The following is a 72,089-nucleotide window of genomic DNA, read 5'->3' on the forward strand; positions in this document are numbered from 1 at the left end:
AAATTACCAATACATATGACAGGCACAATATTCAGGATAAAGACCAGTACCAACCTGTGTGAGGTAGCATATTAATTACTATTTCCTTTGACTGGAAGCCGAGATAAGCCAAGCGACTGACAGCAAAGGAAGAAAGCATGCGGAGTTTAGCGACTGACAGGAAAGGAAAGAAGTTGTCGAGGCAATGAAGCACCCATAGTTTTTGTGCAGTTCCACCAAAATCGAGCATCCCTGTTGGCACATATATTGAGAGAGTGAGATTACTGTAATAGTGGGACTAGTTTATGAAACATACACTAACAAATAGAAGTACCCTCATTATCTTAATGGGTAAAGTTAGCAACATAGTAGTCTTGCTTAAAGAGAAGTATTAGTTTATTTAATCAGTGCCAATTAGCTCAACTCAACACTCAAAGCATTGCCATTTATCATAGGTTGCAAAACTTTAACGTGCAAAGATAAAGGAGTTTCTCATGACAGTAGCACGATACAAATAGAGATGACAGCAAACTAATATGGATGAAGGCCTTAGGCCCATACCAACCTGAGGAAAAAAGCTTATTCATGTAGTCCCATAAGAGATGATAAAGCACTCACTGGAATCACATGATAGTATATATTTTTGTACACTTCAAATGTATGGTTGAAATCACCCTTGTTTACCAGTGCTGAGATTATATCGAAAGATTATCAAGAACTTCTAGCAGAGTTAAAGCACTGGCTGGGATACAGTTCATTGTATTGTCTTGTGTAGTTCCATTTAATGTATGATTGGCACAACATGATCCCTGTTTGCACAAGTAGGAACAAGGTGAAACCTTCATTAGCTTAGTGAGAAAGGATATGAATACATTAGCATATTACTCAACCAGTAGCATCAAATTCATGATGGACAATACACAAAACATTGCGTCATTGAACCAATGGCAGTAAATTGACATGCAAAACAATAGCACTATTATGTCAGGACACTAATAATATTCCCACCCTGCTCCACCACATGATTCACCTCCATAGACAAACATACACACGTACATGATTCAGCATAGGGTCCTACTAAAGATTTGTTTAACTCCAACAGGAAAATTAGGCAGTAATAAATTAGTGGTACTTAAGTACTCCTAACTAATTAAGTGAGACAGCAGAAGTGGAAGGGCTCCCTGGAGGATCGTCTCACATGTAAGGTAGTCGCTGCCGGAGCCCTTGAATGGCCTCGACTTGAAGCGTCTTGCTTCAGCAAGATCGCCTTGGCACTGTTTATTCTTCTTCTTCTTCCTCTTCATGCTCTGTCTCTCTTTCTCCTCACCAGTTGGTGAAACCAAGTACATGATTGGCCTTCTAATTCAGAATTGGTTTTGTCAGTGAGGGAGTACAAGTGTACTAGTAAAAACAACATTATTTTCTCATGGCAGTCGGAAAATAGAGATGAACACATGCATTAAATATCATTCTTACCTAAAGGAAGGTTATGGCGCCAATATGGATGATGAGGATTGGAACACAGATCTCCCTTTGTGCAGTTCCACCAAAATGAACCAATTGTTCCATTCTGACATTCCAGTTAAACAACACAAAAGGCACTTCTTTTAAGAAGAGTTTTGTGCAGTGCACCAAAAGGTCACAATAGCAACCAGGTGAATTGGATATCCCTGTTTGGACAAAAAGGCACAGAGGAAATAGTCAGGGTCTCAAACAATTATAGGCAAAAACATTTGGCTAAACTTGTCATGGCTTATAACAGTGGCATGGCTTCATTTTTACCAGGGACATTAGATTAAGAACAGTTAAGGCTGCGTTCGGTTTACAGGTTTGGTGCAGGATTTTTATAGGAACATATTCCTACGGTATTCTTTCCCTTCCAACCGTTCGAAACATAGGAATGGTGAATAGTGTTTCATATGAAAGCTGGTCTGGTGGTACTGATTCCATAGGATTAGAAACATCCACCCGCTGCTCATTTTTGGGCGGAAGCCCGAGGCAGGCGCTCGCTGCCATGCGTTAGACAGGTTGCTATGCTGTGTTGCCAGAATAAAAAAATCAACCTATGTGTGGTACGTGAGGTGAGGACAAGAGTAGTCACTGTGCAGCTGAATAAACAAATAGCATCTCATACTGCCAACCATGCTACTCTAAAAAAACAAATCTGTACATTTCGTAGTCCGTCCGAACACATTCTCTTGAGAGTTTCCTCCGATTCGCTGTTCCATAGTTTTATACCTACATTCCTTTCCTATTCCTCTATTTTCACCAAGACCTATGTTTTCTGCCCCTTTATTCCGAACGGATCCTAAATATTTGGTATAAGGGCATGGAACAGTGGGTGCACCAGCAGTCCAGCACCATGTACGTAAAGAAGGGAATAAAGTGGCGATTCATAGTTTGTTGCCCCAAGAAACAAACATCCAAGAAACATATCTGGGTTGGTCCCTTTTTTGTTCACTCTAGCCACCAACTCCTATGTTTGGATAGCAAATCTAGTCCTAGTCATACCACTGTGTACAGCGTTACCCCTGTATTTCCCTTTTCGACCAAGAGACCGGTTGGATGACCAGTCTGTACTACTTTCACCCCCTTTCCTTCCTGTTTGTACCAAGTCCGATGTACATACTAAATTCCCCCACCCCACTTTATTTCTTGTTTGAACCAAGTAGTACAAGATTCGACTCCATGAAGTAGCTTTACCTCTAACAATAGAAGAAGAAAAATATGTGACGTTGGAAGTAGAGCTAAGGCGGTTTCGAACGAAGATATACCTGAAGGTCATCGGGATGTGGATAGGTGGGCGGTGGAGGCCGAATCCGCCCACAGGCAACGACTAAGGGATCGGAGGACCTCTCGTGTTAGCGCTTGGCAAGAGATAACGGTGCGGCTGGCAGTGGGTCTCCTCCCTCGCTGTCGACGATGTCCTAAACGCCGCCCCTCCTCCCCTTCACCGGCGGAGGGGGATACGTCCGGATCTGTAACCAGCGGTGAGGACAGAAAGCCAGTGTTTTTTGAAGGTAGAAAGACTGTGTTACTACCCCTATTTTGTTTTGATCTGGAGAGGATGAGAGTGTGTGAATAGAGCAACCCTAGCAAGCAAGCGCGGAGGCTCTGGCCTATATATACGTAGTGAGCAACCCTAGAAAGCAACCCTAGCAAGCAAGCAACCCCTATCTTCATCAACTCGTACAAGACTGAGAAATTTGATTACTACAACGCCCTCTCCCTCGCGGACTGAGCTCCGATGCCTTAACTGCACCTGCCTTTGGCTGCATGAAAGGAGGGCCAACCACTTGTTGGGCCCACCTGTCATAGACGCAAAGGTAGGAGCAGTAAGTAGAAGCTTTCGCTACACGCTATCCCTCCCGCACAAGGTGGATGGACATGCAATAGTGGATTCAATACTGTAGAAGTAGGAGTAACATCATTGTTTGTCTTCTCGAAGAGGCGAAGAGACAGGCGCAACCCGAACGTGGCAGTTGCGATTCCTTGGATACTAGCCAGGCTCTTGCATGAGACAAAATTGCTATTGTCTAACAATTAAACTCCATTATCCATTGGTTGATACTCATTCTACATAGGTCCACGCGCTTAGCACCGTTTCCTCCTGGGGTCACCAATGTTTATTTGCTAATTAATAGCATTGCATGCAATGAACTAGCCATTGCAAGTCATTAAAAGCATGCACACCTCTCATCTCTTATTGGTTGATATGTCAAGAAACAAGAAACAAGGTAGAAGTTAATGCACCGCGCCTAAGTGTTTTGGGACTACGTATTTGGTTTTCGTAAGATGACTTACACACCTAGATGGAGGGAGTAGTATAGCCCTGTAAACCGGAAAGGAGTATTTTCCTTTCTAGAGATTTCAACAAGTGACTAGACTACACTGTGTGCAGTACTCCCTCCCTTCCGGTTTATGGGGCTCAAATCTCAAATCTCATGAACCAAGGCATTTTGCGAGTGGAGAAATGTATCTCGTCCTTTACAAAACTACCCTAATTAAACTCATGCATTAATTACGTAGTTCTCTCGTTTTCCTCTCCTCCTTGGTCGCGGTGCACAATATTCAGCACTCCTACTCCCTCCTTTCCGGTTTATAGGGCTTATCTCAAAATCTTAGTTTTTTCATTTTATAAGGCTCAATTTGGTTGTTCCCCATCACAAGTTCTGATTCCAAGGTGCATTAAATAATTGCATGCAGGTATTAAGAGAAAATTGACCAATGCATGTACTTTATGCATGCATGCATTCCAATTAATACATTGGTAAAATACATTTTTGAAGAAAACAAGAGCATTAATTGGGTGCTTTTGCAAATTACAAAAAGGATTCCATCACTAACCATCTACCTTGGTTGGTGAAATTTTTGAATTGAGCCCTATAAACCGGAAAGGAGGGAGTATGTGACTAGCCGCTCTATCTACATGCGGGACATTTCAAAGCATCTGGGCCCACGTGCCATCCACCAAATCACAGCGAGGTGCTACAGTCGAGACTCACCTGTCACCCCGGTGTGGCCGTCATGACCCGTCATATCACAAAACGCACACCTTTACCAGCAGTTGTAAGGTGGCCTCCAAGTTGGACTGGATGAAGCAACCATCATTTCACTGGAACGCTCATTCAAGCCCTTTCTTCCCTTTCTTGAAGAAAACCTCACTCCAGGCTACTCACTTCTGCCATTTTTCTTCTGTACCAACGAAGGAAAGGTGGAGAATCAGTTATGCTGCTATATTTTCATTCCAAGAATCTTCTTTTTGCAAAGCACCGACCGATTCTCACATCCTATTGTTTTCCCGTTTTCATTGCGATTGTGGTTTCCTTTTGATTGCTTTTTGTTTGTCAGTTCATTGATGGATCCTGGAGCACAAGGCAAAGAGTTGCCGGCAGACAACCCACTGGAGACAGCGATCTCCAGGAAGCAAGCACCGACCAACGAGTTGACCATGTTGGTGGGCCAACCCATGGAGACGAAGAACTCCAAGAAACAAGCACTGGCCCAAGAGTTGAGGACATTTGCGGACGAACACCTCAAAGAAAGTTGGAAGAACAGCAATGGCCCCACCGTGCCTATCCCATGAACTCTGATTGCCACCTATATGAGGTTCAAAACCGAGTTTAAGGAGATAGTCTCCGTTGAGAAGCAGTATTCCCCTGGCAAGGTGATGGCCCCCATCGAGGACGAGGAGATGGCCCCCGGAGGGATGAGATCCCCCCGTGAGCTGCACAAGGTAAAAAATAATGGCTTATTACCATAGTTGTGGTTTTTGATTATTTGCAATGTGCTTGCTAATATGTTAGGGTTGTGCAGGTGCTGGTGGACGTCCTTGAGGATTCCGATGTCGTGGCCCGTCCTATTGGCATCACCCCAGAGATCGATTCCAATGCCGCTGTCCATCCTGTGGATATCGCCCCAGAGATCGATTCCGATGTCGCGGGTCAGTCCTGTGGACATCGCCCCAGAAATCGATTCCCATGCAGCTGTCCGTGCTGTGGTCATTGCCCGAGAGATCGATGACAAGAAATAGTTGGTCGCGCTAATCCTTCAGGGTAGTTTGCATTGCCCTGTGTTTAATTACCAGAAGGATGCGTGTTATCAAACCATCTTAGGGCTAGTGCACTGTATTGTGTGGGCGGATCTTGCTACTTATGTTTGATAGTGAATCATGCGAACCCTCTCCGGGTTATGGAACCAGATGTATCCTCACCAGCTTTTGATGTAATATATGGCATGATTAGATGTAAGTTTGAACTGTTTATCATATCAGCAGGGCTTGTTTGATGATTCTTGGTCTTAGTAGGCTAGCTACTTTGCGAGCTATAGTACTTGCAAAACACTCACCGAAGAGAAATGTTGGGGTTGATGAGCTTGTGGTACGCTTATACTTATCCCTCGTTGATCGACCAATAGCCCTAGCTCCTAAAATTGTAGGCTTAGATATCGATGACCTAGGGGGGCTAGTTTGGCCTAGTGGGTTTCAGTGATTGAAGTGCAACACAAAATCATAGTAGTGCAGAGACGTACTCCCTCCATTCCAAAATAGATGACCTAGGCGGGCTAGTTTGGCCTAGTGGGTTTCAGTGATATGACGTGGTACAGTGCCGTCCAGTCTTCGCGTGTGGTAGCAGTATTACGGGTACAGTAAGTTTTCTTGAAGAAGCGAAATTCAACCGAGTCATGATGGTTCCTTCGTCCGAACAACTTAAAGTGGGAAAGGTTGGGCCTGCGATACGATCGGGGTAGACCAGGATAATTTTGTGCATGGCAGGTGGACCAGGATGGTCGACGTCCCACATGTCGGCGAATGAAAGTATTCTTTCCGATATAGAGGACGAGCAATGAGTATTCATTGTTTATTTTTGATGAAAGCTATTATCCCCACTGTTACGACGGAGGAGTGTGAAACTCGGCAGCCTAGTGAACCTGGCATGTGCTCCACTCCCTCCTTCCTCATGTAATGCCCAGGTTACAACTTTTTCTCACTTTCTCTCTATCTATTTCTTCTCAAATGTTTTTTACCTTTCTTTTTTTAAGACAGAATTGTTTTTATGCCTTTTTTAGAATTATTATTTTTATACCTAGGAGCACGTGTAGAGACGGGCTCTTGCAGAGCCCACTCCTTGACTTTGTAAATGCCTCTCTCTCATCCACATAAGGAGTACTACTTGCTATGCATGCATGCGGCGGGCATCTGGCGTCTTGAGGGTCCAGGGGCCGCGTAGATAGATAAAGAACACGAGCTGATGAGGCGCATGCGGACTGTTTCGCTGGTCAACCAGACAAATCCAGAGCTATACGATGAGCCAGTGACCGTATAGTTACCATATCTCGTATACAATGATCAAAGTGAGCTACCAAGACAAGCTCGATGATCGCCAATGCATTTTACTCGGTAATAAATGACCAGGATTGAAGGGGAATCCAAATTTGCTTCGTCTTCTGTCCATGAGCTCTTGACAAACCAATGCACTATATGGTTGTCCGGCCACTCCACCCCAGAGCTCTCACCAAGCGTCGTTCATGCAACCGCGCCGCACACTAACCGGTAAGGCAGCGATGGCATCCCGCCGCGCCGAGTTCCTCGCTGCCCACGACTGCACACAAAATGGTAGGGAAGCAATGGCATCCTGATGTGCCGAGTTCATCGCCGCTCGCGACCTCACAACTATGTGGGAGGAATTTGAAGATGCCAAGGCCGAATGGGCGGTAGAGCAAGAGGCGGCCAAAGCCGCACAGAGGGAGAGGAAAAGTTAGAAAGCACTCAAGAAAAGAGAGGCCCGCCGCCGCAAGAAAGAAAAGGACGCACGCGCTGCTACGGAGAGGTCGGTGGAGATCCAAGTACGCGCTGCTGCGGAGAGGTCGCCGACAAAGCGGGGAAGGAGAACGACGGCGTCTGGCCAGCATGTGAGAAGTAGTAGTACTAGTAGTTAGTGTGTGTGTGTGTCTGAGTACGAGCATGTACTAGTACTACTAGTTACTACTGTAGTTTTTAGAGCAAATTATCAATACATTAGCCTAGATTAAATGGAAAAATTCCTATCCTAAGCATCAAATGGCATCTCTTTCCCTATAGGAATTGAGATGCATGTCATCTCACTTCCTATGATTTTCATATTCCTATCCTATGAACGAAAGGAGGCATCTGTTGTAGTAACTACTGTAGCTAGCAGTACTGTCAGTACAGTAGTTTTCTTTAAGAAGCGGAATTCAACGAAGTCATGATGGTTCCTTTGCCCAAGCAACTTCCAAGTGGGAAGTGGGCCTGTGATTTGATGGCTCATTAGTCATTGTTACTGCGGCGTGACGACCTGGGTGACTCCCTTGGAGTTCTGCATGCATGGCAAGTGGACCAGGATGGTCGACGTCCCACATGTTGGCGAATGGATTAGTATTCTTTCCGATATCGAGGTATAGTATCACTGCTGATTGGTTCGCAAAAAAAATAGTATCACTGCCGATTTATAATTAATTTTTATTTCTGACGAATGCTAGCGTTTCAACTCTTACGATGAAGGGTGCCAAACATGGCACGTGCTGGATGTCCCACACGTCAGCGAAAGGAGTGGGACATGAACAGCGTGGTAGAGCCCAGCGTAAAAAAACAGCATGGTAGAGCATCTCCACTTCTTCGACTTCTGGGTCGGAGACCACAAGTAGTAGTACTTAGTGGTATGAACGATACAAAGTGCGACTTGGAGACAAAGACACGTTTTCCGCAAAAAAATTGGAGACAAAGACACGTCTAGTTGGAAGGTCTCGGGGCATACATGTAAACAAATATAAAAGTTAATATGTGCCTCCAACTAATATAGTAGTAGTAGAGTACTTAGGCACGTACTCCATAACATCACCGTGCATTGCACGTACAACATTTAGTGGTAGTACGTAGTAAGAGACAAATGCCGCCCAAGAGTTCCCTTCTCGACCTACTTTTGGGTGTTTGGAAGAGTGTATGGAGGGTGCATGAGTCCACACTAGTTTAGCACAAATACACTAGAAGCATGCATAAAGAGGGGTGTTGAGTTGAGCATGCCTGAAGAGGGAACAACTATGGTGAGATGAGAACGCAACCAAACACACCCTATATGCCATGCGTGTTCATACGATTTGTGCCTTTCTACTTCACTTACTGTGCTACATTACTCAGGTTCGTACATCCACTCCTGGGTACATGTTTGTCTCGTAGTTCCAGTCCCACGTGTTCTTCATATAGATGGAACGATCCTTGCATAACACGTGCACCTTGATGCTAGATGTTCCGTGTGTGGGTAAAAGGATGAACAAAGCTCACGTAAAAAAATAGAGTGGAAGAACATAGATTCCAGACGACCGAGAAGGAGCAAGGAACCTCGTGGTGGAGCGTCAGCGCTCATAATATTTAATATTATTCAGTGATATAAAATTAATCAATCATCTCCAAAGTGGACTGGAAGAGTACGAAACACGACAGCCAAGTGTAGTTACATCATACTAGTACATGGCTAACCCACGCTATCACCATATTTCTTGGCTTCCATGCGACACCTATCTCTAGTAATCCAGCAGCCTGTATCGCTTCTCCCTCCTCGTCTCTATCAAAGTGCGGTGGGCTGGCGTTTCTGTCGTCTATTGAGGTCGGTTAACTATCACATGTTAGCGACATGCCAAGAGCATTCTAAAAACAATTCCTTCCACGTTCCGTTTTCAAAAAGAAAAAAATCCTTTCACGTACAAAATTGCCTCTATGCTTTTAGCAACTTGCATGTCCGATACTGCTCCTGTTTGATACTCTAACTTAGCTAGAGGTTAGATTAACACATGACTAACCCTGAACTAACTGTAGCCAGAGAGGTGTTTGGGTGACAGGGTTTGATTGACAATAAATGCACTTCATGGAGAGAGAAAAGTGATTTTTCAGTGGTCCCAATGAGAACTATCTCCACTTTAAACCCTCATGGGTGGGATAGTTTTTTTGGTGGGTTCGGTGCAACTTGCTCCAATTTAAACCCTCATGCTTGGATAGTTTAGGGCTATTTGAGCCCCAACTAGCTCAAACTAACTCTAACCCGTGGATCCAAACAGGGCCTATGGCCAGTCTCGACGCGGAGCAGTCGCGTGCACCGGGAAGCGGCGCTCTCTCGGTCGTCGCGCCACTTCAAAGCCGGTGCCAGTGAGAGGTCACCTGCGCTCTGGCCGGGCATTAATGCGGCACTGACGCTCCAGGGCGACGCTGACCGTTTCACGCGAGAAGCGCGCGCTGGCAAGGGAGTATAGGTTTTGAACCATTTCAGGTGTAGTACTGGTAGTTTGCAAAACTACTCAATTATTGCACTCGGTTTCCTATGAAATTGTGGTAAAAAACATTACTCCACAGCCCACTTCCCTTCTCCTTCCTCTTCCACCGCCCGCGAACGTCCACGGGAAGCGACCGGTCAACCCTTATATAGGAGTGCTCGCACAAAAAGATGCATGCATGGCCACTAAAATTTCCATATTAAAGCGCCGCTCCGGCGGGAGTATGGCATATGTTGTTACCTTCGGCTGGCCCATGGCTACCGGGCAACGGCGACCAGAAAAGAGGCGGCGGGAGGGGAATGAATGCAGCTACTGTTTGGGTTCGCCTTTCGGCTTAAATAAATGCGCAGCATCACGTGTACCCGCGGGTGCACAAATTGTAACATACGTGTCTGCTTAAGTGGGAGTCACGTAACTGGTGTGTGTGAGAGAGATTATGAGAGACAGAGTGCGTGTGTGCGACTCTACTCTTCGGACATGTACTCAACCTTTTGCATCGGGATATAAGTATAATGGTATTTACTTTAGCTAGTGATTTACGTGGCCATGTTAACGTGGTTGTGTCAAAAAAATGTCACTTCCTGCTCGTGATTTGCTTTATATAATTACAAGCAAGATTCTCGTGTATTGCACGGAACATAAATATGTATTTTTTTATAGAACACCTGTTGTGATTGAACCATGCAGGAGTAATCCCATGTGTAAAAACTAATGATATCACGAGAATTTTATCGGAAAACTGGTATCTCGAGAATGTCATCAAAAAATGAAAGATGAGAGATAAGGCGAGGAGGAGTGGAGCGTGGTGGTGACTGGTAGTCAGAATGGGCGGAGGCATGGGGATGGACGGCGCCGGCAGGCGGCAGCGGCCACCATGCATGCTATATTGTTCCAAAGACCTATTCCTTTTTTAATTGCTGAGCAATGAGGTTGCGGGAGATAATGATGTGGGGAGAGGTGCGGGTATCTTTTGTAAAATTATCATAGTTTTCTTTCTATCCTCAGATATAGATCATACGGTCTATATTACAAGATGGCAGACACACCATCACCACCAACTCGTTTTTTATAAGGGTACAGATGATAAGTTTGCTGACTACTAAAGTAAAGTGGAATTTGTCCATGTTATGCAAGTAAATAAAGCTGATTGTTCATCATACGGGTAAGGTTGGATGAAGGGTGGTAGGAACAAATGCTCCGCCTAGAGCATGTGTGTGTGAGATGGAGTCTTAGTGTGTCTGTGGGGTGTGTGTGTGTGATAGAGAGAGAGAGATGGAGTCTTAGTTTGTGTGTGTGTGTGAGAGAGGGAGAGAGATGGAGTCTTAGTGTGTGTGTGGGGGGAGGCATGTGAGCTTGCGTGTGTGTGTGTGTGTGTTTGTGTGTGTGTGTGTGAGAGAGAGAGAGATGGAGTCTTAGTGTGTGTGTGTGTGTGTGTTGGGGGGGGTGCATGCGTGTGGGTGTGTGTGTGTGTGTCGCGGGGTCCTCTGTGGCGGATGTAATTTAATTGTCCATGGCTTTCATCATAGAGAGGTGATGTGTATGGCAGAGGCCACCAACGATGGGGTGCAAGAGAGAAAATGCCCGTAGAGAGGGAAGAGAAGGTGTGTGCGCGTGAGAGGAGTCGACTTCGAGAGAACGTGTTTGTTCGAGAGACACCGAGGAAGACTACTATATATCAATGGTGCATGTAGGCGGGAATTATACTAATGGATGGTCTTATTGGTTTCAGGGATATAGGGGAAGAGTGAGAGGCGGGGGGGGGGGGGGGGGGTAGCTAGAAGGAGATTGTTAAGTGTGAGTGTGTGTTTTACCCATCCAGGCGGAAGTTATGTGTACAAAAGAGGAGAACGATTCGATGTGGCGTTAGGATTGAGGGTAATTAACTATGTATGGAGACATAGAGACCTTGAACGTGCATGTGTGAGAGGTATACATGTATACATGGGATGTGTGTTTGTGCGCGCGCGCATGATCGAGATAAAAGAAAGAAGACATAAGTCATAAGATCAACGACAAGGGAGAGACGGATCGGTATGACAATATGCATGCATGTGAGAACGCATGGAAGAAGTCCCGACAATTGAGCATGTGTTTTTGTCTTTAAGAGATAGTGGCGTGGGCTGGAGCATGCATCTATGGCGAGTAGAAGGACTGAGGCACAACGATTGTGCAAAAGGGACCAACCTATAAATGCATATGTATGGAGAGACATATATAGTGTGGGTGATAGGAAGCAAGACCCCGTGCGAGAAAGAAATTTTGACGGAGAAACTACAGATAGATACAGAGATGGAGATGCTAGGACATCCGCTAGTTTGGGTGTTGGAGATGAACGTCGGGTGGTTCAAAGGGTGAAGTTATATATTTGTGTGAGAGGGCACTTGACTGCATGTAGAGAGAAACATATGTAGTGTGCGTGATAGGAATCAAGAGTGAGGGCCAGAAAGAAGGTTGATGGAGAAACAGATAAATAGAAAGATAAAGATGCTATCTAGTGTGTGTTAGAGATAGGAGTATGGTGGACCAGAAGGCTGGGTTATGTGTGTGGGTGTGAGAGAAATAGAGAGAGGGTACGTGTGAGTCACATACAAACAAATATCAGAGAGAAATGAGATCCAGAGAGACAGAGTTTTGTGTTTGTGAGAGAGAAAGATATTTCACAACGAGAGTGATAGCTAGAGAGACATATGAGGGAACGCAAGATATCTCTAGGGAGAGAGGGTGTGTTTGAGCGACATGCAAGAGAACAATGGAGAAATATGAGACCCTGGGAGACAGAGTTTGTGTTTGTGTGTGAGAAAGAGATATTGAAGAGAAAGAGTCGTAGGTTCTCATATCTAAGGAGCGAAAGACATCTCTGTATGAGGGGTGTGCGAGTGGCACACATGGGAATAGTAGAGAGAAATGAGACCCCGGGAGACAAAGTTTTGTGTTTATGTGAGAGAAAGAGATTCCACATGGAGAATCATAGTTAAAGACACATAGCAGGGAGCGAGATATACTTAGAGAGAGATAGAGTGATGAATGTCGAGGGAGAGAGTACCGTCAGTGTGTTACGAAGATAAAAGATCATTGCCGACATACAGGTAGCACGAGAGATACCTCAGAGACGATGAACGCATATAGGTCCAGAGAGATAGTCCTATATAAGCATGAGTGATAGCTATATGAGACGAATATCTGGATTAAAGGGGATTCAAATATTTAAACTGGAGATCACGACATCGATAATATCATAACGCAAATTGGTGTATCAAACATGCATATTCATTTGAATTTGGGCACACGTGTAATGTTATATAGTTTATCAATATTGGTGATCCATAGATTCTTCAATTACAAACAATGCATGGTTTATATGCAATTAATGTCTAAACGGGATTACACTATATGTTGCGTGTGTGAAACACATTATACATGTTTGAGAAGTAAAAAACCCGCATGAAACACATATTAATTGGAGACGGTTAGCGAGGAATGCATACATTGGATTTAAACATAAAGTGGTTTCAAATATTTGAAAATCCAAATTGATGGATACAACCTTATGAATCCGAGATCATGCCATTTGTAAACCATATTTATGTATAAATGGTGTTGTGCTTTTGAAAGTATATATAAAAAAATGATGTATATAGAATGTAATTCCAATTGAAAATGGATCCCGCCCAAAAAAATAGAATACAAACGGGATTCGAATTGAGTTGGCACGTACACGTGCACTCTGCAAAATTTGAATGAAGCGGGGAAAGTCACAGTAAACGCTCGAAACAAAAATCTGCGAGATGGAAATCACTACTGCCTATCCCTGCCACGCAAAGCCTATATGCTGGATTTCTATAGGTTTCGATAGGGGTAGGTTTGTAATTTCACCCAAATGTGACGTAACCGCCTCTCACCTGGATTCATACACGGTGGGTGCCAAAACACATGTGTTCTCGGCCGAAATTGACTCCCTCTTCGATTCATATTCATACACGGTGGGCGCCAAAAACAAACTCTCGTCGGCAAATATTCGGTGTATGCTAGATTACCGTCCTATTCCCAACCGACTAGTGTTGCTGCGATGTAGTAGAAATTTGGAACGGGGGCTAAGTTTGTAAATTTCCTCGCATTTGAGACAAGCGTGCCCTGAATACATGGTTCCCCCCTTCCTCTCTACCTCCCTTTTCCCCATTCATACCCCGTGGGCGCCAAAACACCCTCTCCACCCCACCCTCCTCCGTCCGCAGCCGTCCGCCACCCCATCCACCACCGTCCTCCTCCACCATGCCGGAGCTGATACCCTGATGCCGCCGTCCATTACGAGAGATCGACCTCTCTCATCCATGGCTTCGGACCGGGATCCTTGCATCCCGTCCTCTCGCTTCATCCCCGCCGTTGTCCACCTTGCCGGCGCCGCTCCTACGACCGTCTCATCCACCGCGCCCCGCCGCCACCGTCTACCCTCCTAGATCTACTTCCATGCCACCGACAACCATCGCTACCACAACACTGTCAAATTCTCAGCAAATGCGTACACGGCGCCGTACCAGAGGAGGTACTCTTTCGTATCTGCTCAACTTATTTATCACAGCAAGAAAATAGATCGCCACTGCTTTACTCTGATTTCTTGTCTTGGTTGCGAAGTTGCCTTTGTCCGGTTTGCACCTTCAGATCCGCCATGGCACACTCAACACCATACTCCCAATACTCATGGTTTTCCCCTTTTATATTCCACACTACTTAAATCACAATAGACTAAATTTCAAAATTGGGCCAGTCGATTTTTCAGAGCTCGCCGGAGTTCGCCGGTGCGATCGAAGGGGCTCGGGTGGGGATGGTGGTTTTGGGGGCGGTGGTGGGGCCTCATCGAACGAAGAAAACTCGACGCGGGTGGGGGCGGGGGTGGGGGTGGGGGTGGCGGAGGAATACAGGCGGTGGGGCCGGTGGTTCGGCCAGCGGCCCGTGCGGTGTTCTGTATGGGAAGCACAGTATGTTCCTTGTCAGGAAGGGGAGCAGGGACATCTGCAGTCTAACAGCTGATAGAGCTGGCCCATACATGATCGATAGGCTTTCAATTACTAGAGGCAATACAACACCGTAATTTCCAGCCAGTTCCACTTTCCCGATTTATATATCCTGGTTATGGTGTACCCCTGTTATGTACACTATGATCTGCCTAGTTGCTGTGTGCTCTTATTATCATGGTTTGGCAATAAACTCTCTATACAGTATATTATGAATCTATCATCTGCCAGCTATCCTTACTTTTGGAGCCTATTTTTTTGTGTACTTGTGCCAGATTATATAAATGCACGCACCATATTACAGCACACATGAGCTCTCTCATCAGAATCCAGTGATAGCACATAAGTGTTTACAGGGGCGCCCCTATATTAGAATATCATCCGCATTACAAAGATAATCTCACAACTATTTATGTTTTCATGGTTCTCAGATATCATACGCAATTACAATGAATATCAGAATCCGCGCATCAGAAGAATATTGTGGAACACTACAATGACTTACAAAATTCGCACCAAGGCATTGAGTGCCATTCTGGAAGCAATGAAACTCGTACGCTCCCCACCTGTTGATTCTTGTTCAGAATATCATCCTAATGACTATTCTAACCTCGAGGAGTCAAAGGCAGATGGCCTGTCCTATTCACCCATCAAGGTGCCTGTTGTAATTTGGCAAGGTTTTATTGATTGCGCGTATCTTGCATATGTTGTCTTGCATTTCTTCTACTTTGTTGCACCGCCATCTGCTTAGTTTACTCATCATATATGTCGAGATGCCATGCCCATCCATTATCAATACATATTCCATCTGTCATCGTACCATGTTTTTCCACTCAAATGCTTACATTAGTGCAGAATATATCCAATGCCAATGTTTTTATCAATTGTTCGCTCCAAATTATCTGATCTGTATGAATGGTTACATTAGTGTAGAATATATCCAATGCCAATGTTTTTTTAGCTCTGCATTGTTCTTGTAAGTACATGCTGTCCTTTATCAGTGTACTTATAATGACAGGTAGGTGTTCATGTACCATCACTCTGCAGCTTATTTTCCTTTGCCCTCCATTTTCTACACATCAGATCTATATTTACTCTTACCATAAGGTTGGTACTGAAGAAGTTTAGCTGTGCATTGCTCTTGGCTATACCTTTTGCCTATATCGCTACACTTACATTTATAGCTACTTGGTTATGTAGCATCACTCTTCATCTTATCTTAAATATTCTCCATTTTTTCGTATATTATCACATCTATATTTACTCTTAACAAAATGTAGAATAAAGGCAATGCTTTTGAAGAAGATTCTGTGGTGAACTTCTTGAATTGCCCCCCCCCCCATCAGCATGGACAAGGCCTTTATAGAGCCTGTCTTCACCAATAATGTAAGTTTGTCCATCTCAAGCCTTCAAACTTTGTTGTATATATTTGGTTAGGTATGACTGCAACAACTGTTTATTTTTGGTGTTTGCATCAAATTGCTTGTTTAAAGTTTATTATATGTAGTTCATAAACAAAAGTTCGTCCTTTCTCAATTTAAGTTTTCAGTTGTACAACCAAGTTCCTTCTTCATACCATGTAAATTAAACTATACAGAGCAAGTGATCTTCTTTTGCACTGCATGTATGCTTCTGTTCTTCATCTGTAATCCAATGGTGTGGTGAACCTACCCACTACAGCACAATGTCATATTCTGCAATGTCTTAACTATGAATAATGTCATATCATTCTACTATTATTTAAACCATCTCTTTATTTGCCAATCTGAAATGGTATAAATTGACATCACACTAACCATTGATACTTATGAGTTCTTGATCTGTAATCCAGTGGTGTCGTGAAGCTGCCAACTCCTTCACAATGTCATTTCCTGCCATGTCTTGGCCTGAACAATACCATATTGTGTTAATGCAAATTTAAACTGCGTCACTTTATTCGTTAGTAAGAAATGTGATGAATTGTCAGCACTGATACTTTTATGTGCAAAACCTGTCATCTGTCTGCTTGTTTATCTTTCAGAGTGAGGAAGATATAAGTGTTGAACAAGCGCAGTCTCATCATCTTGCTCAGCTGCTTGCGTTGCTGCTCCCCAGCAGGGCTAACCTTTCTTGAACTCTGTTTAAGTGCTGTCGGTTTTGTATATTATTTTGTCGGCGTGTTTATTTGCACTAGTGGTGATCTTTGATGCCCACTGTATGTAATCTGCTATCTGCTTGTGCTTTATTATTATAGTGGCGAACTTTGATGCCCAGTGGATGTAATATGTCGTAATTTCTTTATTGTATAGTATAAGTTTTTTCTTATTCACGATGCTGTAGTTATTTTACTGTATATATATCCTGTCTTCGTGGTAAACCGGCCAAACCGTAAAATTACAGTACATAATCGGGCCGTCATGCAATCACGATGTAGGTTGGGCCTGAAATGTGCCGATCAGCTCATGGGCCGGCAGCAGCCCAAAATGAACCCCGGCCCATGATTGTGCGAATCAAATCACGGGCTTTTAACAGGCCGAAAAATTGTCTCGGTCCTTGTTTGGCCCAATCAGATATCGATTGCGAGCAGGCCGGATGCAAACCGGGCCGTAGTTAGGCCCAACTATATGATGGGCTTTTAACAGGCTGAAATTAATATAGGGCCAAAATGTTAAACGAGCCCTTAACATGCCAAAACTAATATCAGGCGGAATTACTAAGTGGGCCTTTAGCAAGTGGGCCCAAAAGCATAGTGTCTAGTTGACGGGCCGAATCTGATACGGGCCATAATTGAGCCCAAAGCCTCTTAAAGGGCCGGACCTGGTCTGGGCCGTAATTTGGCCCAGAACGTGGTGGGCCTTTAACGGGCTAGATCTCATATGGGCCACTATTAGGCCTGGAGCGTGGCAGGCCATTAATGGACCGGATCAAATATGGGCTGACATTTGGCCCAAAACATGGCAGACAGTTAATGGGCCGGCCTACTAGGGTCCACAAAATCTTGTGGGCCTACAGCTGGGCCGGCCCGTAAATGTCGGCAAAATCTTGTGGGCCTTTAGCTGTGCCGGCCCATTATGACCCGCAAGAATCTTGTGGGCTTTACCTGGGCTGGCCCATTATGGCACAAATAAATCTTGTGGGCCTTTACCTGGGCGGCCCATTATCGCTCGCAAAATCTTGTGGGCCTTTAGCTGGGCCAGCCCATTATGGTCTGCAAAATCTCGTGGGCCTTTAGCTGGGCCGACCCATTATGGTCCGCAAAATCTTATGGGCCTTCAGTTGGGCCGGCCCATTTAAACTTGATGGGCCGGTCCACATGTCAACATATCATAGGCGCATCTCGCCCATTGGATGAGTTGACACGTGCCTCCTCCAGCCAATGATGATTTTACACGTGGAAAATCCCCATTGGTCGGGGCTGTTAACGGGTTATCGGATCCAAAACCCGACCTGATAGCTTAACGACGTTCCATTATGGTGGATGCCACGTGTCAGTCACCCTTGATTAAAGCACTTCTATGACGTGCGATTTATTGTCATGGAAGTGGACACTTCCGTGATGATAATTTTGGTAATGTCATGGAACACTTCTACGACAGCACAAGTATGACTATCTTGATTCTGTCATAAATTTGTCATGGATGTACATGCATGACAAAAAATGACCTACTGTGACAAACACGTATCATCACGGAAGTGTATTTTTTGTAGTGATGGGATGCAGGCCAAGCCACCATCTCTCCCCACTCGTTGAAGCTGGATGCGAGCATGGGACGCACCTTGCCCACGGCCTCATTGTTGAGCACCCGCGATTGGCCTACTGCGGGCTCGGCGGCCGGGGGCGCACTAGCCAAAGACAGAGGCTTCTTCCCCTTATCCGCTTGCGTCGGCGCCATGGCGATGGGGTGAGCAGAGCTAAGGTCAGATTGGAAAGAGGAGTAGAGCTAAGGTCAGATTAGAAAGAGGAGCAGAGTCTCTGGGAAGCAGAGGAATTGAGGAGAAGGGCTCAAGCGATGGAAGAAATACTGTGTAGACCGCGGTGGCTGATGTCTACTACACAACCTTCTTCTCGTAGACGTTGTTGGGCCTCCAAGTATAGAGGTTTGTAGGACAGTAGCAAATTTCCTCAAGTGGATGACCTAAGGTTTATCAATCTGTAGGAGGCGTAGGATGAAGATGGTCTCTCTCAAGCAACCCTGCAACCAAATAACAAAGAGTCTCTTGTGTCCCCAACACACCCAATACAATGGTAAATTGTATAGGTGCACTAGTTCGGCGAAGAGATGGTGATACAAGTGGTATATGGATGGTAGATAAAGGTTTTTGTAATCTGAAAATATAAAAATAGCAAGGTAACTAATGGTAAAAGTGAGCACAAATGGTATTGCAATGCGTTGAAACAAGGCCGAGGGTTCATACTTTCACTTGTGCAAGTTCCCTCAACAATCATATAACTATCCCTCAACATGCAACAAAGAGTCACTCCAAAGTCACTAATAGCGGAGAACAAACAAAGAGATTATGGTAGGGTACGAAACCACCTCAAAGTTATCCTTTCTGATTGATCTATTCAAGAGTCCGTAGTAAAATAACACAAAGCTATTCTTTCCGTTCAATCTATCATAGAGTTCGTACTAAAATAACACCTTAAGACACAAATCAACCAAAACCCTAATGTCACCTAGATACTCCAATGTCACCTCAAGTATCCATGGGTATGATTATACGATATGCGTCACACAATCTCAGATTCATCTATTCAAACCAACACAAAGTACTTCAAAGAGTGCCCCAAAGTTTCTACCAGAGAGTCAAGACGAAAACGTGTGCCAACCCCTATGCATAGGTTCATGGGCGGAACTCGTAAGTTGATCACCAAAACATACATCAAGTGGATCAATAGAATACCCCATTGTCACCACGGGTATCCCACGCAAGACATACATCAAGTGTTCTTTAAATCCTTAAAGACTCAATCCGATAAGATAACTTCAAAGGGAAAACTCAATCCATTACAAGAGAGTAGAGGGGGGAGAAACATCATAAGATCCAATTATAATAGCAAAGCTCGTGATACATCAAGATCGTACCACCTCAAGAACACGAGAGAGAGAGAGATCAAACACATAGCTACTGGTATATACCCTCAGCCCCGAGGGTGGACTACTCCCTCCTTGTCATGGAGAGCACCGGGATGATCAAGATGGCCACCAGAGAGAGGGATTCCCCCTCCGGCAGGGTGCCAGAACGGGTCTAGATTGGTTTTCGGTGGCTACGGAGGCTTCTGGCGGCGGAACTCCCGATCTATTCTGCTCCCTGAAGTTTTGAGGGTATATGGGTGTATATAGGAGGAAGAAGTACGTCGGTGGATCTCCGAGCTGTCCATGAGGCAGGGGGCGCGCCCAGGGGGTGGGCGCGCCCCCCACCCTCGTGGGCAGCCCAGGACTCTTCTGGTCCATCTCCGATACTCCGTGGGCTTCTTCTGGTCCAAAAATAAGTTCCGTGAAGTTTCAGGTCAATTGGACTCCGTTTGATTTTCCTTTTCTGCGATACTCTAAAACAAGGAAAAAACAAAAAGTGGCACTAGGCTCTAGGTTAATAGGTTAGGCCTGAAAATAATATAAAAGTGTTTAGTAAAGCCCATACACATCCAAAACAGATAATATAATAGCATGAATACTTCATAAGTTGTAGATACGTTGGAGACGTATCAGCATCCCCAAGCTTAATTCCTGCTCGTCCTCGACTAGGTAAATGATAAAAGAAATAATTGATGAAGTGTGAATGCTAGCAGGTGCACAAGTTTGATCAATGATAATTTCAATCACCTTTTCTAGCATCATTATATATCATAACACTAGCTCATCTCATAAAGCTTCTCATGATCAAGTAACAAGCTATTCACATGTTAAAGTATAGATCATAAACTTTCTTGAAAACTAACAAACCGTGTTATTAGTCATCAAACAATTACAATTCAACTTATTTTCAGGAAGAGTCCATGTCAGAGCTTTGATTTAGCAAAGTCCACATACTCAACTATCATTTAGTCTATCACAATTGCTAACACTCACGCGGTATTTATCGGTTCAAAGTTTTAATCAGACACAGAGAAAGATAGGGGCTTATAGATTCGCCTCCCAACCTTTTACCTCAAGGGTAATGTCAACAATAATAGTTCATGATGCATCCTCAGAATCTTTCCAACACGAGGTGCTTGCCAAAGGATAAAATGAAAAAAGGAAAGGTGAAGATCACCATGACTCTTGCATAAGATAAAAGACAATAATAAAAGATAGGCCCTTCGCAGAGGGAAGCATAGGTTGCCATGCGCTTTTATAGTTGGATGCACAAAATCTTAATGCGAGGGAACGTCACTATATATTGCCACTTGTGATAGCGACCTTTATTATGCAGTCCATCGCTTTTATTGCTTTCATATCACAAGATCATATAAAGCTTATTTTCTCCACACTAAAAGATCATACATATTTAGAGAGCAATTTTTATTGCATGCACCGATGACAACTTACTTGAAGGATCTTACTCAATCCATAGGTAGGTATGGTGGACTCTCATGGCAATACTGGTTTAAGGGATGTTTGGAAGCACAAGTAGTATTTCTACTTGGTGCAAAGAATTTGGCTAGCATGAGGGGGAAAGGCAAGCTCAACATGTTGGGCGATCCATGACAATATACTTTATTTCGAATATAAGAAAACATAACCCATTACGTTGTCTTCCTTGTCCAACATCGACCTTTCAGCATGTCATATTTTAATGAGTGCTCACAATTACAAAAGGTGTCCAAGAGAGTATATTTATATGTGAAATCTCTCTTCCTTCAATATTATTTCAAGAATTGTTCAAGTGACCAATACAATGTTTGCTAACCTTAAATAAATTTACCACCTCTACTTCTTATATGTAAAGTCATTACTCCCCATGGTATAAGCATATGAAACATATATAATTTAAGATTTATGACATTCAAATCATTCAACCATTTACTCATAGGATATAAGTGAGGCACACGAGTAAATGACAAACTATTCCAAAAAGATATAAGTGAAGATCAATGAGTAGTTAAATAATTATGTAGCTATGTGAAGACTCTCTCTCTCATTTAGGAATTTCAGATCTTGATATTTTATTCAAACAGCAATCAAAATAAAGTAAAATGACATTTTAATAATGGCAAACATCATGTGAAGAAGCAAAAACTTAGGATCAACCGAAACTAACCGATACTTGTTGAAGAAGAAAGGTGGGATGCCAACCGGGGCATCCCAAGCTTAGGCTATTGGTTCCTCCTTAAGCTTTTGTTTCTGCTTAATTCCTCTCATATCACGGTCTCCCTAAATCTCAAAAGCTTCATCCACACAAAACTCAACAAGGACTCGTGAGATAAGTTAGTATAAACCAATGTACAAACCTTATCATACTCTACTGTAGAAAATCACTAAAATTATTATTCAACATTGCATACTAAATTCCTCTGCATATTTAATAGTCATATCCTCAAATAGAATCATTAAAGAAGCAAACATATGCAAACACTACAAACATAACAACAATCTGCCTAAACAGGACAGTCTGTAAATAGTGCAGCAAGATCCATACTTCCCTACCTACAAAAATTATGAAAGGAAATTCCCACTGTAGAAAATTTATAAGAGCTTATTTTGCAAAAAGTTTCAACATTTTATGACATTCTGACTTTTCTAGGGAATTTTTGCAACAACGGTAAACTTTCTGTTTTCAAACAGCAACATGTGGACTTGTAAAATAGGCATAGTAAAGGCTATCAATGCCACTTTTATTGAAATAAAAGATGCGATACATTGTTCTAAATAACAGCAAGCAAATCCTAACAAAATAAATTGACGCTCCAAGCAAAACACATATCATGTGGTGAATAAAAATATAGCTCCAAGTAAAGTTACCGATGAACGAAAACGAAAGAGGGGATGCCTTCCGGGGCATCCCCAAGCTTAGGCTCTTGGCTGGCCTTCCATATTTCCTTGGGGTGCCTTGGGAATCCCCAAGCTTAGGCTCTTGCCACTCCTTGTTCCATAATCCATCGAATATTTGCCCACAACACAAAACTTAACAGAAAACTCATAAGCTCCGTTGGTATAAGAAAATAAATAACCACTTACACTACTAGGGAAAACCTTATACACAGAATCTTAGCAGCAGCGCGGCATAAAAACAGGTGCTGCTGCTAAGTAGTAGCAGCGCGGCTACGAAAAGCTCGCTACTGGTGCAAACTTAGCAGTAGCGCGTGACGCTTAAACCGCGCTGCTACAAAAATCCACCGACAGTACACAACGACATAAGTTTACCAGTAGTGCGGCGCCAGGGAGCGCGCTGCTGCTAATGCCATAGTAGCAGCGCGCTTTTTTGTCACCTCGCTGCTGCTAATTTTGAAAATGTGCACATGGTTGGCCCGTTTAGCAGTTGCGCATGACAGGAAAGCGCGTTGTTGCTACGCTCCTAGCAGCAGCGCGCTTTCTCTCCCGCGCTACTGCTAACACGCAGGACCCACCACCTTTTCCACCTCCCCCTCCCCATCTCCTCTCCTCCCTTTCCCCTACCTCCCACATCCTCCCTCTCTCACTCTTCGTCTTCCTCAATACTTCTCCCCCCTTTACTCTCCCTCTTCTACCTACCTTTCTCTCTCTTCATTACTCCTAGCTATAACTACACCACCTCCATTAATTCATCTCCTTTCTCTTTTTCCTCCCCCCTCCACTAGTTGAAGTTGTCTCCTCCCAAATTAGCTAGCTAGGTAGATGTAGCATTTAGTTAAGTGACCTATTTGCCCCCTAACTAGATCTTTCTTTGTCAAGAAGAGCTTTGTGCACTTTTGACCTCCCTACATCATCACCTCCACCGTGTGCTTGATCTCGAGATAGAGGTGTGATTAATATTTCATGCTTTTGCAAAACGGAAATATGTTTATGCATGTGTGTATGATATTTTTATGGAAATTGTGTGTGTGGCATGAGTTGATGCCAAATTGTGCATTTGAGTTTCCTATGTTTTGCCGAAATGTCGATTTATTTCCGTTTCGTCGAATTCTGGGCAAACTCTAGATCTATATATGTCCTACTTTTAAGGAAGGTCATGCCGAAATTTTGTATGACTTTGATGAATGCACGCATTTTATAATCAATTTGTTTATTATTATCGTGCAGAGTTCACGATGGTCAGTGGAACGATGGTGGACAGGTGGTTGCGGTCGGCGGTGCAGGACATGAAGGAAAATAACCTGACAGAGGTTTTATGTCCGTGTCGAAAATGCAAAGGAATAGTTTGGCTTGAACCCCATGTCGATGGTCGTGTCGAAGCGCACCTGCTCATGACTGGTTTCATGGATGGCTATACTCGGTGGATAACTGAAGATGAGGATGACCATGTTGAGGATGCCGACGGGGCAGGCAATGATGACACGGGGCAAGACGAAGAGATGATCGATAATGGTGGCGGGGAAGAGGCCGGACATGGCGGCGGAGAAGGGGCCGGACATGGCGGCGGAGAGAACGACATGGAATCCACGCAACAGAGTTCGTCGGTACTAAGTTCAATCGTGTGGGACCCTCATGTTCAAGCATTGCTTCGCAAGGAGGCGAGTACTGAGAGAGCTGCTTCTAGAGAGGAGGCTAAGCTGGAGCAACTGGTGGTAGACTCGAACACTCCATTGTATGATGGTTGCAATCCTAAGGTGACCCGCTTGAGTTTCACGCTCTAAGTGCTGAAGACGAAGGCTCAAAACAAATGGACCGACACTAGCCTCGATGAGCATCTCAAGTACCTAAAGGATGTTCTTCCCGAGGGTAATCTATGTCCTAGTAGTGTTGATGAGGCCAAGAAGATAGTGTGCCCTCTTGATCTGCCACATGTTAGATACCATGCATGCATCAACGATTGCATAATTTATCGGAAGGAGCACGCAGAAAAAACAAGTTGTCCAGTGTGCAATGCTTCTCGATACAAGAAGGTCGGGAAGAAATGTCCCCAGAAAGTGGTATGGTACTTACCGATCACTCCTCGTCTCGAAAGGTATTTTGTAGATCCCAAGGAAGCAAAGCTAATGCGCTGGCACGCGGAGAGGAAGAAGCCCGACGATGGAGATGATCCGAAGCTGAGACACGTCAAGGATGGAAGCCAGTGGAGAGCGTTGAACAACTTCTATCGATATTTTGAATGTGATGCAAGGAACATCGTGCTCGATGCATGTACCGATGGCATGAATCCGTTTGGCAACCAGAGCACCAACCATAGCACATGGCCCGTGTTTGTATGGATGTATAACCTCCCCCTGGTTGTGCATGAAATCGAAGTACATTCACATGAGCATGCTTATTCAAGGGCCGAAACAACCAGGAAATAATATTAATTTGTATCTGGGGCTACTTCAGGAGGAGTTAGACACGTTATGGAAAACACCGGCCAAGATATGGGACGCCAGCAAAGGCGAGTATTTCAACATGAGAGCCGCACTGATCACGACAGTGCACATCTTGGTTACGGATATGTGGCAGGCCAGGTGTGCCATGGATATTGCGGATGCACGCGGTGCATGGATGATACGATGTCTCAACAGCTAACGTCAAGGAAAGATGGCGGGTCTGGGAAAATCGTGTACATGGGGCATCGAAGATGGCCCGAACAGGACGACCCATGGAGAAACCGTGGAGATCTATTCAATGGTCACGTTGAGCATCGAGGACCTCCATGTAAGCGGAGCGGTGCCAAAATCGATGAGCTGTTGAAAAACTGGAAGGAGTGCCCCGCGCTGGGAAAGATGATGAGAAAGGTGCCGGAGCCGCTGCTGAAGGTATGGAAGACGAGGTCTGTGTTCTGGGACTTGGAATACTGGCACAAACTCGATACACCTCATTGCCTTGATCAAATGCATATCTGTAAGAATGTCCTTGAGACCTTGCTCACAACACTGATGAACATGCCGGATAAGACCAAGGATGGGCCGAAGGCAAGAAAAGACTTGCCAGATTTGGAAATCAGGGAAGATCTGCACATGCCGCCACGTAAAATGTCAGACGAGACAGAGATGGAGACAGAGGCACGGGAGAAGAAGGGCAAGAAAATAAAGAATGAGGATTATTGCCCCCCTTCTTGCTTCACCTTAAGTCAGGCTGAGATCAATCAATTCTTTAAGTGCCTTACCGGAGTCAAAGTTAGTTCCCGTTACTGTGGCAAGATAAGTAGATATCTAGACACGGACAAGAAAAGGTTCAGCGGGATGAAGTCTCATGACTGTCATGTGATGATGACGCAGATATTACCTGTTGCCCTTAGAGGGATAATGGACAAGCACGTCCGTGACACGCTTATTGGTCTCTGCAACTTTTTCGGCATCATCTCTCGAAAGTCGATCAATGTGAAGCAGCTCCGAAGGCTACAGGAATAGATCGTTGTGATACTGAATGAGCTTGAGATGTACTTCCCACCCGCATTCTTTGACGTGATGGTGCATCTGTATGGATGACATAATAGACCTGGGGCCGTCATTCCTTCACAACATGATGCCGTTTGAGAGGATGAATGGAATCATCAAAGGATTCGTTCGTAACATGTCCTGTCCGGATGGAAGCATCGTCCAGGGCTATTTGACGCAAGAGTGCATCTCTTTCTGTGAGAATTTTCTATATGGCGCAGACCAGCCGCCTGATGTTAGTGTTGGTTTGCCCGTTAACAAGCACGATGGGAGGCTCGAAGGAGAAGGTCATTGCAACGGTCGCAGGGAACTCCACGTGGCATACTCAGATCGATGCAGCGACTTTGACAGAGCAAACTTGGTAGTGCTACAACACCTAGACGAGGTAGATCCTTTCGTGGCACTTCACAAAGAAATTATCGCAAAGAAGTATCGTGACCGGGGGGTATGCAGGACGGACGCCGAAGTTACTAGAGAGCACAACTCCACTTTCCTGCATTGGTTCAAAGAGCATATTATTGCTAATCCCCCGGAGGAGGGCTCTAAGGACGGATTGCTCATATACGCCTTAGCACATGGCCCCTCGCCCAACCTCGTAACCTATCAGGCATATGATATGAACGGATACACGTTCTACACGGAGGCCAAAGATATGGACAATAATGAATATCAGAACTCAGTGGTGACGATGGAATGCATGACCGGCAGCGACAACAGCGCAACTGAACGATTTTATGGAAGGGTCGAGGAGATCTGGGAGCTTGACTACTCTGGACTGCACAACACGACGATGTTCCATGTCAGATGGGCTAAGAATGTCAAAAGAGAAAGCCGGATTTTCACTACCATGACTATACCCGACGCCAAGAGCGCTACCGTGAACACTATCGCAAAAAACGAGCCATGGGTACACGCTAAGCACGTGACACAATGCTTCTTCATAACCGACCCATGCAATCCCAGTCGTGTTGTCGTGAGGAAAGGCAAAAGAAACATCATTGGAATGGATGGATCGCCAACGAGGAAGACTATGATCAGTACGGCAACCCAATGAGGGAAGATGACGATGATGATGAAGTATACGTCAAAAGAAGAATCAATACTACATTACCAAAGAAAAATCATACTCCATGGAAAAGGCAAAGTCACAATGAGGGGCTCAATTATTCTTCCACGAACAAGAAGGGAAAGAAGCTGACTCAAAAACGAAAACGTCAGCGCTGAGGAATCGGTCAAATGATGTAATATATATATATATATGTTCCTATTTTGTATACACACTTAATTAGCCATTATTATGCATGGGTCCAATGATGTAATATATATATGTTCCTATTTTGTATACACACTTAGCCATTATTATGCAAGGGTCCAATGATGTAATATATATGTTCCTATTATGCTGAGGAAAAGAAAAAAGGGAAACTGGTTATAGCAGTAGCGCTTTAGTGAAAAAGAGCTACAGCTAGTCAAGGGAGCAGTAGCGGTTTCTGCAGAAAATCGCTACAGCTAGTCAAGGTAGCAGTAGCGGTTTCTGCAGAAAACCGCTACACCTAGTCAAGGTAGTAGTAGCGCGTTTCGTGTAAACGCGCTACTGCTACGTCCACTTAACCCAAAATTCTCCCTCTCCCTGCTTCATCCAGCCTCTTTTCCCCCAAATCCCCACTCTCTTCCCCGGCCCCGTCGCACCGCCGCGCCCGCCCCTGACCTCGGCGCGCTCGCCCCCAACCCCGACGCGCTCGCCCCCGACCCCGCCGCCCCCGACCCCGCCGGGCTCGACCCCGGCGCGCTCGCCCCCAACCCCGCTGCCCCCGACCCAGGCGCGCTCGCCCCCAGCACCGGCGCTTGCCCCCGACCCGTCGGCCCTCACCTCCCTCCTCTGCTTCCTCCCCTCCCAACCTCGGCCATCGTCGGGCCTGCCTCCTCGCCCTGCACCCTCTGTAAACCACCCCCTCTCTCTCTCTGCTAGCTAGGGTTAATTTACTTAGGTTTTAGTTATGTTAATTAGGTTATCTATTTAGTTATGAATTTAGATAGGTTTCAAAATTTGCTGAATTTATATGCAAATTTGAACTGGACATGTGATATGTGGATATGTCATGTTTTGGACATGTCATGTTTTGGTAAATGATCCGAGTTGCCTATGTTACGCCCGAATGTTGATTCATTTACGTTCCGGTGAATTTCAGGCGCTCGATATGTTCATTTTTTTAGCAAAGGTCATGCCGAAATTTCCCATGAATAAAGGCATGATTTGTGCTACATAGTTGGCATACCGAGTGCTGGCACATAGATTACTTTTTTATCTCATTTCTCATTTATTCATACTTTTAGAAATAAATGAGGACACTTAATCATAGGAAACATGTCGAACAACGAAGAAACTGGGCCTTCTGACCAAGATGCAGACGAGATGGATTATGAGGGTGAACAAGACTACCTCGACTTTTTGAATGCTAATCAAGGTTTGCAGGTCCGCCTCGATGATGGTACTGACGCCGACACCGACACTGACGGCGCCGGCACCGATGGCGGCGCCGAGACCGGTGGGGAAGGTACCGCCGGGGAAGATACCGGCGCCGATGCCGGTACCGAAAAGAGGCATAAGATGCAGAGGATACGAAAACCTAACAAACTAGGGATTGGATGACTTGTGATCACAAAGATGGCACCTGGCAAGTTTGAGCCGTTAGAGCCGGAAGAACCTCGCAAGTGCTATGGGAACCAAGTAGGATGCATCCTACGGGAATGCGCGAGCATCAATGACGATGACTTAAGGAGTAAAGAACATTTGACCCAGTTGCTCCTAACGAAGTTGCACAAGAGATTTAAGTTCCCCGATCGGGATGATAACATAGAACAACCGTGGGATGATCCGAAGATGAAAAACATTAACAATCACGCCATGGGCATGTTCAGCAATGATTTGGCCTCCTGTAAATCGAGGGTGAAAGGAGCTATTGAGGCTGAGGAACCCCTGTCCAAGATTCTGGAGGAAAATCCGACACTTACGGAAGAGGAGTTCGAAAAGTTCAAGAACACTTGCGCTACCGAGGACGCCAAGGCTAAGGCTGCGAAATTCAAGAGCCTTCAGCAAAGGAACACGGGGAAGCATCACCTCGGAAGCCATGGCTACCTCGGTAAAAGGCCCACATGGGATAAGGAGGACGCGGAACATGAAGCCGCGGGTCTCCCAGACCACTTCGCGAAGTTCACCAACCCCTTGGAGCATGACTTCATCAGGGCCCCCTACAAGTGGAAGAAGGAGAAAAAGTTTTTTACATGGACAAGATCACGAGTAAATTGATTAGACTACTGGAGAAGCAACACCAGCTTGCAGCCGAAAACCCTACTTCTCTGATGAGGCCCAAGTGGGACACCCCTCTCAACCGGGCCTTGAACGAACTTAAGGGACTCCCTTTGGGCCAGCGGCCGCAATATGGTCGTGTGCACGGCGCTGGAGATGGCGCCACGTGGAAGGTGTTTTACAACGAGGGCCCGGAGGCCAAGAAGCAGAAAAAGAAGTTTAGTCAGGCGGACATCGACGCGAAGGTGAAGCTTGCGGTCGAGAAAAAAGCAGCTGAGGACGCGAAAAAAGTAGCCGAGGACAAATATGAGTTGCTACAGCAGGCAGTCAATGCAGCTGTAACTACCTGCAGAAATGATTTTGCTACTAACTTGGTTCTAGTTATCATCAACTGGACGAAGGAAAATCCAGACAAGACGGTACATGATTTCCCGTTGCCCAATTTCGTCGGGAGCAACTCCATGAACAACAACACCATCGCACCATCACTTGCTCACGCAACTGGGCCTCCTCTCGCAGCCGCTCCCGCTCATAGCAGCCCGTCCTCAGTCTCTGGCGCGCTTGGTGGGCCTTCGTCTTTGGTTGAGCTCGACGCCGTCACGGTAATTACATGTCGCACCAACATATATATATATATATAATATTCCATTTTAGTTGCCTTTCGGATGTTTTGTGCCACATACATATGTGTTTGCAGCCGAAAGAAACCCTGTGCACCATACTCTACTGGATCAAAGGCCAGAAGGTGGACGTGGGAAAGGGAATGATAATGGACCCCTTGCAACCCACGTTCCACAACCAGCCGATCCCTGCTGGGCACTTCAGGGTTAGCTTGTCCAGTGTGAAATCGGGGCACGAGGATTTGCCTCATCCAGTGGGAGCGGACGACGAGATCCCGCCGCGGATTGGAAGCTGCAAGGGTTGGGTGCTGCTATGGCCGAAGAATCTTATTCGTCTAGAGCCGGCTGAGAGCACACCAATAACCACACATCAACAAGCATGTGCGGAGACCACCACCCCGCCTACGCAATTACCAGCTCCTGTAGTGCCGGGTGAGAGCAGCGGACGACATGATGAAGGGGCTGCAATAGTGCTGGCTGATGTAATTTGTCCTGTAGAACTGAGAATGGATGATGAGACGGAGGTCGACCCTATGGATTTCCTGAATACAAACGCATATGACTGTGACATAGAATTGATGAGTGAACCATATGACGAATCGGGCTATCAGCTTGCTAATGAGGATATGGATGATATGCCCGGGCAGGAAGGTCGTAGCAGGGATTGCAAAAAGTCTCTCTTCATGAAATCCTCACACGACACGCCTGAAGATGCCGCCTCAACACAGGCTCAACTATCCCAGCGCGAGGGTCGTACTGTACTTAGCCCGGGAACACTGGGGCAGGGGTTAAGGAAGGGTCTAGAAGGTGTGCCCAAGAAAAAGGAGAGAAAGAGATCGGGGAAGATAGCTGCCTCCGAACAAGCCAGAGCACATAGCAGCCAAACGATGCATTCTTAAGAGCGTGTACCCGTGAAAGGTGCGGCCATGTTCCATCTCACGGGCGAGCCGATGCTACCGCCGAAACCACTGGAGGCACTAACAGGGGATCTCAGGAGACTGCACGACCACATGTTGTCGACTGAGAAAAGCCTACTAGCCTTAAAGGATCCAGGATATCCGACATACGCGGCTCGTGTGCCTGAGGGGAAGTGCTATGTCGAGACACGTCCCGCGGAGGTGTTCTTCCTGCGGTTTGACCATATCTTTGAGATGTTTTTGACAAGGCGGCTCGATTTTACAATTGTCCGCCTTTTTGCGCTACATATGAGCTCTGTCATGAACAGTGAAGAAGTCTCGCAAATCTGTGTGGCGGATCCGTACTACATGCACGAGTCTTTCTTGAGTCTCGGCGACTTTGAGCGTGAAACTGCTAGGGACTACCTCCAAAACTTCATGGTACAGAATAAGGACCGTGAAATTGTCCTCGTGCCTTATCATCCAAAGTAAGTCAGTTTCAAACAACCCTTTCATACATTTCAATCATTCCTTCTCTCTAGATGGGGAATAATTTGAGGTGTCTTTTGCCCGCAGCAACGGGCGCGCCGTCCTTATCGTTCTTTATCCGCAAGTCTCCCATGCCGTGTATTTTGACCCTTCCAGAGGCTACGAGAAAAAAGACTACACCCACATAATGAATATTCTAGATGATGCTCTCCAAGGCTTCAGCTTTAGAGGTGGCCACATGAAGATCAGGAAACAAAGGAACAAGAAGATGGGTTTCGCGCATAAAACTAACTTGTCCTGCATCCAAGTCCCAAAACCAAGCACGAAGGATGGATTGTACATCCTCCATCTCATGAATCAGTTCAACACGGATCACCAAAAGCTTCGCATGAGAAGCAGAAATGATGATCATATCCACAAGTGGCTAGAATCTCATGGAGAAGCGGATTATAAACTTAGAGATGACTTCTTTCGCATCCAAAGCGACATTGCGACGATCATCATGAAAGAAGTCGTCGATGAGAAGGGGATGTTCCACCACGGCCCTATATCGCGAGCTGATGTCCGAACTCGCATAGGCATGCAACGTCTAGACCTCACGCCGTTCAAGAAGCTAGGGTCCATCCTCGATGATATGGAAGGATGGAACTTCTAGTGATTTATGATGCCGATGATGATATGTGTCGGTTGAACTTGTATACTATTTGTAGTGATGCAACTTTGTGATGTCCATGATCCCTGCCGAACTTGCGTAACGCTACTTTGTTAGTTTGCGTACGATGACCTGCGTACCTCTAGTTAATTAATTTTCATACTGCTAACCCTTTCTTTTTCGGTGTTCTCTAGTATATTTTGTTGCATATATATGATTGTACATCCTCTTCATGAACATGCATCTCTAACAGGTACCTAGTTTCTTGATGGCGAGATGGAACTGCTATGTCGTGTACAAAGGGAAGGTTCCGGCGGTATACAACAAGTGGCATGAGTGTCAGGCGCAAGTGAATGGGTTCTCGGACGCCAGCCATAAAGGCTTCAAAAGTAGACAAGAAGGAGAAGCTAGTTACTTGAGGTTCACGCTAGCGCGAGAGAGGACTCGTAACCGCCATCTCATGTACTGCATAGTTCCGCTCTCACTCATAGTGATAGCTCTTCTCGCGTATACCTTTGTTTAGATGGATGATGTTGTAGTTGCAAGTATTCGAGACTTGCATGTATCGCTATTTTCGGGATGATGACAAGATACCACTTTGTGTTGGATGATGATTATGACGAGACTATTCGTATGTATATGCTATGATTACATTTGTGGTCTCGCAGGAATTTGTATGTGTATCATGATGACATTTGTATGTGCTAAAGATTCTTCTATAAAGCCTGTTCAAATACGAAACAAATATGCCGAAAAAAACAAAAAGCTACTAAAATTAGCAGTAGCGAGTGGAGAAAAGTTAGCAGCAGCGCGGTTATAGCAGTAGCGCGCACAAGGGAAGCGCGCTATAGCTATTAGCAGCAGCGAGGTTCCTTTAAGTGCGCTGCTGCAACACTTGTGTAGCAGTAGCGCGGGTGGACCAGCGCTAATGCTATATGTTAGCAGTAGCGCCTTATTGGTAGCGCGGGTACCCGCGCTGCTGATAGGCCTAAAACCCGTGCTGCTGCTTGCCTTTTCCCTAGTAGTGTTAGGTACTATTGTGAACTCATTCTAAATTCATATTGGTGTAATATATAGTGTATTACAACTTCTCTATGGTTCATACCCTCCGATACTACTCATAGATTCATCAAAAAAAGCAAACAACATATAGAGAACAGAATCGGTCAAAAACAGAACAGTTTGTAGTAATCTGTATGTTTCGAATACTTCTGTAGCTCCAAAAATCCTGAGAAATTAGGAAGTCCAAGGAAATTTCATTTATTAATCTACTGCAAGTGGAATTAGTATTTTATCTCTCTTTGGTAAAAAAATGAAAATTATTCTCGTGAGCGCATACTTTCTGTTTTTTATAGCAAGATCAAATAACAATCACCCAAGAAGATCCTAAAGGCTTTACTTGGCACAAACACTAATTAAAACATAAAACAACATCTAAATAGAGGCTAGATTAATTATTTATTACTAAACAGGAACAAAAAGCAAGGAACAAAAATTAAATTGGGTTTCCTCCCAACAAGCGCTATCGTTTAACGCCCTTAGCTAGGCATGATGATTTCAATGATGCTCACATAAAAGATAAGAATTGTAACATAAGGAGAGCATCATGCAGAATATGACTAGCACATTTAAGTCTAATCCACTTCCTATGCATAGGGATTTTGTGAGCAAACAACTTGTGGGAACAAGAATCTACTTGCATAGGAAGGTAAAACAAACATAACTTCCGGATTTTAAGCACATAGAGAGGAAACTTGATATTATTGGGAATTCAACAATATAACTATCATGAATGAATTCAACAATATAACTATCACATGAAGCATTCTTTTCATGATCTATAAGCATAGAAATTTTATTACTCTCCACATCAGAAAATTTCTTCTCATGAATAGAAATGGGAGCAAACTCAACAAATTAACTATCATGTGAGGCATAATCCAATTGAAAATTAAAATAATGATGACAAGTTTCATGGATATCATTATTCTTTATAGCATACATGTCATCACAATAATCATCACAGATATCAACTTTGTTCTCGTAATCAATTGGAACCTCTTCCGAAATAGTGGAATCATTAATAAATAAAGTCATGACCTCTCCAAATCCACTTTTATAATTATCACAATAGGATTCAACATCCTTCAAATTAGTGGGATCATTACTTCCTAAAGTTGACACTCTTCCAAACCCACTTTCATCAATATAATCATCATAAACTGGAGGCATGCTATCATCATAGTAAATTTGCTCATAAAAACTTGGGAGACTAAAAATATCATCTTCATCAAACATAGCATCCCCAAGCTTGTGGCTTTGCATATCATTAGCATCATGGATATTCAAAGAATTCATACTAATAACATTGCAATCATGCTCATCATTCAAAGATTTAGTGCCAAACATTTTAATGCATTCTTCTTCTAACACTTTGGCACAATTTTCCTTTCCATCATACTCACGAAAGATATTAAAAAGATGAAGCTTATGAGGCAAACTCAATTCCTTTTTTTTGTAGTTTTCTTTTATAAACTAAACTAGTGCTAAAACAAGAAACAAAAAGATTCGATTGCAAGATCTAAAGATATACCTTCAAGTGCTAACCTCCCCGGCAACGGCGCCAGAAAAGAGCTTGATGCCTACTACACAACCTTCTTCTTGTAGACGTTGTTGGGCCTCCAAGTGCAGAGGTTTGTAGGACAATAAAAAATTTCCCTCAAGTGGATGACCTAAGGTTTATCAATCCGTAGGAGGCGTAGGATGAACATGGTCTCTCTCAAGCAACCCTGCAACAAAATAACAAAGAGTCTCTTGTGTCCCCAACACACCCAATACAATGGTAAATTGTATAGGTGCACTAGTTCGGCGAAGAGATGGTGATACAAGTGGTATATGGATGGTAGATAAAGGTTTTTGTAATTTGAAAATATAAAAACAGCAAGGTAACTAATGGTAAAAGTGAGCACAAACGGTATTGCAATGCGTTGAAATAAGGCCTAGGGTTCATACTTTCACTAGTGCAAGTTCCCTCAACAATAATAACATAATTGGATCATACAACTATCCCTTAACATGCAACAAAGAGTCACTCCAAAGTCACTAATAGTGGAGAACAAATGAAGAGATTATGGTAGGGTAGGAAACCACCTCAAAGTTATCCTTTATGATCAATCTATTCAAGAGTCCGTAGTAAAATAACACAAAGCTATTCTTTCCGTTCAATCTATCATAGAGTTCGTACTAGAATAACACCTTAAGACACAAATCAACCAAAACCCTAATGTCACCTAGATACTCCAATGTCACCTCAAGTATTCGTGGGTATGATTATATGATATGCGTAATCTCAGATTCATCTATTCAAACCAACACAAAGTACTTCAAAGAGCGCCCCAAAGATTCTACCGGAGAGTCAAGACAAAAACGTGTGCCAACCCCTATGCATAGGTTCATGGGCGGAACACGCAAGTTGATCACCAAAACATACATCAAGTGGATCAATAGAATATCCCATTGTCACCACGGGTATCCTAGGCAAGACATACATCAAGTGTTCTCAAATCCTTAAAGACTCAATCCGACAAGATAACTTCAAAGGGAAAACTCAATCCATTACAAGAGAGTAGAGGTGGGAGAAACATCATAAGATCCAACTATAATAGCAAAGCTCGCGATACATCAAGACCGTACCACCTCAAGAACACGAGAGAGAGAGAGAGAGATCAAACACATAGCTACTAGTACATACCCGCAGCCCCGAGGGTGGACTACTCCCTCCTCGTCATGGAGAGCGCCGGGATGATGAAGATGGCCACTGAAGAGGGATCCCCTCCGGCAGGGTGTCGGAACGGGTCTGGACTGGTTTTCGGTGGCTACGGAGGCTTCTGGGGGCGGAACTCCCGATCTATTCTGCTCCCTGATGTTTTTAGGGTATATGGGTATATATAGGACGAAGAAGTACATCGGTGGATCTTCGGGCTGTCCACGAGGCAGGGGGTGCGCCCAGGGGGTGTGGGCGCGCCCCCACTCTCGTGGGCAGTCCAGGACTCTTCCGGTACATCTCCGATACTCCGTGGGCTTCTTCTGGTCCAAAAATAAGTTCCGTGAAGTTTCAGTTCAATTGGACTCTGTTTGATTTTCCTTTTCTACGATACTCTAAAACAAGGAAAAAACAGAAACTAGCACTGGGCTCTAGGTTAATAGGTTAGTCCCAAAAATAGTATAAAAGTGTTTAGTAAAGCCCATAAACATCCAAATAAGATAATATAATAGCATGAATACTTCATAAATTATAGATACGTTGGAGATGTATAAGTGGCCGTTTAGCCAGGTGGGTATCAAGGCAGCGTGGGGAAGTGGAGACACCCACGTCCAATCAACCGCCACGCGTCAACCGAGCCCGCAGGTTATGGGGGCCCACGGTGCACCGCACTTGACCCTTGGCTTCGCCTCAAAGCCAATCCTGAGCGCGCCTTGGCCCGGGGGCTACTGTCGGCGTTCTGGGAACGGGGGTCCCCAGACTTGCCTGCCTGCGGCCCACGGCGTGGCTTTGCTAGCAGACCTGTACGTCCCATCTTCATCAACAAGGAATCAAGACCCTCGTGAGGGGCCAAACCTCACCAGGCGGACGACACAAGAACTCCTCAGGAGCGGCCTCACCAGGCTGGCTCGTGAGGGGAGGAGAGTTCAAGGTCGAGCAAACCTCGCGAGGTTCTCATGACGTAAGCCATGACGATCGAGACCAGGCGGGCGCCAGGCGGGCGCCCGCGTGCACATCATCATTGTTTCCCCTTTGGTGCTAAGGGGGCAAGCGCAAGCGCAGGGGCGGAGTACCGAGGCATCCAACAAAGGTTTCCATATTGGTGCAACGAGACGAAAACAAGAAGGACGGCAAGATGGAGGTCACCATGGAGCCCAGGACGGCATCACCACCAAAACCTTTGGCAGGCGAAGACCGCCTTTTGCCAGGATAGCTTGTACTAGCTGTCCCCTTTCAAATTGGCCTTGTTGGCTCCCTTCTCGCTCAATATTTGGGAAGAGGACCTGGGCCCCTATAAATAGGACAAGCCACCGCCTTAGAGGAGAGATGATTAAGATCATCCTCAACCACACAAGTTCACCAAGCACAAGAAAACCTCAACCTCAGGAGGTTGTTCTTCCCCTTGTACTGTTCGTCTTCAGCCCAAGAGGTAATCCACCACCACCACACTAGAGTAGGGTATTACACCACAACGGTGGCCCGAACCAGTATAAATCTTGTGCCCTTTGTGTTGCGAGTTCGTCGAGTTAGTTCGTGAGATCTAGGCTAAGTTAGGACGCAGATCGATAGGGGGAGATCTTCGCACGCACCCAAGTGTTCGAACCTTAAGGGTTTTGTCGGAACCCGTGATCCAATAGGCTAATATTTTCCAAGCTAGATGTGTTATTCTCAAGATGAGTGTTTATTCACTTGTCATTGCACGAGAGTAAGGCAAAGGTATTAGGGATGCCCAGTCCCGAAATGCAAAAAGAAATTAATTTACTTTATGTTGTCAAATAATAAATTCCTTCGAAAGTGTTGGTATGGAGGGCACCCGTGGATACGGTTAGCCATGGAAAGTGAAAGTTATGGTGGAAAAAGGAATAAACTTTGTTTTCTATTTGGGAACCACCTATGATATATCTAAGCATGGAAATTATTAGGAACTCTAAGTCTTTTTCGTTGGTGGGATGGATACACCTCTCAAAATGTTTTCATCTCAAAATTTTCACTTTGAGCTCTAGCACCTCTTGTGACTCCCCCGATTCAATCGTACACTAATCATGCACGCAAACGTGTACGATCAAGATCAGGGACTCACGGGAAGATATCACAACACAACTCTACAAATAAAATAAGTCATACAAGCATCATAATACAAGCCAGGGGCCTCGAGGGCTCGAATACAAGTGCTCGATCATAGACGAGTCAGCGGAAGCAACAATATCTGAGTACAGACATAAGTTAAACAAGTTTGCCTTAAGAAGGCTAGCACAAACTGGGATACAGATCGAAAGAGGCGCAGGCCTCCTGCCTGGGATCCTCCTAAACTACTCCAGGTCGTCGTCAGCGGGCAGCACGTAGTAGTAGGCACCTCCGGTGTAGTAGGGGTCGTCGTCGACGGTGGCGTCTGGCTCCTGGACTCCAGCATCTGGTTGCGACAACCAGAAAGAAGGAAAGGGGAAAAAGGGGGGAGAAAGCAACCGTGAGTACTCATCCAAAGTACTCGCAAGCAAGGAACTACACTACATATGCATGGGTATATGTGTAAGGAGGCCATATCAGTGGACTGAACTGCAGAATGCCAGAATAAGAGGGGGATAGCTAGTCCTTATCGAAGACTACGCTTCTGGTCACCTTCGTCTTGCAACAGGTATAAGAGAGTAGATTGAAGTCCTCCAATTAGCATCTCCAAGTAGCATCTCATAGCATAATCCTACCCGGCGATCCCCTCCTCATATCCCTGAGAGAGAGCGACCACCGGTTGTATCTGGCACTTGGAAGGGTGTGTTTTATTAAGTATCCGGTTCTAGTTGTCATAAGGTCAAGGTACAACTCCAAGTCGTCCTGTTACCGAAGATCACGGCTATTCGAATAGATTAACTTCCCTGCAGGGGTGCACCACATAGCCCAACACGCTCGATCCCATTTGGCCGGACACACTTTCCTGGGTCATGCCCGGCCTCGGAAGATCAACACGTCGCAGCCCCACCTAGGCACAACAGAGAGGCCAGCACGCCGGTCTAAACCTAAGCGCGCAGGGGTCTGGGCCCATCGCCCTGAGCACACCTGCACGTTGCGAGGGCGGCCGGAAGCAGACCTAGCCTAGTAGGCGTTCCAGTCCAATCCGGCGCGCGCCGCTCCGTCGCTGACGTCTGAAGTGCTTCGGCTGATACCACGACGCCGGGATACCCATAACTACTCCCGCGTAGATGGTTAGTGCGTATAGGCTCGTAGCCGACTCAGATCAAATACCAAGATCTCGTTAAGCGTGTTAAGTATCCGCGAACGCTGAACAGGGCCAGGCCCACCTCTCTCCTAGGCGGTCTCAACCTGCCCTGTCGCTCCGCCACAAAGTAACCGTTGGGGGCCGTCGGGAACCCAGGCCCACCTCTACCGGGATGGAGCCACCTGTCCTTTCAGCCCCCATCTCCAAACAGTATCACAGGTAATGTAACAGTGTAAAGTATATAGTATATGCCCGTGATCACCTCCCGAAGTGATCACAGCCCAGTAGTATAGCATGGCAGACGGACAAGAATGTAGGGCCACTGATGGAACACTAGCATCCTATACTAAGCAGTAGGATAGCAGGTAAAGTTATCAACAGTAGTAGCAAGGACAGGCTATGCAGCAGTATAGGATTAACTGAAAGCAGTAACATGCTACACTACTCTAATGCAAGCAGTATAGAGAAGAGTAGGCGATATCTGGTGATCAAAGGGGGGGCTTGGATGGTTGCTCTGGCAAGAGAGAGGGGTCGTCAACACCGTAGTCGAACTGGCCAGCAGCAGCGTCGGTCTCGTAGTCTACCGGAGAGAAGAGGGGGAAGAAACAATGAATACAAGTAAACAGATGCATATCGATGCATGACATGTCAAGAAGCGATGCTAGGCGTGCCCTAACGTGGTATGAGGGGGTACTGGTTAGGGGGGAAAAACATCCGGGGAAGTATTCCCGGTTCCGGACGTCTGTCAGACAGATGAACCGGAGGGGAAAGTTTGCAGGTTCGATAGGTTAGAGGCGTGTGGTGGACGAACGGGCTGCGTATCCGGATTCGTCACGTCGTTCTGAGCAACTTTCATGTTGAAAATATTTTAATCCGGATTACGGATTAAAAGATATGATTTTTAAAAGATTTTATTAATTTCAGGAATTTAATTAATTATTTAATTAATTTCGAAAATGCTTTTATGACATCAGCATGATGTCATGCTGACATCATCAGTCAACAGGGTTGACCGAGTCAACCCTGACAGGTGGGTCCCGCATGTCATTCTCTAATATCTAATTAACCTAATCAGAGTTAATTAACATTAGTTAATTAGGTTAATTAGTGATTAGGGTTAATTAATCAGAATTAATTAGACTAATTAATTACTTAATTAATTAATTAATTAATTAATTAGTTAATTAGTTTTAATTCATTTTCATTTTATTTTTATTCCCTGCTTTAATTAAAAAAAACGTTCTGTTGTGTGGGGGGTGGGGCCCCCATGTCATTGGCCCCGAGGGGCAAACGGGCAAGCGGGCGCGCGGGGCGATGCCCGTTCGGGCGCACCCCAGGAGGACACGGCGCCCGCGCCCGCGCCCGAGGCCAACGGGGGCCGGGGCGGCCGAGGCCCAAGACGGCGGCCGGAGGCCGCAGCGACGGCGCGACCGGCCGGGCGGCCAGCGGCGCCGGCGAGGCGATTCGGGGCGACGGGGCGGGGCCGGCAGTGGCGTAAACGGGGGGGGGGATGGCCGAGCGGCGTGCGGGGGTTCGGTCGGGGGTTTCGGGGCGGCCGCCGGGGTACGAGGGCGCCGGCGGGGCGAGGGGCGCCGGCGGGCACGACGCCGGGCGCGCGGGCGGCCGGAGTGGTCGCGGTGCCCGAACGGGAGCGGGCCAAGGGGGTTTCGGCGGCCGTGGGGGGGGGGGAAAGGGCGCCGGCGACGGTGGCGTCCGAGGCGGCCGGAGGCGTCGTCGACGGGGGGGGGGGAAGAGAGGGGAACCGGGGGGGAAGGAGGCGAGCTCACAGCGCCCGCGGGGTCTAGGGAGGCGGCTCGGTGGAGGTCGGTGACGACCGGCGAGGAGGCGGTTGGGGAGGCGTGCGCCGGCGTCGGGAGGGCGGGGCCGTCGGGGTCGACCCGCGGCGGCGGGTGCTCGTGCTTGGGGGCGACGGAGGGGAGGAGGGGATCCCCAGCGGTGGAGAGGAGGAGGAGGGGGGTCCGGGCGGCGGTGGGGCGGCGGGGGCCGCCGGCGAGGTGGGGGGGGGGCGACGGGGGGTCTCGTCGGGTCCGGGGGTCTCCGCCCCCGATCCAGATCGGGCGAGGGCAGGGGAGAGGGGTGGGGGCGCGTGGGGGGAAGGAGTGGGGCGGCTAGGGTTCGGCCGCGGGGGGTGGGGGGGTATGTGGCCGGGGCGGCTGGGCCGATGGGCCGGCCCAAGGGGGGGGGGGAAGTTGGGCCAGGCCAGGGGCCAGGTGGGGTGGGGGAACTGGCTGGGCCAGGGGGTTTTCCCCTCCCATATCCCTTTTTTTTCTTCTTTCTTTTCTTTTATTAATTTTCTTTTCTGTTTTTAGATTATTTAAAATGCCAAAGCATTTTACAAAAATTAGTGCACCCCACCATAATTATGTTAGCTATTTTAGACAACCCCCGAGAATTTTTAGTTTTGGTTTTGAAACTTTTTATCTTTGCTCTTGTTTTGATTTTTGTTTTAGAACGGGTTCGGATCTAACGCGAGTTTATCCACAGTAACCGAGGTGACGTGGCAACATTAGTGGGGATTACTGTAGCTTAATTACCCGGGCGTCACAATTCTCCTCCACTACAAGAAATCTCGTCCCGAGATTTAAGAGGGGAGCAAGGGGGAAAGTTCTGGTTACAATATTCTAACGGATCTTCTCGATCATAGTAGCTCTTCTCGAAGAGGTCGACCCATTACATTGATGTCTTCAGTTCTTTATTCCCAAAGCGTCATGATGAAGTTGTCGTCCTTTCTTCGGGGAACTCCATCGTACTTACGAACAGGTAAGGGGCAGCTCTACAATGATAGGATGTTATAAGGGAGATTCATCTGGGGTATCCCAGGAATAAACATATGAGTAGCTCTCGAGTTGAACAAATGACACACATCGAAAGCAAAGTAAGACGGTGTAATAAGAGGTTTCAAGCGGATAGGCAATCGTTCATTGCCTGAAGCAGAGTGCGAAAGGGGTTCAGAGCAACGAGAATAAGTATTGTGTCCGATACCAGAATAGATCAACAGGCAAGTGGCCCGTGAATTACATACAAAGTCAAGCACGAGGAATAACGCTGACAACAGGGTGTACAGGAGAGTCAGGTTTCGATCCTGTGGAACGGTGGGTTATGGGCCCACCATGTGGGTTAAAAGCAGGAAGGCGCTAATATTTGCACGGTCAAGATAACAAGGTATATCAGAGGATAGCCTGTCGGTTTTGTTGTCAACAATGTCGGTACCAAGGGCGAGGGACGAAGAGAACCATTTTCCTGCTCGTTGAACGAGGCGGACCATTGGGCAAAGTTCTCGTCCATCGGTGGCTACCGAAATGTCATCAACAATAGTAACAGGTTCTTGCTGACAGATTTGTACACCGAGGAGTTTACATAAGCAGTAGAACATTGCTGCTTAGATCATATAGATCACAAGAAAGGTTCAAACAACCAATGGAAAGTAAAATATGATTATCATATTAAACAGAACAATGGAAAGGAAAACGTGTTTAAACACATAATTCAGGGATATATCCTTCCCAAGGACAAGCAGAGCATGATATCCGTGGCAGGATATAATGTAGAAAACTCTTTAGGTACGGGGGAGAATTTTCATGACATTACCCATACAACGGTGTTAGGATAAATGATAAATAAAATTTAGCATCGTGCTTCAAATGTTCCTGTTGAAAATCGGAGTACCATTGACATGCTTCGAGATAGCATTGACATGGTCTTCAGGTGAAGATCAGACTTTGGAAACACGAAGGATCCATCAGGAATAACTTGTAGATTAAGTCTTACAATTTCCTCATGGATGAACGGATAACCTTGCTGAAAAGGAATCTATAATGATAGGTCCTCCAGCCAGGGGGGGGGGTGCTAGGCATGACATCATGTTACCGGGTCATCAAAGGATCAACATCATAACTCTTGGAAAGTTGTCCCAACCATCATATCTGACCGAGATTCAGATCCGATTGGTGTCAGGATACATCAGACTTAGGATACCTGAGAAGAAAAGGTGCAACGCAAATTGACGAGATGACATTGTAAGATTCTCGGGGAAATGAACTATGAAGTGATTTCCGTTAACAAGAGTCCATCATTAACCCAAGGAGAGGACAAGGAGGTGTCTGGTGAACCCAACGGCAATTCGCCGAGATTCCCAAAAGATGGATTTCCACCATTAAGTGAACAAGGAGATAACATTTGCCAAATCAAATGATATAAGGAAGTATGCGCGAGGAAAACATACACAAATAAACATTGGTTGAAATGTGCGCCCGAAATATGGGTTGGGTTGCACGACCAATGTCAGAATGGTGATTCAATTAACGAAGGACTTAGAATGAACTATCGCCCATTCACTTCAAAGCAATAGGGTTGCTAGGAGTTTAGAATTCACACGTCATAGCTCCAATGTCGGTATTCCGGTTGAAAACAATACGAGGACCAAGGAATGAACGAAGATGGCAAGAAGTATTATGATATCAAGAATTATTAAGAGGTGGTGAAATCCTCACCACATTCTTGACAAAAAGAGATGGTAATACTTCCGAGGTAAGGAAGATCAATTGCTGGACAGCAAGGAACTCAAGGTATAACACCAAACATGAACAAGCTTGTGTTGGTGGGAAGGCAATAAAGTGGTCGATGATAATACAATTCATCGAGGCAAGGATGGTATTTCTCATCATGAATCCAATTGATATCCTGGATGAGCTCAGAATGTTGACGATCTCGAAACCTTTGTCGCGAGAGTTCATGAAGATGTAATCGATCGGCGACGACATCAAGTCAAAGTAATGATGAAGTGAAAGGTTATAGGAACCAAGGGTACGACACAAACTCGAACTCAAGCTTGTTGGTTAAGGTGAAAGGATATGACGAGGAAAATCGACGTAAGGTTAGTTCATCGTCGAAAATTGGTGCTCCGAGAATAAGGACCAGGTAGCACCGTTAGAATCGTCACGACAATGATATAGCCAAACAGGCTAGGAATGGCGTGATCGGGTACAAACTCGTACTTATAGAAGCTTACTGAAGAGTTGTTGAACCGTAGTGCGGTCTCGGTTCATTTATCGGTGTCTTTGAGTGTTTAATAACTCAGAGCCCGTGAAAAATTGGAATCAGTGGGAAGGTAGTACTTGATGAAGAGCTCATAAGAAGTTATGCAGTTCCATGATAATCTCGAGATACCAGGGGTAATACTCGATGACATATCAAAGTAGAGGTTGGACGGGGGTTATTGCTCTACAGAAGACAAGTGCTAAAACTTGCACGAGAAATGGTATTTAAAAGAGAACATGGTCGGAACCACGATTGCAAAAGGCCAGATCCTAGATATAAGATGAACTTATACCGAAGGAATAATTCATTTAAGAGAAGCTTTAATGATAAGATATACATCGTGTCCATGGGCATGAACACAAAGTTCAAGGTCGACTCCCACTTCTTCAATGTATAACCTTCCATTCACTTCTCGCTTTGATAAAGGCATTAGTGTTGAAAGTTTTACCTGGTGAAATACCAGATGAGTATGACTAGTGAAAACTTCCGAGTTCACACATATAAAGGAAGGCATAGGTTCAACCCGTCAGGGTATCATGGAAACATATACCACAAGCTTCAGTAGTAAATGCCACCAGCTCGAAAGCAGAGCATGGTTGGCCAAGCAGAGGATACAACTTAACAAAGGTATTATGTATCAGGGGAAGAACTCACAAAGTGATCAAGTGTGAAGGTCATTGTCGGATAACAATCCAACAAAGGACCTGATGGTCCACAAAGGATCCGATATGAGTATCGATACTCAACCAGAAGAGGAAGGAATGCAGATGCAACAGGTTATGGAAGCATCTGAATAATTCACAGCTTAAATGCAAAGGAATTATGATTTCCAAAACGAAGGATCAGAAGCAATGCTCTGATTAGGGGTGGATAAGTTGAATAGCCTTAGGGTACAATCAACAACAATTGGATTGGTCGAGAACCAATTCCCGTTAAAAGAATGGCATCTCAGCCAGAAAGGTAATTTATAAGGATCAATGATGATTGCGGGTATTCGCAAACATATTGAGTCAACAGACTCAAAATGATAATGACAAGGAATGTCAATATGACTACGAGACTTATGGGATTAACCATAATGCAAGCAAGCAAGAATTTCAAGAGCCAAAGGCTCCAGAGGATTTTCGGAAGATCGAATTGTATTTTGAAGACTTTTGTGACACATATGAACAACTGGGGTTGAGCGGATACTCGACAAGTGCGAGGATTTATTTGAAGGGGTATTCAAGTGGCAAGGAACTACTAGGCAGTAGGCACAAAGTATTCTCGGAACAATAGAGAAAACTTCGGGGTATCTTGTAATAACAAGATCAATGGGGGATGATCGTATGAATGGCAAGTGTAAGTAGTTATCCATACGGATTTATCGGTGGTCAGGAATAGCAAAAGTGATGGGCACAAAGTCTCGAGAGAACATCAGAGAGTATCTCCGAATTCTTCTGGTTAACAGACGATCATCTGAAGTGAGGGGCTCTCCGGGAGAAAGTACTCGCGAAAACCTAAAGTTAGTTTTGTTTTTAGCAAAATCGTTTAACCCGAATAGAAGAGAGTTCAGAATCCCAGAGTAAAGATCGAGGAGTAAAAGATCCTAATACCACCCGATGGCGACGTGTGCCCGTAAGACACACAGCCATGTTAGTAAAAGTTTTGCAATGTCTAGACTCAACTTCGGCCAAGGAGTTGGAAAGGGGATTCCTACAGGCAGTTGGCTCTGATACCAACTTGTGACGCCCCCGATTCAATCGTACACTAATCATGCACGCAAATGTGTACGATCAAGATCAGGGACTCACGGGAAGATATCACAACACAACTCTACAAATAAAATAAGTCATACAAGCATCATAATACAAGCCAGGGGCCTCGAGGGCTCGAATACAAGTGCTCGATCATAGACGAGTCAGCGGAAGCAACAATATCTGAGTACAGACATAAGTTAAACAAGTTTGCCTTAAGAAGGCTAGCACAAACTGGGATACAGATCGAAAGAGGCGCAGGCCTCCTGCCTGGGATCCTCCTAAACTACTCCAGGTCGTCGTCAGCGGGCAGCACGTAGTAGTAGGCACCTCCGGTGTAGTAGGGGTCGTCGTCGACGGTGGCGTCTGGCTCCTGGACTCCAGCATCTGGTTGCGACAACCAGAAAGAAGGAAAGGGGAAAAAAGGGGGGAGAAAGCAACCGTGAGTACTCATCCAAAGTACTCGCAAGCAAGGAACTACACTACATATGCATGGGTATATGTGTAAGGAGGCCATATCAGTGGACCGAACTGCAGAATGCCAGAATAAGAGGGGGATAGCTAGTCTTATCTAAGACTACGCTTCTGGTCACCTTCGCCTTGCAACAGGTATAAGAGAGTAGATTGAAGTCCTCCAATTAGCATCTCCAAGTAGCATCTCATAGCATAATCCTACCCGGCGATCCCCTCCTCATATCCCTGAGAGAGAGCGACCACCGGGTGTATCTGGCACTTGGAAGGGTGTGTTTTATCAAGTATCCGGTTCTAGTTGTCATAAGCTCAAGGTACAACTCCAAGTCGTCCTGTTACCGAAGATCACGGCTATTCGAATAGATTAACTTCCCTGCAGGGGTGCACCACATAGCCCAACACGCTTGATCCCATTTGGCCGGACACACTTTCCTGGGTCATGCCCGGCCTCGGAAGATCAACACGTCGCAGCCCCACCTAGGCACAACAGAGAGGCCAGCACGCCGGTCTAAACCTAAGCGCGCAGGGGTCTGGGCCCATCGCCCTGAGCACACCTGCACGTTGCGAGGGCGGCCGGAAGCAGACCTAGCCTAGTAGGCGTTCCAGTCCAATCCGGCGCGCGCCGCTCCGTCGCTGACGTCTGAAGTGCTTCGGCTGATACCACGACGCCGGGATACCCATAACTACTCCCGCGTAGATGGTTAGTGCGTATAGGCTCGTAGCCGACTCAGATCAAATACCAAGATCTCGTTAAGCGTGTTAAGTATCCGCGAACGCCGAACAGGGCCAGGCCCACCTCTCTCCTAGGCGGTCTCAACCTGCCCTGTCGCTCCGCCACAAAGTAACTGTTGGGGGCCGTCGGGAACCCAGGCCCACCTCTACCGGGATGGAGCCACCTGTCCTTTCAGCCCCCATCTCCGAACAGTATCACAGGTAATGTAACAGTGTAAAGTATATAGTATATGCCCGTGATCACCTCCCGAAGTGATCACAGCCCAGTAGTATAGCATGGCAGACGGACAAGAATGTAGGGCCACTGATGGAACACTAGCATCCTATACTAAGCAGTAGGATAGCAGGTAAAGTTATCAACAGTAGTAGCAAGGACAGGCTATGCAGCAGTATAGGATTAACTGAAAGCAGTAACATGCTACACTACTCTAATGCAAGCAGTATAGAGAAGAGTAGGCGATATCTGGTGATCAAAGGGGGGGCTTGCCTGGTTGCTCTGGCAAGAGAGAGGGGTCGTCAACACCGTAGTCGAACTGGCCAGCAGCAGCGTCGGTCTCGTAGTCTACCGGAGAGAAGAGGGGGAAGAAACAATGAATACAAGTAAACAGATGCATATCGATGCATGACATGTCAAGAAGCGATGCTAGGCGTGCCCTAACGTGGTATGAGGGGGTACTGGTTAGGGGGGGAAAACATCCGGGGAAGTTTTCCCGGTTCCGGACGTCTGTCAGACAGATGAACCGGAGAGGAAAGTTTGCAGGTTCGATAGGTTAGAGGCGTGTGGTGGACGAACGGACTGCGTATCCGGATTCGTCACGTCGTTCTGAGCAACTTTCATGTTGAAAATATTTTAATCCGGATTACGGATTAAAAGATATGATTTTTAAAAGATTTTATTAATTTCAGGAATTTAATTAATTATTTAATTAATTTCGAAAATGCTTTTATGACATCAGCATGATGTCATGCTGACATCATCAGTCAACAGGGTTGACCGAGTCAACCCTGACAGGTGGGTCCCGCATGTCATTCTCTAATATCTAATTAACCTAATCAGAGTTAATTAACATTAGTTAATTAGGTTAATTAGTGATTAGGGTTAATTAATCAGAATTAATTAGACTAATTAATTACTTAATTAATTAATTAATTAATTAATTAGTTAATTAGTTTTAATTCATTTTCATTTTATTTTTATTCCCTGCTTTAATTAAAAAAACGTTCTGTTGTGTGGGGGGTGGGGCCCCCATGTCATTGGCCCCGAGGGGCAAACGGGCAAGCGGGCGCGCGGGGCGATGCCCGTTCGGGCGCACCCCAGGAGGACACGGCGCCCGCGCCCGCGCCCGAGGCCAACGGGGGCCGGGGCGGCCGAGGCCCAAGACGGCGGCCGGAGGCCGCAGCGACGGCGCGACCGGCCGGGCGGCCAGCGGCGCCGGCGAGGCGATTCGGGGCGACGGGGCGGGGCCGGCAGTGGCGTAAACGGGGGGGGGGGATGGCCGAGCGGCGTGCGGGGGTTCGGTCGGGGGTTTCGGGGCGGCCGCCGGGGTACGAGGGCGCCGGCGGGGCGAGGGGCGCCGGCGGGCACGACGCCGGGCGCGCGGGCGGCCGGAGTGGTCGCGGTGCCCGAACGGGAGCGGGCCAAGGGGGTTTCGGCGGCCGTGGGGGGGGGGGGGAAGGGCGCCGGCGACGGTGGCGTCCGAGGCGGCCGGAGGCGTCGTCGACGGGGGGGGGGAAGAGAGGGGAACCGGGGGGGAAGGAGGCGAGCTCACAGCGCCCGCGGGGTCTAGGGAGGCGGCTCGGTGGAGGTCGGTGACGACCGGCGAGGAGGCGGTTGGGGAGGCGTGCGCCGGCGTCGGGGAGGGCGGGGGCCGTCGGGGTCGACCCGCGGCGGCGGGTGCTCGTGCTTGGGGGCGACGGAGGGGAGGAGGGGATCCCCAGCGGTGGAGAGGAGGAGGAGGGGGGTCCGGGCGGCGGTGGGGCGGCGGGGGCCGCCGGCGAGGTGGGGGGGGGGCGACGGGGGGTCTCGGTCGGGGGTCTCCGCCCCCGATCCAGATCGGGCGAGGGCAGGGGAGAGGGGTGGGGGCGCGTGGGGGGAAGGAGTGGGGCGGCTAGGGTTCGGCCGCGGGGGGTGGGGGGGTATGTGGCCGGGGCGGCTGGGCCGATGGGCCGGCCCAAGGGGGGGGGGAAGTTAGGCCAGGCCAGGGGCCAGGTGGGGTGGGGGAACTGGCTGGGCCAGGGGGTTTTCCCCTCCCCATATCCCTTTTTTTTTCTTCTTTCTTTTCTTTTATTAATTTTCTTTTCTGTTTTTAGATTATTTAAAATGCCAAAGCATTTTACAAAAATTAGTGCACCCCACCATAATTATGTTAGCTATTTTAGACAACCCCCGAGAATTTTTAGTTTTGGTTTTGAAACTTTTTATCTTTGCTCTTGTTTTGATTTTTGTTTTAGAACGGGTTCGGATCTAACGCGAGTTTATCCACAGTAACCGAGGTGACGTGGCAACATTAGTGGGGATTACTGTAGCTTAATTACCCGGGCGTCACACCTCTACAAATCCCTACTTTCCTATGTGAAGGGACTTTATTTTACTTTATGCAATTTTTATTTTGAAATTTGAGTCTCCATCTTCTCTCATAAAAGCACCAACTAGGAGGCAATATGATCGTGCTCAAGTATTGGGTGTAGTTCATATTTGAGTGTGTTTCATGAATGGATCAATATTTGAGCATGATGGACGAGGGTTAACTTATTTTAGCATTGATATTTTGAAGGACATGGTTGCTTGTTGATATGCTTGAGTATCTAAATTATTATGTCAAACCTAGACTATTGCTTTGAATCATAAAAAAGTCTAAATGTCCATGCTATAAAGAAAAGAATATGATATGACTTGATAAACAACACTCCACATCAAAAATTATATTTTTTATCACTTACCTACTCGAGGACATGTAGGAGTTAAGCTTGGGGATGATGATATGTCTCCAATGTATCTATAATTTTTGATTGTTCCATGTTGTTTTATTATCAATCTTGGATGTTTTGTAATCATTTTATAGTCATTTTATATCATTTTTTGGTACTAACCTATTGACATAGTGCCAAGTGCGAGTTGCTGTTTTTTCCATGTTTTTTACATCACAGAAAATCAATATCAAACGGAGTCCAAATGCCACGAAACTTTAAGGAGATATATTATGGGCTATATGGAAGGCAATTGGCCCTGGTTGCACCTGGGGGTGCCCCGAGGGGGGCACAACCCACCAGGGCATGCCAGGAGGCCCAGGCGCGCCCTGATGGGTTGTGCCCACCTCGGGTGCCCCTCGGACCGCCTCTTTGCTCTATAAATACCCCAAAAAAACCAGAACCCTAGGAGAGTCGACGAAATATTAATCCAGCCACCACAGAGTCCAGAACCACCCTATCCAATCTAGACACCATCACGGAGGGGTTCACCACCTCCATTGGTGCCTCTTCGATGATGCGTGAGTAGTTCTTTGTAGACCTTTGGGTCCGTAGTTAGTAGCTAGATGGCTTCATATCTCTCTCTCGATTCTCAATACAATGGTATCTTGGAGATCCATATGATGTAACTCTTCTGCGGTGTGTTTGTTGGGATCGATGAACTTCGAGTTTATGATTAGATCTATGTTTTTATATCCATGAAAGGATTTGAGTTTCTTTGATGTCTTTTATGCATGATCTCTTATAGCCTTGTATTTCTTCTCCGATATTTGGGTTTTGTTTGGCCAACTTGATCTATTTATCTTGCAATGGGAAGAGGTGCCCGGTAGTGGGTTCGATCTTACGTTGCTTGATCCCAGTGACAGAAAGGGAAATGACATGTATGTATTGTTGCTAGTAAGGATAAAAAGACGAGATCTATATCTACCTCCATATAGGTAAACGGGTCTTGTCTACATCATTTCATCGTTCTTATTGCATTACTCCATTTTTCCATGAACTTAATACACTAGATGCATGCTGGATAGCGGTCGATGTGTGGAGTAATAGTAGTAGATGCAGGTAGGAGTCGGTCTACTAATTTTGGACGTGATGCCTATGTAATGATCATTGCCTTGATATCATCATAATTATTTGAAGTTCTATCAATTGCCCAACAGTAATTTGTTTACCCGCCATTTGCTATTTTTCTCGAGAGAAGCCAGTAGTGAAACCTACGGCCCCCGGGTCTTCTTTATCATATCTTTGCCTTGCGATCTACTTTTCCTTTGCATTTTTATTCAGATCTATTAAACCAAAAAAATCCAAAAATACCTTGCTGCAATTTATTTTATTTGGCATTCGATCTATCAATCTACTACAATTTACCACACGTCTGTTTGCCTATCTTGAGGCTCCGTACCCCAGAAGGGATTGACAACCCCTTTAACACGTCGGGTTGTGAGGTGTTGTTATTTGTGTGCAGGTGCTGCTTACATTGTGTTTCTTGGTTCTCCTACTGGTTCGATACCTTGGTTTCATAACTGAGGGAAATACCTACCGTCGCTGCGCTACATCATCCCTCCCTCTCCAAGGAAATACCGACGTAGTTTCGGCTACCATCACGCCATAGTATGTCCAACACGCAGACATTACAGGCTATCTGGGTAGCAAAGGGTTGCGCCCCACTGATGCTCACCCTATGAAGCTCGTCGAAGCTCAGTGCACTTTGCACGTATCCTTGTTACGAGCTCCTCCACACCTCCTCTATCCTGGGGTCTTGTAAGTATCTTTCACAGCTACAGGAAGGACACAATTTTATAAAGAAGGTTAGTCGGATGTCCGATAATGTGTACCTCTATTAGTGCTTTATTTCTAGTAGTCCACAGGGCCCATGCTATCGCCCCGAAACCCTTCCATGCCAATCGTTTATGTCTCCCTCTCATAGAACCGATTAGACGATACAGGTCTGAGAATCCACCCGGGTTCCACCCCGAGCCCGTGGCTTCTCTAACCGCACTCCACACAAATCGAGCCATAATGCGTCTAAAGAGTATATGATCACGGTCCTCGTTCTCGCTGCACTAGACACACTTTCCGTCACCCGAGCCAAGGCGTTTCTGAACCTGGTCCGAACTTGTAATTCTGTTGCGTGCCACTTGCCACAAAAAGATTTTAATCTTCGCCGGAATGCGAGTTTTCCACATACCCGCTAGGTCACATGCTATTGCGGATCTAAAAATCTCCCTATATAACGATCCCGTGGAGAATTGCCTTGATGGCTCAGGGCGCCAACCAACCACATCTTGTTCCTGGATCAACTAAATCCATTGGAGCTTTGTCTGCAATTCTTCCCACCATGCTACCTCAGCCTCCCCTTGAGGTTTGCAGAACCTAGGTGCCCACCTATTTTGTTGCCATACGTCTGACACCCACTCGTTCTGATTTTCCGCGATAGCAAATAAGCCAAGGAAGCTCTCCTGGAGTCACCTAACCTCGCACCAAATATCCGACCAGAAGCGCGTGGCCTTCCCGTTCTGATCCTCGAAGCGGGTCCCTAGTCGGAGGAGTGGTTGAACCTTCTTTCCAGCCCTTGCAAATTGAGATAGTTTTACATTCCTTCTGATGTTTATTCCCCCTAGTCTAGGTATTTCGTCCTGAAGATCTGGAGCCACATGCACCCTTGCCCTGTTAAGATCTTCCACACCCATTTAGTCATAAGGCACCAGTTCATAACCTTGGTGTTTATGACCCCCAAGCCTCCCATTTCCTTTGGTCCGCATATCTTATCCCACCTGACCATGTGGTATTTTTGTTTCCCATCCTCCTTCGCCCAAAAGAAGCGTGATCCCACTTTGTCAAGTTTTGCATGAGGGCCGTCATGAAGGAGATAGAAGCCCATAATGAGCATAGGGATGTTCGTGAGGAAATCGTTGATGAGAACTAGCCTCCCGCCCGATGCAAGGAGTTTGCCATGCCACGGTTCCACCCTGGCCGCAGTCGTATCCACAATAGGCTGGAAGTCTCCCATATATAACGCCCTTGATGATATAGTTGACAATTCATCATGTGTGCCGCTCTCAATTGTGTTTCTAAATCACTTCCCATGACAAATGCCTCGCTTTTATCAAAATTTATCTTGAGTCCCGACATCTCCTCAAAGCACATTAGCAGAAATTTTAAGTTTGTTACTCCCGCTCCGAATTCTTGATAAAGATGAGGGTGTCATCCGCGTATTGCAGATGTGACAGGCCCCCGGGGATAATCCTGGAAGCCACTCCTGAGATATATCCTGCCTCCTTGGCATGGTCCAGGATTGTGGAAAGGGCATCTACCAAGATGTTAAAAAGAAGTGGCGAGATTGGGTCTCCCTGCCGCACCCCTTTGGTTTCTAAAGAATGAGCGCACTTCCCCATTAATGTTCACGGCCGTTTGTCCTCCCCTCACTAACTGCCGCATCCAACATACCCATTGGGGGTCAAAACCGTTAGCCTTAAGCACCTCCTATAGAAACCCCCATCTTACCCGGTCGTAGGACTTTTCAAAGTCAAGTTTGATAATAAACACCTCCTCTTTAGTTTCCTCAAGCTCGTGAAGCACCTCGTGCAGGACTGCCACCCCATCAAGAATGCTCTGGCCCCAGATAAAGGTTGTTTGATTCTCGCCAATTATTTTGTTGGCCAATGGTGCCAGGCAAGTCACGAAACCTTTTGCCATCAGGCAGAAACTTACATTGATAAGCGTGATTGGTCAAAATTTCCAAATGTTGCCCGCCCCTTGGACCGTTGGCAGTAGATTCAACACCCCATAATTGAGCCTCTTAATGTCGATCTTTACGAGTGTGAAGTCATGGACTAGGCCACATAATTGTTATCCCACTGTATTCCAGAATTTTTTATAGAATGTCACTGGAAACCCATCGGGTCCAGGTGCCGTGTTGGCCCGCATTCCCCATAGGTTATTTGTCAACTCCTGATAGGAGAAAGGTTGTGTGAGTTTCGGTTGTCTTCGGCAGAGACTCTCCTCTCTTGTCCCCACATAAAAGAAGCGCTACTGCTAATTAGCAGTAGGGCGGTCAAGGAAAAGGCGCTACTAATGCAAATTCAGAAGTAGCACTTGAGCGCTAAACCGCGCTGCTACAAAAATCCACCGACAGTAACCAACACCCTAAGTTTAGTAGCATCGCGGTGTCGCGGGGCACGCTACTGCTACAGAAATAGTAGTAGCACGCTTTTTGCTCAAGTCGCTGCTGCTAATTTTGAAATTGTCCACACGGCTGGCCCTGTTTAGCACTAGCGCGTGCGAGAAACACGCGTTGCTGCTAGGCTATTATCAGTAGCGCGTTTTCACTCCCGCGCTACTGCTAAGTCGCAGGACCCCACCACCTTTTTCCACCCACCCACTCATCCTCCCCTCCCCCATCCTCCATTTCCCCTACCTCCCATCCTCCCTCTCTCACTCTTCTTCTTCCTCAATACTTCTACCTACCTTTCTCTCTCTTCATTACTCCTAGCTTACTACACACCACCTCCATTAATGCATCTCCTTTGTCTTTTTCCTTTCCCCTCCACTAGCTGAAGTTGTCTCCTCCCAAATTAGCTAGCTAGGTAGATGTAGCATTTAGTTAAGTGACCTATTTTCCCCCTAACTTGATCTATCTTTGTCAAGAAGTGCTTTGTGCACTTTTGATCTCCCTACATCATCATCTCCACTGTGTGCTCGATCTTGAGATAGAGGTGATTAAAATTGCATGCTTTTGCAAAATGGAAATATGTGTATGTGTGGGATATGATAATTGGGCAATATGATGGAAATTGTGTGTGTGGCATGAGTTGATGCCAAATTGTGCTTTTGAGTTGCCTATGTTTGGCCGAAATGTCGATTTATTTCCATTTTGGCGAATTTCGGGCAAACTCTAGATCTATATGTCCTATTTTTATGGAAGGTCATGCTGAATTTTTGTATGACATTGATGCATGCACGCATTTTTATAATCAATTTGTTTATTATTACCGTGCAGACATTCATGATGGTCAGTGGAACGATGGTGGACAGGTGGTTGCGATCGGCGATGCAGGACATGAAAGAAAATAATCGGACAGAGGTTTTATGTCCGTGTCGAAAATGCAAAGGAATAGTTTGGCTCGACCCCTATGACGATGGTCGTGTCGAAAAACACCTGCTCATGACTAGTTTCATGGATGGCTATACTCGGTGGATAAATGAAGATGAGGATGATGATGTTGAGGACGCCGACGGGGCAGGCAATGACGACACGGGGCAATAAAAAGAGATGATCGATAATGGCGGTGGGGAAGAGGCCGAACATGGCGGCGAAGAGGGGGCCGAACTTGACGGAGGAGAGGGGCCGGATATGGCGGCAGAGAGAACGTGGACTCCCCGCAACATAGTTCGTCGGTACTAAGTTCAATCGTGCGGGACCCTCATGTTCAAGCACTGCTTCACAAGGAGAGGAGTACTGAGAGAGCTGCTTCTAGAGAGGAGGCTAAGCCGGAGCAACTTGTGGTAGACTCGAACACCCCATTGTATGATGGTTGCAATCCTGAGGTGACCCACTTGAGTTTCATGCTCCAACTCCTGAAGATGAAGGCTAAAAACGAAAGGACCAACACTAGCCTCGATGAGCATCTCAAGTACCTAAAGGATGTTCTTCCCGCGGGGAATCTATGTCCTACTAGTGTTGATGAGGCCAAGAAGATCGTGTGCCCTCTTGATCTGCCGCATGTTAGATACCATGCATGCATCAATGATTGCATAATTTATCGGAAGGAGCACGCGTAAAAAACAAGCTGTCTGGTGTGCAATGCTTCTCGATACAAGAAGGCCGGGAAGAAATGTCCGCACAAAGTTGTATGGTAATTACCGATCACTCCTCATCTGAAGGAAGAAAAGCTAATGTGTTGGCACGCGGAGAGGAAGAAGGCCGACGATGGAGATGATCCGAAGCTGAGACACGTCAAGGATGGAAGCCAGTGGAGAGCATTGAACAACTTCTATCGGTATTTCGAATGTGATGCAAGGAACATCATGCTCGGCACGTGTACCGATGGCATGAATCCGTTTGGCAACCAGAGCACCAACCATAGCACATGGCCCGTGTTTGTATGGATGTACAACCTCCCCCCTGGTTGTGCATGAAGTCAAAGGACATTCACATGGGCATGCTTATTCAAGGGCCGAAACTACTAGGAAATAATATTCAAGAGGAGTTAGACACGTTATGGAAAACATCGGCCAAGACATGGGACGCCAGCAAAGGCGATCATTTCGACATGAGAGCCGCGCTGATTGCGGCGGTGCACGACTATCTCGGTTACGGATCTGTCGTAGGCAAGGTGTGCCATGGATAATGCGGATGCACGCGGTGTGTGGATGATACTACATCTCAGCAGCTAACGTCAAGGAAAGATGGCGGGTCTGGGAAAATCGTGTACAAGGGGCATCGAAGATGGCTCGAAGAGGACAACCCGTGGAGAAACCATGGAGATCTATTCAATAGTCACGCTGAGCATCAAGGACCTCCACGTAAGCAGAGCGGCGCCGAAATCGATGAGCTGTTGAAAAATTGGAAGGAGTGCCCCGCGCCGAGAAAGACGATGAAAAAGGCGCCGGATCCGCTGCTAAAGGTATGGAAGACGAGGTCTGTGTTCTGGGACTTGGAGTACTGGCACAAAATCAATACGCCTCATTGCCTTGATCAAATGCATATCTGTAAGAATATCCTTGAGAGCTTGTTCGCGACACTGATGAACATGCTGGATAAGACCAAGGATGGGCCAAAGGCAATAAAAGACTTGCAAGATTTGAATATCACGAAAGATCTGCACATGCCGCCCCGAAAAAAGTCAGATGAGACAGAGATGGAGACAGAGGCGCGGGAGAAGAAGGGCAAGAAAATAAAGAAAGAGGATTATTGCCCCCCTTCTTGCTTCACCTTAAGTCAGGCTGAGATTGATCAATTCTTTAAGTGCCTTACCGGAGTCAAAGTTAGTTCCATGATCGATCAATTCTTTAAGTGGCAAGATAAGCAGATGAAGTCCCATGACTGTCATGTGATGATGACGCATATACTACCTGTTACCCTTAAAGGGATAATGGACAAGCACCTCCGTAACACGCTTATTGGTCTCTACAACTTTTTTGACGTCATCTCTCGAAAGTCGATCAGTGTGAAGTAGCTCCGAAGGCTACAGGAAGAGATAGTTGTGAAACTGAATGAGCTTGAGATGTACTTCCCGCCCGCGTTCTTTGACGTGATGGTGCATCCGTGTGTCCATATTGTGGACGACATAATAGACCTGGGGCCGTCATTTCTGCACAACATGATGTCATTTGAGAGGATGAATGGTATCATCAAAGGATTCGTTCGTAACATGTCCCATCCGGATGGAAGCATCATCTAGGACTATCTGACACAAGAGTGCATCTCTTTCTGCGAGAATTTTCTATATGGAGCAGACCAGCCGCCTAGTGTTAGTGTTGGTTTGAACGTTAACAAGCACGATGGGAGGCTCAAAGGAGAAGGTCACTCCAACAGTCGCAGGGAACTGCACGTGGCATACTCAGATCGACACATCGACTTTGACAGAGCAAACTTGGTAGTGCTACAACACCTAGACGAGGTAGATCCTTTCGTGGCACTTCACAAAGAAGTTATCACAAAGAAGTATCATGACCGGGGGGTATGTAGGATGGACGCCGAAGTTACTAGAGAGCACAACTCCACTTTCCCGCATTGGTTCAAAGGGCATATTATTGCTAATCCCCCGGAGGATGGCTCTAAGGACGGATTGCTCTTATACGCCTTAGCACATGGCCCCTCGCCCAACCTCATAACCTATCAGGCATACAATATCAACGGATACATGTTCTACACGGAGGCCAAAGATATGGATAGTGATGATCAGAACTCATGGGTGACGATGCAATGCCTGACCGGCAGCGACAACGACGCAACTGAATTTTTTTACGGAAGGGTCGAGGAGATCTGGGAGCTTGACTACTCTAGACTTGACAACATGACGTTGTTCCGTGTCAGATGGGCTATGAATGTCGAAAGAGAAAACCGGAATCTCACTACCATGACTATACCCGATGCCAAGAGCGCTACCATGAATGCTATCGCATAAAACGAGCCATGGGTACACGCTAAGCACGTGACACAATGCTTCTTCATAACCGACCCGTGCAATCCCAGCCATGTTGTCGTGAGGAGAGGCAATAGGAACATCATTGGAATGGATGGAGTCACCAACGAGGAAGACTATGATCAGTACTGCAATCCAACGAGGGAAGATGACGATGATGATGAAGTATACGTCAAAAGAAGAATCAGTATGACATTACCTAAGAAAAATCGTACTCCATGGAAAAGGCAAAGTCACAATGAGGGGCTCAATTATTCTTCAACGAACAAGAAGGGAAAGAAGCTGACTCAAAAACGAAAACGTCAACGCTGAGCAAATGTATGTTATCGGTCAAATGATGTAATATATATGTTCCTATTTTTTATACAAATTTAGCCATTATTATGCATGGGTCGAATGATGTTATATATATGTTCCTATTTTGTATACATATTTATCCGTCAAATAATGCAATATATATTGCCTTCCCTTTCGTTCACTGCTCTCCGAAAAAAAGAAAAGAAAAGTGAGAGAAAATAAAGGAAAAGAAAATAGAAGGAAACAAACAGGAAGACAATTATATATTGGTACTGGTTATAGCAGCAGCGCTTTTGTGAGAAAAGAGTTACAACTAGTCAAGATAGCAGTAGTAGTTTCTACATGAAAGCGCTATAGCTACCTCAAGTAGCTATAGCGCGTTTTGCCTAAACGCTCTACTGCTATGCCCACTTAACCCCCAAAATCCCCACTCCTCCCTTCATCCCGCCTCTTTTCCCCCAAATCCCCACGCTCTCTCCCTGTCGCGCCGCCGGAGCCCTGCCCTCACCCGCCTCTGCGCTCGCCCCCGACCGACCCCGGCACCGGCCCCTGACCCCGACCGACCCCGACCCCGGCCCTAGTGCTCGACCACGACCCGACCCCTCCCAACCTCGGCCGTCATCAGGCCTGCACCCTCTGTAAGCCCACCACCGCTCCTCCTCTCTCTGGTAGCTAGGTTTTTGGTTAATTACTTAGGTTTTAGTTAGGGCAGATGGTTAATTAGGTTATATATCTAGTTAGGGCAGATGTGATATGTGGACATGTGATGTTTTGGACATGTCATATTTGGAACTTGGACATGTCATTTTGGACATGATGATTATGTGCAGGGTAAATGATCCGAGTGGCCTATGTTACGCCGGAATGTTGATTCGTTTTTGTTCTGGTGAATTTCAGGCGCTCGATATGTCCATTTTTTAGCAAAGGTCATGCCGAAATTTTCCGTGAATTTTGGCATGATTTGTGCTAGATAGATTTCTTTTTTATGTCATTTCCCATTTTGGCATAGTTTTACAATTAAACGCGGAGACTTAATCATAGGAAACATGTCGAACAATGAAGAAACTGGGCCTTCTGACCAAGATGCAGACGAGATGGATTATGAGGGTGAATAAGAGTACCGAGACTATTTGACTGTTAAGACGAGATTATTGCAAAGTTAAGGTTTGCAGGTCGGCCTTGATGATGGTACTGACGCCGACATTGACACCGATGACGCAAGCACCGATGGCGGTGCCGAGACCGGCGGGGAAGATACCGGCGGGGAAGGTATCGACGCCGATGCCGCTACCGAAAAGAAGAAGAAGCAGAGGATATGAAAACCTAACAAACTAGGGATTGGACGACTGGTGATCACAAAGATGGCACCTGGTAAGTTTGAGCCGTTAGAGCCGGAAGGACCTCGCAAGTGCTATGGGAACCAAGTAGGATACATCCTACGGGAATGCGTGAGCATCAACGACGATGACTTAAGGAGTAAAGAATATTTGACGCAGTTGCTCCTGACGAAGTTTCACAAGAGATTCAAGTTCCCCGACCGTGATGATAACATAGAACAACCGTGGGATGATCCGGAGATGAAAAAAAATAAAAAATCACGCCATGGGCATGTTCAGCAATGATTTGGCCTCCTGAAGAGGGAGGGTGAAACGAGCTATTGAGGCTGAGGGACCCCTATCCAGTATTCTAGAGTAAAATCCGACACTTACGGAAGAGGAGTTCGAAAATTTCAAGGACACTTGCGCTACCGAGGCAGCCAAGGCTAAGGCCGCGAAATTCAAGATCCTGCAGCAAAGGAACACGGGGAAGCATCACCTCGGAAGCCGTGGCTACCTTGGTAAAAGGCCCATATGGGATAAGGAGGACGCGGAACATGAAGCCGCGGGTATCCCAAACCCCTTCGCGAAGTTCACCAACCCCTTGGAGAATGACTTCATCAGGGCCCGCTACAAGTGGGACAAGGAAAAGAAGGTTTTTGACATGAACTAGATCACGAGGAAATTGATTAGACTATTGGTAATTATTCTTTTACCACCTTACATTTAGCTCCAGATCTAGTCGACTACACATTCCTAAACGATTCACGCTCCTTCTGCAGGAGAAGCAACACCAGCTTGCAGCCGAAAGCCCTACTTCTCCGATGTGGCCCATGTGGGACACCCCTCTCAACCTGGCCTTGAACGAACTGAAGGGACTCCCTTTGGGCCAGCGGCCGCAATATGGTCGTGTGCACGGCGCTGGAGACGGCGCCACATGGAAGGTGTTTTGCAACGAGGGACCGTAGGCCAAGAAACAGAAAAAGAAGTTTAGTCAGGGAGACATCGACAAGAAGGTGAAGCTTGCGGTCGAGAAAAAAGCAGCAGACGACACGAAAAAACAGCCGAGGAGAAAAATGAGTTGCTACAGCAGGCTGTCAATGCAGCAGTAACTGCCCGCAGAAATGATTTCCCTACTATCTTGGTTCTAGCTATCATCAACTAGACGAAGGAAAATCTAGACAAGACGGTACATGATTTCCCGTTGCCCAGTTTCGTCAGGAGCAACTCCGTGAACAAGAACACCACTGCACCATCACTTGCTCATAGCATCCCGTCCTTAGTCTCTGGCGCGCTAGGTGGGCCTTCGTCTTTGGCCGAGCTTGACGCCGTCACGGTAATTACATGTCGCACCAACATATATATATAGAATATTCCATTTTTATTTCCTTTTGGATGTTTTACGCCACAGACATGTGTTTGCAGGCCGAAGAAACCCCGTGCACCATACTCTACTTGATCAAAGGCCAAAAGGTGGACGTGGGAAAGGGGATGCTAATGAACCCCTTGCATCCCATGTTCCACAACCAGCCGATCCCTGCTGGGCACTTCAGGGTTAACTTGTCCAGTGTGAAATCGGGGTACGAGGATTTGCCTCCTCTAGTACAACATGTGGGAGAGGACGACGAGACCCCGCCGCAGATTGGCAGCTGCAAGGGTTGGGTGCTGCTATCGCCGAAGAATCATATTCGTATGGAGCCGTCCGAGAGCACACCAATAACCACACATCAATAAGAATGTGCGGAGACCATCACCCCGACTACGCAATTACCAGCTCCCGTACTACCGGGTGAGAGCGGCGGACGACATGATGAAGGGGGCGCAATAGTACTGGCTGATGTAATCGGTCCTGTAGAACAGAGAATGGATGATGAGACGGAGGTCGACCCAATGGGTTTCCTCAATACAAACGCATATGAGTGTGACTTAGATATGATGACTCAACCATATGACGAATCAGGCTATCAGCATGCTAATGAGGATATGTATGATCTGCCCGGGCAGGAAGGTCGTAGCAGGGATTGCGAAACGTCTCTCTTCATGAAATCCTCATAGGACACGCCTGAAGATGCCGCCTCAACACAGGCTCAACTAGCCGGGGGTCTTATAGTGCTTATCCCGGGAACACTGGGGTAGGGGTTAAGGAAGGGTCTCGAAGGTGTGCCCAAGAAAAAGGATAGGAAGAGATTGGGGAAGATAGCTGCCTCCAAACAAGCCAGAGCACATAGCAGCTAGACGATGGATTCTGAAGAGCGTGTACCCATGAAAGGAGCGGCCATGTTCCATCTCACGGGCGAGCCGATGCTACCGCCGAAACTGCTGGAGGCACTATCAGGGGATCTCAGGAGACTGCATGACCACGTGCTGTCGACTGAGAAAAGCCTACTAGCCTGGAAGGATCTAGGATATCTAACATACATGGGTCGTGTGCCTGAGGGGAAGTGCTGCATCGACACACGGCCCGCGGAGGTGTTCTTCCTGTAGTTTGACCTTATCTTTGACATGTTTTTGACAAGGCGTCTCGATTTTACAATCGTCCACCTTTTTGTGCTACATATGAGCTCCGTCATGAATAGAAAAGAAGTCTCGCAAATCTGCGTGGCAGATCCGTACTACATGCATGAGTCTTTCTTGAGTCTCGGCGACTTTGAGCGTGAAACTGCTAGGAACTACCTCCAAAACTTCATGGTACAGAATAAGTACCAAGAAATTGTCCTCCTACCTTATCATCCAAAGTAAGTTAGTTCTGGACAACCCTTTCGTACATTTCAATCATTCCTTCTCGCTCATATGGAGAATAATTTGAGGTGTCTTTACCCCGCAGCAACGGGCGCGCCATCCTTATCGTTCTTTACCCGCGAGTCTCCCACGCTATGTATTTTGACCCTTCCAGAGACTACGTGAAGAAGGACTACACCCACATAATGAATATTCTAGATGATGCTCTCCAAGGCTTCAGCATTAGAGGCGTCCACATGTAGATCAGGAAACAAAGGAACAAGAAGATGGGTATCACGCATAAAACTAACTTCTGCTGCATCCATGTCCCAAAAGCAAGCAAGAAAGATGGATTCTACATCCTCCATCTCATGATTGAGTTCAACACAGATCACCAAAAGCTTTGTATGACAACCAGAAATGATGATCATATCCGGAAGTGGGTAGAATCTCATGGAGAAGCGGATTACAAACTTAGAGATAACTTCTTTCACATCCAAAGGGATATTGCAACGATCATCATGAAAGAAGTCGTCGATGAGAAGGGGATGTTCCACCATGGCCCTATATCGCAAGCTAATGTCCGAACTCGCATAGGCATGCAACGTCAGGACCTCACGCTGTTCAAGAAGCTATGGTCCATCCTCGATGATATGGAAGAATGGAACTTCTAGTGATTTATGATGCCGATGATGATGATATGTGTCGGTTGAACTTGTATACTTTCTGTAGCGATGAAACTTTGTGATGTCCACAGTCCGAGCTAAACTTGTGTAATGCTACTTTGTTAGTTTGGGTAAGATGACCTGTGTACCTCTAATTAATTAGTTTGCATACAGTATGTTGCATCTAGTTGCTAACCCTTTCTTTTTCGTGTTGCTCTAGTATATTTTGTTGAATATGATTGTACATCCTCTTGATGAAGTTGCATATCTAATAGGTACCTAGTTTCTTGATGGTGATATGGCAGTGCTATGTCGTGTACAAAGGGAAGCTTCTCGGGGTGTAAAACGAGTGGCCTGAGTGTCAGGCGCAAATGAATGGGGTCTCGGGCGCCAGCCATAAAGGCTTCGAAACCAGACAAGAAGTCGAAGCTAGTTACTTGAGGTTCATGCTAGCGCGAGACATGACTCGTAACCGCTGCCTCATGTACTGCATAGTTCCGCTCTCACTCATAGTGATAGCTCTTCTCGTGTATACCATTGTTTAGATGGATGACGTTGTAGTTGCAAATATTCGAGACTTCCATGTATCGCTATTTTTGAGATGATTATGATGAGACTATTTGTATGTATATGCTATGATTACATTTCTGGTCTCGTAGCCATTTGTATGTGTATCATGATGACATTTGTAACTCCTAAAGATTCTTGAATAAAGCCTGTTCAAATACAAAACAAATATGCAGAAAAAATAAATCAAAAACTACTAAAACTAGCAGTAGCGAGTGGAGAAAAGTTAGCAGCAGCGTGACAGTAGCAGTAGCGCATCCAGCCAAACCGTGCTAGAGCTATTAGCAGTAGCGAGCTTCCACGCAGCATGCTGCTGCTACACTTGTATAGCAGTAGCGCGGGCATGCATGCGCTGCTTCTACGGGTTAGCTGTAGCGCCTTGTTAGGAGCACCGGTCCCCGCACTACTGATATACCTAGAACCCGCGCTGTTGCTATGCTTTTACCTAGTAGTGTATAGAAGGCATCAATGTGTGTATGTAACTCCCCCTCCTTTGAAAAGATCCGATCGCCCTCTCGTAGGACCCATATGGTACATCGACGTCTCCGACCATTTGCTACAGCGTGAAAAAATTCCGTACTTCCGTCCCCTTTGAGAAACCATTTTTGTTGCCCTCTCTGCTTCCAATATATTTCATCAGATGCTAGGATAAAAACTATTTCTGCCTCCGCCTCATATCTTCGTGCCCGTCCCTCAGGAGACAAGGCGTTGTTATCCGCCTAATGATCCATAGCCTTTATTTCCTCCAGCAGATTTGCTTTACGGTCTCGTATCTGACTCCCCACATTTGCCCCCACCCTCTAAGGTGATATCTCAAACGACGAATGCAATGCTGCCATTCATCGAGGAGATCACAGAGAGGACCATATTGATGGGGTCTATGAGCCCGTGCTTCATGCCAAACTTGAGTCACCCTCTCAGTAAAACCTGGCTGGAGTAGCCATTGCTTCTCGAAGTAGAACTGTTTCGGTATGCGTCGGATTCCCTCCCCGGACAATAGGGTAAGGGGGCAATGATCGGACCCCAGTCTCGTTCCCGCAACAAGCGAGCAGGCAGGACACTTCGCCTCCCATTCTGTTGAAATGAACACTCTATCTTGCACACTACGGATTGGATTTTCCTAGTTGTTTGACGAGGTGAAGCGAGCTCCAACCCTCTACAGCTCAATAAGCGCCAAATCTGCCACCCATTTATTAAACATATCCACAAGATACTGGTCATTAATAACCTGGTTTCTCTTGTCCTCTCTTGACATGATAAGATTAAAGTCTCCAGCAATGACCAATGGATTCGTAGATTGGCTCACTTTGGCATGTAGTTCACTCAAAAAATCCCGGGACCTGGAATGGTCCGCCGGACCGTACACCACTATTAACTCCCACTTGAAGTTAATATTTCGTTGATTTATCTCCACTCTTATGAAAAAAGTCGCCCCTCGTATATGATAGAAATTCAAAGGTCTCCAAGTTAACACCAAGGAGGATGCCTCCCGACCGGCCCGACGCCGGGACCCATTCCCACTAGAACCCCATTGTCCCGCCCAGCGAGGCCAACTCCACTTGGGAGAAGGACGCATAGATCATTTCTTGCAGGCCAACAAAATCAATGTGCCGGTCTCTAATGTACTCAATTAGTTGCCGCCTCCTATCCAGTTTCCCAAACCCTCTGATGTTCCATATCAGGCCCCTCAGTGCGCCACCGAGGGGGATTGGGCTCCCGCCCCTTCATTTGTCGTTTCGCCCTGACGATGGTGGATCTCTCGTGGCCACGACCACGGCCTCTGCCACCGCCCCGGCCCCTCCCTCTCCCGTGATGCCATCCCGCGCAGGCGGCTGGCACTGTCGGCTCCTTGACAGTCCCAGCCTCCTCATGCGCCCGGCTCTCAGCCAGGGCCGTTCGCGCAAGATCACATTGTGCATTAGCCTCGGCAATAGCTGCCTGGGCCTCTTCCTGGGCTCTAAAGCCCTCTAGCACCTCTAGTGGGGTTCTCTCCTCTAACCCCAATATCATGTTACTATCCTTAGCCACTCACAACAAGTGGGCATGCGAAGCAAGCGCTAAAACTTTAAAATAGGACATGGATTGAGTAGTGGGTTTGGAAATTATACCTTGGAGGCCTTCGCTATCCTTGAGTTTCATGGCTTTCTCCATTATGTGCGATGCCTTGGATGCGGCCACACTTGATCCAGTCCTGGACGCCCGAACCGGAGAAGCGTTTCCTCCTGCATGGCCTAGAGGAATCGCCATCTTGCCACCCCCTCCCTCCTTAATATCCTCGAATGCATCCGTGCAATCCTCGGCTGGCAGCTGATTCTCCAGGAACTCCTCACCCTCAAAACGTGACTCAAGTTGCACCGGCTCAATCGCCTCCACCATTGCCTTGGCGCCGACCATCGGTGGGATTTCCATCGAGGCCGCCGAACACACGGGAGGCAAGGAGCATGGCGTTGACTACCATGGAGTTAAAGACGCGCTCGGAATCAGGGAGGCAGCCGTGATGCCGAACATAACTACCCGCGCTGTGTGGCCCAGCCCAGTCGTCATGCTCGGTGAGCTGCACGAGGATGGAGAAGACACGGACTTGCCCCCGCTCAGGCCCAAGGCCGCCTCATCCATATTTGATCCATATTGATCCACGTCGATGGGCAGGGGAGCAACCACCCGGCGCAACATATGCGGCCTGTCCACTGGTGGCAGAATCTGGCATGCCTTCGGTTCCTTCCTCGGACTAACTGTCGGTGTCAAAACTGGCGGATCTCGGGAAGTGGGTCCCGAACTGTGCGTCTAAGGTTGATGGTAACAGGAGACGGGGAACACGATGTTTACTGATACGTCTCCAACGTATCTATAATTTTTGATTGCTCCAAGCTATATTATCTACTATTTTGGACTATATTGGGCTTTATTTTCTACTTTTATATTATTTTTGGGACTAACCTGTTAACCGGAGGCCCGACCTAGAATTACTGTGTTTTTTTGCTTATTTCAGTGTTTCGAAGAAACGGAATATCAAACGGAGTCCAAACGGAATAAAATCTTGAGGAACGTAATTTTCTCACCGAACGTGATCCAGGAGACTTGGACCCTGCTCCAAGGAACGAAAGAGGCGGTCACGAGGGTGGGGGCGTGCCCCTTGCCTCATGGGCCCCTTGTTGCTCCTCTGGCGTACTTCTTCCTCCTATATATACACACGTACCCCCAAACGATCAGAACAGGAGCCAAAAACCTAATTCCACCACCACAACTTTCTGTATCCACGAGATCCCATCTTGGGGCTTGTTCCGGAGCTCCGCCAGAAGAGGGCCGTCATCACGGAGGGCTTCTCCATCATCATAGCCCTTCTGATGAAGTGTGAGTAGTTTACCTCAGACCTTCGGGTCCATAGTTAGTAGCTAGATGGCTTCTTCTCTCTCTTTGAATCTCAATACAAAGTTCTCCCCCTCTCTTGTGGAGATATATTCGATGTAATCTTCTTTTTGTGGTGTGTTTGTTGAGACCGATGAATTGTGGGTTTATGATCAAGTCTATCTATGAATAATATTTGAATCTTCTCTGAATTCTTTTATGTATGATTGGTTATCTTTGCAAGTCTCTTCGAATTATCCGTTTGGTTTGGCCAACTAGATTGGTAGTTCTTGCCATGGGAGAAGTGCTTAGCTTTGGGTTTGATCTTGCGGTGTCCTTACCCAGTGGCAGAAGGGGCAGCAAGGCACGTATTGTGTCGTTGCCATCGAGGATAACAAGATGGGGTTTATTTCATATTGCATGAATTTATCTCTCTACATCATGTCATCTTGCTTAAGGCGTTACTCTGTTTTTAACTTAATCCTCTAGAAACATGCTGGATAGCGGTCGATGAGTGGAGTAATAGTAGTAGATGCAGAATCGTTTCGGTCTACTTGTCACGGACGTGATGCCTATATACATGATCATGCCTAGATATTCTCATAATTATGCTCAATTCTATCAATTGCTCAACAGTAATTTGTTCACCCACCGTAGAATACTTATGCTCTTGAGAGAAGCCACTAGTGAAACCTATGGCCCCCGGGTCTATTCTCATCATATCAATCTCCATTACTTTTATATTGTTTTGCTATTTACTTTGCCTTTACTTTTTACTTTGCATCTTTATACCAAAAATACCAAAAATATTCTATGTATCAGATATCACTCTCGTAAGGACCGTGAAGAGCTTGACAACCCCTAATCGCGTTGGTTGCGAGTAGCTATCGTTTTGTGCAGGTACGAGGGACTTGAGCGTGGGCTCCTACTGGATTGATACCTTGGTTCTCAAAAACTGAGGGAAATACTTACACTACTCTGTTGCATCATCCCTTCCTCTTCGGGGAAAACCAACGCAAGCTCAAGGCGTAGCAAGAAGGATTTCTGGCGCCGTTGCCGGGGAGTCTGCGCAAAAGGTCAATATACCAAGTACCCATCGCAATCCCTATCTCTTGCATTACATTATTTGCCATTTTCCTCTCGTTTTCCTCTCCCCCCAATTCACCCATTCCGTTTTATTCACCCTCTCTCTCTATCCTCCCTCTCTATTTGCCTCTTCTAGCCCATTTGCTTTTTGTTTGCTCGTATGGTTGGAATAGTCATTTATTTATTACTAAACAGAGAACCTAAGATTTATGGATCCTCATCCACTTGCTAATATTTTTAGGAGATCCAGTTATGTTGAACCAATTGCTAGTGAGTTTTGTGCACTAGATTATCTTTATGAAGTTTTGCTTGAAATTCGTGAATCTGAAAATTGCAATGAAGTATGTTATGAAGTGATTCACGATAGATCTTTGAATAAAATGCATGATTGCAATGATGTTATTATAAATTCTATTAATGACAATTGTGTTAATAATATGCAAAACCCTAAGCTTGGGGATGCTAGTTTTGTTATGTCCTCTACTTGTTGCAATGATCATGATTGGGGTGATTCTTCTTTTGATCTTGAAAATTTATCTAAACCCCATGATGAATATGAGATTGATTATAATGTTTGCAATAATATTGAAAGTGGGTTTGGAAGAATGTCAACTTTACATCCCACATATTTAGAGAATGTTCAATCTTATGAAGTTTTTGATAAAAGTGCGTTTGGGAAGGTCATGACTTTAGTTAATGTTAATCCCACTATTTAGGAAAAGTGCCAACTTTGCATGCATGTCGATCATGTTGAGAATATTTTATGTGATAGCTATATTGTTGAATTTGCTTATGATCCTACATGTAAGTACTATGAGAGAGGAAAATATGGTGGTAGAAATTTTCATGTTACTAAATTACCTCTCGTTATGTTGAGATTGCTATTGTTTCTTTCCTCTTCCTTGCATATGCTAGTTTTTGCTTTCCTTGATAATTTGTTTGCCTATAAGATGCCTATGCATAGGAAGTATGTTAGACTTAGATGTGTTTGTCACATGCTTTATGATGCTCCTTTTGTGCTTCAATTCTTGTCTTTCATGTGAGCATCATTAAAATTATCAATACCTAGCTATAAGGCTTTAAGGAAAAGCGCTTGTTGGGAGACATCCCAATATTTTTCCTTGCTGTTATTTAATAAATAAATTATTTATCCTCTGTTTTGGTTGTGTTTTTTGTGTTTAATTAGTGTTTTTGCCAAGTAGAACCGTTGGGAAGACTTGGGGAAAGTCTTGTTGAACTTGCTGTAAAAAACAGAAACTTTAGCGCTCACGAGAACTGCTGTAATTTTTACTTGAAGAGTGATATTTAGTTAATTATTTTTGAATCTGATTAATAGATAAATTCCTCACGTCCAGCAATTTATTTGAGAATTTTTGGGGTTCCAGATCTTGCGCTAGCTACAGATTACTATAGACTGTTCTGTTTTTGACAGATTCTGTTTTTCGTGTGTTGTTTGCTTATTTTGATGAATCTATGGCTAGTAAAATAATTTATAATCCATAGAGAAGTTGCAATACAGTAGGTTTAATACCAATATAAATAAATAATGAGTTCATTACACTACTTTGATGCGGTCTTTTGTTTTCTTTCGCTAACGGAGCTCACGAGTTTTCTATTTTGAGTTTTGTGTTGTGAAGTTTTCAAGTTTTGGATGAATTCTTTTGATGGATCATGGAACAAGGAGTGGCAAAAGCCTAAGCTTGGGGATGCCCATGGCACCCCCAAGATAATCCAAGGACACCAAAAAGTCAAAAGCTTGGGGATGCCCCGGAAGTCATCCCCTCTTTTCGTCCAGTTCCATCGGTAAGTTACTTGGAGCTATATTTTTATTCACCAACATGATATGTGTTTTGCTTGGAGCGTCTTGTATTATTCGTGTCTTTGTTTGCTAGTATACCACAATCATCCTTGCTGTACACACCTTTTGAGAGAGCCATACATGAATTAAAATTTGATAGAATACTCTATGTGCTTCACTTATATCCTATGAGCTAGATAATTTTTCTCTATGTGCTTCACTTATATCTTTTGAGCGTTATAATTTTGCTCTATGTGCTTCACTTAGATCTTTTAGAGCACGGTGGTGGATTCATTTTAAAGAAACTATTGATCTCTCATGCTTCACATAAATTAATTTGAGAGTCTCTTAATAGCATGGTAATTTGCCTAATAATAATATGCTTGGTATTCAATATTTGTGGAACTTTCTTTTGAGTGTGTTGAATACTAAGAAAAGTTTGAAGCATGATAATTGTTTTCAGATATGGAGGTGATAATATTAATGTCATGCTAGTTGAGTAGTTGTGAATTTAAAGAATACTTGTGTTGAAGTTTGTGATTCCCGTTGTCGGTGTCAAAACCGGCAGATCTCGGGTAGGGGGTCCCGAACTGTGCGTCGAGGCCAGATGGTAACAGGAGACAAGGACACGAAGTTTTACCCAGGTTCGGGCCCTCTTGATGGAGGTAAAACCCTACGTCCTGCTTGATTAATATTGATGATATGGGTAGTACAAGAGTAGATCTACCATGAGATCGGAGAGGCTAAACCCTAGAAGCTAGCCTATGGTATGATTGTTGTTCTATATGTTGTCCTACGGACTAAAACCCTCCGATTTATATAGACACCGGAGAGGGTTAGGGTTACACAAAGTCGGTTACAATGGTAGGAGATCTATATATCCGTATCGCCAAGCTTGCCTTCCACGCCAAGGAAAGTCCCTTCCGGACACGGGACGAAGTCTTCAATCTTGTTTCTTCATAGTCCAGGAGTCTGGCTCAAGGTATAGTCCGGCCATCCGGACACCCCCTAATCCAGGACTCCCTCAGTAGCCCCTGAACCAGGATTCAATGACGACAAGTCCGGCGCGCAGATTGTCTTCGACATTGCAAGGCGGGTTCCTCCTCCAAGTACTTCATAGAAGATGTTGAACACAAAGATAGTGTCCGTCTCTGCAAAATAAGTTTCCACATATGGCCATAGAGAGAATAATATTTACACAAATCTAATCTACTGACGTATTCCGTAGTGCGACATCGCACCACGGCCAAGCCTTTATTCGAATCGTTTTATTATCCCACCTCAGCGCGTCATGCGACGCGGTTTCCTTGGCATGTCCTGTTAAAGTAGAGATCGTGTCCCCTTATTCCGGGATTCTCATCAATACGGGTGTGGGTAACCCAACCGCTTCTAGGACTCCTAGACTATAGGCATGTCCAAATGGCCATGGAGAGGACGCTTGATATTCACCCTCTTTATAAAGGGACAAGGCTTTTATTTTTTTCCCTTTCGTGCTCAATCAAATCCTTCCCCCACCTCAAGCTCAAACACCCAAAGTTCAGGTGAGGTGCTCCGAACCTTCAATCATGTCTGGATCTAGCCTTCAAGGCTGATGGGTGCCTTCCTCCGTCACAGAAGAAGACATCAAAAAGTTAAGGGAGACCAGATATCTGACCGCCGAGGTTGTGCATCGGCTGCGTGCCCGAGGGCAGGCTGTCCCCTCCCCCAAACCCAACGAGAGCGTCATGTTCGTCTCCCACTTCCTCCGAGTATAGGCCTTGCTATGGATCCTTTCGTTAGGGGTTTGATGTTTTATTAAGGGCTAGACTTCCATGATCTAGCTCTGGACTCCTTTCTTCATATCATGACATTTATTGTCGTGTGGGAGGCCTTCCTCCGGGTTACCCCTCACTTTGGCTTGTGGCTCAAGACCTTTGAAGTAAAGCCGAAGATGATCGAGGAGCAACATGCAGCGTGTGGAGGTGCCTCAATATGCAAGATGATGGGAGCTCCATGGCCCAAAGGTTCCATTCCAGAGGTGTCTGAATTGTGGCAACAGGA

Source organism: Triticum aestivum, chromosome 2A, assembly GCF_018294505.1.
Source record: "Triticum aestivum cultivar Chinese Spring chromosome 2A, IWGSC CS RefSeq v2.1, whole genome shotgun sequence".
In the NCBI taxonomy this organism is placed as follows: Eukaryota; Viridiplantae; Streptophyta; class Magnoliopsida; order Poales; family Poaceae; genus Triticum; species Triticum aestivum.